The 72,089-nt window shown below is 34.1% G+C and overlaps 2 protein-coding genes, 2 long non-coding RNA genes and 1 pseudogene across 5 annotated transcripts; 4 read left to right on the plus strand and 1 right to left on the minus strand.

Moving 5' to 3' along the window:
- Nucleotides 1–12,284: 12,284 nt before the first annotated feature.
- LOC145568726 (uncharacterized) lies at nt 12,285–16,254 on the plus strand. Its single transcript, XM_081628144.1, has 6 exons — nt 12,285–12,665; nt 15,244–15,310; nt 15,408–15,530; nt 15,652–15,735; nt 15,821–15,907; nt 16,013–16,254. The coding sequence occupies exons 1-6, from the start codon at nt 12,598–12,600 to the stop codon at nt 16,097–16,099; spliced, it is 516 nt and encodes a 171-aa protein (XP_081484270.1). The 5' UTR covers nt 12,285–12,597; the 3' UTR covers nt 16,100–16,254.
- A 907-nt stretch (nt 16,255–17,161) lies between these two features.
- On the plus strand, nt 17,162–22,102 carry LOC145566444 (protein DETOXIFICATION 16-like; annotated as a pseudogene). The gene is made up of 9 exons (XR_014095423.1): nt 17,162–17,171; nt 17,770–18,077; nt 19,036–19,581; nt 19,712–19,798; nt 20,221–20,277; nt 20,475–20,713; nt 20,952–21,070; nt 21,163–21,249; nt 21,347–22,102. The product of XR_014095423.1 is annotated as a protein DETOXIFICATION 16-like (transcript).
- A 53-nt stretch (nt 22,103–22,155) lies between these two features.
- LOC145567487 (bifunctional aspartate aminotransferase and glutamate/aspartate-prephenate aminotransferase-like) lies at nt 22,156–29,044 on the minus strand. The gene is made up of 10 exons (XM_081626781.1): nt 28,626–29,044; nt 26,667–26,901; nt 26,421–26,514; nt 26,223–26,326; nt 23,892–24,140; nt 23,701–23,814; nt 23,450–23,533; nt 22,901–23,071; nt 22,662–22,775; nt 22,156–22,527 (listed from the first exon to the last, which is right to left on the minus strand). The coding sequence occupies exons 1-10, from the start codon at nt 28,745–28,747 to the stop codon at nt 22,384–22,386; spliced, it is 1,431 nt and encodes a 476-aa protein (XP_081482907.1). The 5' UTR covers nt 28,748–29,044; the 3' UTR covers nt 22,156–22,383.
- Nucleotides 29,045–33,819: 4,775 nt separating this feature from the next.
- LOC145568727 (uncharacterized) lies at nt 33,820–34,973 on the plus strand. Its single transcript, XR_014095909.1, has 2 exons — nt 33,820–34,106; nt 34,769–34,973. It is a non-coding gene; the product is annotated as an uncharacterized LOC145568727 (long non-coding RNA).
- A 19,164-nt stretch (nt 34,974–54,137) lies between these two features.
- Nucleotides 54,138–56,772, plus strand: LOC145567488 (uncharacterized). The gene is made up of 2 exons (XR_014095635.1): nt 54,138–54,397; nt 56,507–56,772. It is a non-coding gene; the product is annotated as an uncharacterized LOC145567488 (long non-coding RNA).
- Nucleotides 56,773–72,089: the final 15,317 nt, after the last annotated feature.

Below are 72,089 nucleotides of genomic sequence, written 5' to 3' on the forward strand. Positions count from 1 at the left end.
CCAGCGATATATTATAAGCCCAATTCCGATGAATAATGAGGAAGTTATGGATTATACTAAATTGAGCTTGAAATGATTTTATATGCGGCCCAATGATCTAGGGGAGGGCCTATTAATTATTATTCCTAAAGTTGTTAGGATTGATTTTAATCTTCTAGAATATTAAGAAGGTTATTTTCAATTCTAATGGAATTAGGATTGAAAATTATATTTTAAAGAGTTTTATTTTGAATAAAAAAGGTGTTTTTATGATAAACCTGATTTTAACTTGATAAACACGGAGTTTGCTGCTTAATCATATTAAGAAGAGGATTCCGTATAAAAGCGCGTTTTATCTTTTAATTAGCGCCAAACGACAATGTATGTCGCCTGGCGCTAACATCTGTCGCCTGACGCTAATCTTGTCGCCTGGCGCTGATGTTTGTCGCTTGGCAACAGGCGTCAATTTTATTCCGAATAGGACTTGATTTGTTTCCAGACTATTTTTCTATAAATAGGGTCCTAGACCTCCGTTTTCCATCATCAATAATCAACAATTCACAATCATTTATTCTCTCTCTAAAAGCTAGAAGCTTTCTCTCTCTCTTCTTTTTCCAAACCTTCCCTCTCACAAAATTCCACATACATTAGTTCTAGATACACCTAGCCAAGTTCGAAGTTGCCTTCGCCCTAGACGTGAAAGGTTGACAATTTTTGAGGGTTTGGTCCCTAATCTCTATTTCAATTATTTGGATTTAATTGTTGGATTTATTAATTTCCTTGAAGTTACAAACGCGTGTATTTTGTTATTAGAAAGAGATACAAGGCATCAAAGTAAGTAATTTAATTATTCTTTTAATATAGAAATCATGCTTATATTATTTTAATTCCTAGTATCATGTTAGGATGTCTTTATGATTCCTAATATCATGTTTAGGGTAATGAATAAGATTTCTAATATCATGCATGTTTCTATGATGCTTCCTATTTCTTCTATCATGTTAGTATCATGCTAGGAATAAAGCTTTGATCTTTAATGCTTAGTGACATGCTAGGGTTTGTTATTAATCTTGTTAGTATCATGCCTATGATCTTGCTAATGTTATTAAGCTTTATTGGGATTGAGAATATTATTGATGATTGTTATTGTTATTGTTGCTTGATATACATTATTGTTATTGCTTGATCACGTCTCTCTTGCAAATTTAAAGAGAATTTGTACTTGTAATCACGCTTAATAAGATAATTAATAGTCTTATTTAGACTAATATGATTATAATTCAAGTGATCGCCAATAATAGATTTGCTTGTGCATTGATTTCAACCAACATAGATTAAACAGGTTTAGGGTTAATTTATTGGTTGTATGTTAGTCAGAAAGCGCACATGAATACGAGAAGAATAAAGTAGAGGCCTATTTTTAGGGCAGGTTCAATCTCTTTTATGTTGGATTTGTATCTTCATCCCCAAATTTCCAGTCATGGTTCCAAACCTATTGGAGTTAACAATCTCCTGGATCGTTAAGGGGTGTAACCTTCATCCTATGAACGGTTTACAAGTTCCTAAAACTTGTTGGCGACTCTTTTGCTCTAGCTTCTTTCCCTTTGGACGCCACCATACTTAAGTGTATGATCACAGTGGGACTCGAGTGTGGGATGCTTGAAATTATTCCCTACACTTGTCAAGGGTTATACGGATACAACACTACCACAAAATCGGCCAAAGAGACCCAACATAAAAGACATGTTATCTACATAACGGGTCTTTTTGATTCAAGAGACTGTTTCTTATTAATAACAGGTCTCAAACTTCAAAAATTTAATAGTAAAAATATTCGAAAGACCTGTTATCTAAGATAACCGGTCTCTTGCATTTTTTTAAAATTATTTGTTTTTTAAAAAGAATAGTTAGAGACCTGTGGTTTAAGAAAATAGGTCACTCTTTTTTTAAAAGAAAAAAAAATTTAAAAAAAATATTTGGAGAGACCTGTTATACCACTTAATAGGTCTCCCTTATTTACAAAATAAAAAAATGAAACCCTAATTGCTTCACCTCTCTTCAATTTATTTCCGTGCCTCCATTTGTTCTCCTCCCTTCTTCCTTTTCTCCCTCTCTCTCTTCCCTTCTTCATCCTCGCCCTCTCTTACTTCCATTCTTTCTTCTCTAAGGCTATAATTCTTGTAAACTCATAACACATCCACAAGATTTTTATGGGTTTTTTTGTGGTTGATCTTTTCTCTAATCTCATTTGATTATTCCCAATTTCCACAATAATTTGGTTTGTATTTGTTTGATTCAGTTTGATTTTTGTTCGAAAACTCAATCTCTTCGATTCGGCTTTCTTTTGTTCGAAAATAATCAATTCGCTTTAGTGTGATTTTTATTGAAAACTCGATTTCCTTGATTTGGTTTGATTTTGTAATCTCTTCTGTTAAACTGATTAGATTGAGCATGCAAGGCCACTTAAAATGTTGGTTCCTCCTCTTCTGTTTCGTTTTATTTTTTTTTAAAAAAAAAATTGTTCTTATTAGTGTTCTTGAATTTTCATGCTAATTTCAAGATCTATTAAAATTAACTAACATCTTCTCTTTTTTTTTCTCAATTTTTCATCTTTTAATTCAAATTTTATTGTGGTATTTGTTACATTTTGCTGCTAGATTTTACTTCATTAGTTGATAATGGGATTTCTTTTATTTTTTAGTCTTATCTTTAATTTTTCTTTAAATATTTCTTTTTTACAATATTTTTTTTTTGGCCTTACGGTTCTTTGAATTAGGGCTATGACTTGTGAGTATCAAGTGGGGACTCTCTGCTTTGATTTTGTGTTTAATTAGTCATCATTTTAAACGAATTTTATTTTAGATCTCTTATTTCATTAGTTATAAGTTTTACAACTTCTATTTCGGTGTTTTCCTTGTTTAATTTTATTTTTTGTTTGATTTAATTTTTTAAAAATTTTATTTCTTTTCCTTTTTAATTCTATTATAATTGTTTTGATTTATTGTTCAAAAGGTTAATTTCTGTTTTTTTTTTTTAAATATTTTTTTACGTGTTTGAATTTGTGGTTGTAGGTAAAGATCTACAAGTTTGAAGTGAAGAAATTTGTAATTGAAGATCTTTGAAGCTTGAAGAGTTGAAGTTAACATTTACAGTTTTTTTTTTTTTGTGTGTTGAATTTCATTGATATTTGTATTATGTTTGTAATTTTGAGGTATATATGAAATTTAAGAATTATTTGTACTCCGTATTTGATAATGTAAAATTAAATAAATAAAATACAATAAATTATAGGGAAATTCTCACCGGTAACACTCAACTTCTGTTTTTTCTCAATGGTAGAATGCTAAATTTTGGATTATCATTGGTAATCACTAATTAGTAGTACTAATTTACTGGTAACACTAATGAAACTTTTACCTAAGTCGTTAACCATGGTTACCAATTTAAGTGGGAAATTAGCTGCAAAATGACTTAATTGCCCCTATTTATTTCCCTTAACCACTTTCGTCTAATAATGTTACCTCAAGGCTTCATTTTCCTCTTCATTCCTTATTCGAACTTCACCAGAAATATTTGATCAAATTTCACGGCAAAAACTCTACACAAATTTCTAGGGTTTGCAATCAAGTTCTGGGATTACATAGGGAGCGATTGTCATCGGTTTTTTTGGGTATTCGCTGGGTTATTGAAGCAAAATTCACATCGGCGAGTTCAAATTCGTGGAAAATTGGTTCGACAATTGTGGCACTATCTTTCGAGTATACTGAATTTGGTGTAATTCTCGACCTTGAATATCTGAAAGTTACGATCTTTCTGGTGATTCGAAGCCATGTAAGTCTTTATTTGTGTTGATTTTTATTATGCTCTTTTATTTCGAAAATTTGGGCAAAAGTAGAATATTGCTGAATATTTGCTATAAAAGCTGAGTGATAATTATGTTCTGGTGTTATGCTCATAAAGACATGTAAAAGCTGAGTGAATCCTTTCCCAGAGCAACCACATTCAACCATAATAACACACAAGTAATAACATGATCATGATAAGCTCATATAGACATGTACTCCGTACTATTTAATTTTTTGGTCAAAATAAGGCAAGTTAAATAAGATAAATTCATATGAATATATGATTACAGTAATTGTGCTTTGTTCAATTGTCATGCAATTTTTGTTGTTGTTGGTTTCAATGATAATTGATTTACCTTTGTTTTATCATTAAAGTGTTCCTATCTGATAAACTTTTCTTCTTATTCCTGATGGATGTAATGGTATATTAGCCTTTTACCCTCTCTATTTTCCTTTTCTTTCGCTTTTCAAGTCATAGTATTATGATTTCCTTCTTTATACACTTACAATATGGAAACGGTAGAAATGATGTATTGATATCACAAAATATGTACACTTGCCTGCATATATTTCAAAGCCTGTATTATCGGTTTTACAACCTCCTATTACAGATGTAATTTATTGAGATCTTTGCGAAAGATTTTCGTTCCCCCTTGTTTTCTCTAATGATGAAGTATATTATTCTCGAAGTCGAATATATTTGGATGCTTAAACCTTAGGTTGCTTTAGATCACTTATAAAGTCATTATCTTTTAATGAAGTTCAGTTACTATGTTGATGATAAGTGAGTTAATAACTTATTGAGTTCATGGGATTTGAGAAGATCTTTACAATAAACAAAATAATCCGAAGTATCTTGTATACTTATGTACAGAGTATCTTGAATTTAAGTCCTATAATGCTTGTTCAGCATAGCAACATTTGCAAAATGACAAATGAAACACTAAAACAAATGCATATTGTATACTTATGTACGGAGTATCTTGATTTTTGAGAATGTGGAGTATCTCAAATAATCTATAAGCAAAACATTTAAACAAGGACATGAATAATTGGTTATTACATCTGAGGTACAAAAGGATACTCTAAAGATTTCCAGTAATGAACCTTCTGCAATCAAGTATAAATGTGTGTATATCTCAAGTACTGATGGTCGATTACGGTGCAATAAATAGATTTATGAGGAAAAAAATCATGACTAAGTGCAAGTGATTGGTTTAATTTTCATGCAATTTTTGTTGTTATTGGTTTCACTGTGATGTTATTTGTTAAGCTCATAGGTGTTGGTTGGTTTTGTTTGTGTGATATGTGCAGAATGGATGATAATAGAGTATTACAATTTCAGTACATGGGTAAGGATGTTACTGTTTTAGTTGATGATATTGATAGGGCTAATCTGATTGATTTGGTCATAGAGTATTGGGAAAAAGCTAAAGAAAACAATGTCCCAACACCTACGCATCCCACTTTTAAATACAGGTTTAAAATGAAGCATGTTGATCTCAAGACTGATAGTGACTTGGTGAGCATGTGGGCTAAATTACCAGATAAAAAGGAGATTTACATATATGTTGGTGAAATTGATGAGCCTACTGAGGTTGTGCAGGCTGCTAGGTCACTCATTTTAGGTAAAAAACCCATTGAACCTGAGATTGATGAGCCTACTGAGAGTCATGTTCATACTATTGGAGCTCATAAACCACCTGTTGCACCTGAGATTGATTATTATCATGAAGATTATGGGCCATGCCTTGCTATAGAGGAAACTTGGGCTGATGTTGTCAATTCACCAATCAAAACAAGTTGGGCTACTAAGAGAGGGAGAGGAAGAGAAAGGGGGAGAGGGAGAGGAAGAGAAAGGGCGAGAGGGAGAGGTAGAGGTAGGGGTGGAGGTGATGGGAGAGAGAATGGGAGAGGGAATGGGAGAGGAAGAGGGAGAAATGCCCTGGAGACTTGGTTGAACATTTCCCCAACCCCTTGGGTTGAGCAAGCAGTTGAAGTGACCATTCCTAACCAGGCAGATGAACTGACTGAAGATCCAACACACCCCCAACCCTCTACATTGTCTATAGTGGCTCCATTGCAGAACCTAGGACAATTTGGTCCTAGTAACCATCAACAAAAAGGTTCATTTGAAACAAACACTTCAAGGTCTTCTAAGGCATCATTTGTGAAGAAAAGAGTGCCTAGAACTACAACTAAGAGAAAAGGGATTGTGGTTAGTGTGAGTGCAAGTGCAGAAGAGAGTGACCCTAATACTGACTCTGGTGTTGGGAGTACAAGAAGGATCTTGTCAAGGAGTTTGTCCCTTAGTGTAGAAGAGCCAACTGACCAGGAAACTTTGCATGATGGTGAAGATGATCAGGTTTACAGCCCAAGTGAGAGTGACTCAGACACAAATGAAAGTGTTGATACAGAAGATGGTTTGTCTGAGGATGAATATGGAATCATGATTGAAGATCACTTTGATGCTTATGATGACTATCAGTTTGACAATGAGAAGGATGAAGATAATTACTTTGCTAGGCTATACATCAATGGAGAGGTTTATGAAGAGAAGGAATTTGGCAAAATTGTATTGAAACCATGGCATTTATTCTTAGACAAACAACACTTAAGGGATGTTGTTAGGGACTACTGCATTCAGTGTGGTTTTTCGGTGATTGTTGATTATGCTAACAATCAAAGGTATACAGTGAGATGCTCAGATGCAGATTGCAACTGGAGATTACATGCATCAGTATTTCCAGATGGTACTACATGGGCCATTAAACTGATTGAGAACCCTGAACACACATGCCAAGGCTTAGAGATGAAGAATGACATGGTTAATGTGAAATGGGCAGTGAGGGTGTTAATGGATGACATTAGAGCAAATAATGACATCCCTGCAAAGGCTTTAAATGAGTTGTTGTGGCAGAGATATGGGGTGGAGATGTACCAGAGCACCTTGTACAGAGCTAGAACAAAGGCTCTACAAGAGATCCATGGTGGCCATGATGAATCATACAGAGATCTGCCAGTCTACTGTGATGTTATAAAAGCCTTGAACCCTAATTCGCTAGCATTTTGTGCATGGAATCCTGAGAACCACCCAGAAAAGCCACTTGCATTCTCAAGCATATTCATTTCTTTTAGGGCTGCATTGGATGGATTGATTGCTGGATGTAGGAGCTTGATAGGTGTAGATGGAGCACATTTAAAGGGAAACTATGGTGGGGTTTTGCTATCTGCAGTGGCTTTGGATGCAAATAATGAAATATTTCCTATAGCTTGGGCAATAGTCTCTGGAGAGGATGCTGAAACTTGGAAGTTCTTCATATGGCACTTGAAAAATGCTTTGAACATGTCAGGGAGGGTTAACTGGAAAAGAAAGGGCAGCAGCAGCAAGTACAACAACAGTCATCAACCTGAGAAAACAAGCAAAAAAGGGGGTGTCTTTATCCCAACCTGACCCCACTACAACTGCATCAACATCAAAGAGGGCTAAGAAGGGTGTTTCATCATCTCAACCAGCTTAGTGTTAAGTAATTAGTTATATTTGCTGTTATTTGACTAAGTTAAAACTTTTGAATCTTTTGAGTACTTTCTTAAATGGATTATGAGTTTTGGAGTACATTGTAATGGTTTGAAATTTTTGACAATGACTATATTATTAGTTTGAAGGTTCGAAATGAATTGACTTAGATGTTCAATCTGATTATGAGTAATTTTGGGCGGATTGTGTATTATTTTGCTACTGTTTTTTTTAAGCAAACTGACAGTGCAATTATTATTTATCATGTTGGTTTCCTGATGTTTGCTTGGTATAGCTACACAAAATCAGGTCTCTGAGGAACTAATAATAGATACAGAAATGGACCTAAATGATCACGATAAATCAGGTGCTGGTGATTAATTTTCTGCTCCTTATTTTGCAATTGTTTTTTGTGAAGCAAACAGATAGTACAATTCTATAAAAAAAAAATAAAAAAAAAAAAGGATGCAAAATCAGTTCATAAAACAAACACTTTTTTTATTCATACTGAAACCAATGCCATACATTCACTGATTTTCATAGTGCATCAGTTTAGATTACATTGTTCATAGCTTTTTGAAACCACAAATAACAGAATAAAGTACAGAATTATTCAAATTTGCTTTGGGGCTTTACACTAACAAGGTCAGGAAGATCAAATTTGCTTCGTATAGAAGAGGGATTCAAAGTTGGAATTTAATCAAAGAGAGTTACATGATTTCTCTAAACCAATTGAATTGCTCAAATGTTCAAATTCTCAAAGAAACTGAAATTAATCATACATACTCCAGGAATACTCAACTTCAGGAATAATGAAATTAATCATACATACTCCAGGAATACTGAAATTAATCATACATACTCCAGGATCATCGAGGCCACCAGGGAGAGGCCGACCAACAGTGTCAAGAGTATCCGGGTTCGTAATTTTAAGAACGCTAAGCTTCTTTGCTTCTTCATTCGTCATTAACCTGAATTCCACTTCCTTCACACACGAACAAATTAATATTTCAAAACAAAACAAAGCTGAATTAATTAAAATCTGAATCCACTTCCCAATCAAGGAAGAAAAAATCGCATATAATCTGAACGCTAATCGATGTTTGATCACTGACTTGTACAAGACTATACTTGAGCTGGAGACATTAGTTTCAGCTTTAATTATTGTCAAGACTTATTCCACTTCCTTCACACATTCTATTGAAAAATCTGAATCCCAGTATCATAGCAGCATAGCAGTGGAAGGATGCGCAATAATCGTTGCTGAGCCTCGAAAAGGCAATCGAATTTGTTCAAATTATCAAATTCACACAGAAACTGAAACTAATCATAAACCCAGTAGTTCATCCCCAAATTAGATCGAAACCCACCAAATTAAACTCAAAATCAAATCGAAAATTGGAAGAACGAGTGCACCTGAATTAATCAGATTGAAAATTGGAAGAACAAGTGCACCTGATCAATTTGTTGGATTGGATACTTTCGCTGTCATTCACATTTCGCATGATTGAACCTTGAATTACCCATGATTGATAAAATACAGATAATTTTGCATTTTGTTTGGCCATTGAAGTATTCAGAGAAATTGAGAAGAAGAAGAGCAAGGAATACGAATTGAATTGGGGGTTTAGGGTTTAAATAAATGGGTAATTGATTAAGGAGGGAAGTGATTTTTTAGAAGGATAGGTTTGTAATTTTGGTATTAGTAAACCATGGTTAGTTGATAATTAGGTAAAAGTTTCATTAGTGTTACCGGTAAATTAGTATTACTAATTAGTGATTACCAATGATAATCCAAAATTTAGCATTCTACCATTGAGAAAAAACAGAAGTTGAGTGTTACCGGTGAGAATTTCCCTAAATTATATTGATGAATTAAATAAATTTTTTTATTATTATAAATGAGGCCAATGAGACCTATTTAGTTAAATAAGCGGTCTCATTTTTTCTGAGAAAACTGAATTTTTCCATTCTAGAGACCGCTTCTAATAAAGCAATCTCTTTGCCAAAGAGACAGCTTAGCTATAAGGCAGTCTCTTTGGTCAATTTGGACTGGTTTCTTTGGCCAATTTTGTAGTAGTGCAAGCTTCCAAACAGACAGAGATGATTATTGATCTCAATCAAGGTTTATCTTTTGTCTGAATGGAGGAGCAGTGAAGTGGAAGAGTTCGAAGCAAAGCACTATTGTAAACTCTATGACATAATAAGCAACAAAGGAAGTCGTTTGAATCAAGAAGTTCCTAACATAACTAGACATTATACCTAGTGCTCTAGAAGGAATTGAGTTGTTTTGTGACAACGTTGGATGGTGCCATTGCCCAATAATCAAAGGAACCAAGATCACACAAAAAAAAAAACAAACTTCAGTTTATTTTAGGCATATTTAAAGGTTAGTACATTTCAGGAGAATTGAGCAAAAGTCTGTGTATTCTTGTTAAATTTTCCTAAAAAAATAAATAAAGTATACAATTGATAGATTTTTTTTTTCATTTGACACCATTAATTTAGCATTTTCAACTTTGAAATAGACTCGACATCACTGAACATAACCCAAGTACCCAAATTGACATCAGCATGCTGGGGAGAGTACATAGTCCTTAGGGGTGAAAGATGGGTATTTGGTTTAGATTTGTACCCACGCCGAATTAATTCGGTTTTGAATTTTCCAAACCAAAACCAATCTGAATTAGATCTGAAGTCGAACCATTCCAAATCGAAATTTAAAAATCTAATTTGGTTCTGAACAAAAAACTGAAATTTTTGAGATTTTTTTCCCCAGATTGTTGAAAAAGTTAATTAAAAAACTAAATTTATAAATAGTAAATCTACAAAAATGTACTTCGTAGTAAAAAAAAGAAGTAACACTACTATGATAATTAATACATTATAAGCATTACAACACTAAAATCTACAAGAATACTATAATTTCGGGGAGAGATCATGATAAGCTTGTTCTTCCCAATCGACCTTAGTCCATATATATTCCCAATTTTCTCTTCGTTCTTCAGCTGCTACTTTAATTCCTTACAATAAATCACCAAAGATTTTATCCTTCAAATTTGGGTATGAATTCCAAAATATTGCAATAGCAAAAAAATAAATAAATAAAAAATAAACAATGTGTGGGTACCAATAACCCCAGAAAGTCATTCACAACTGCAACAACTTCGTATGAATTTGGTCGAAATATGAGAGAGAAAAGATGATATGAGAGAAGAAAGATGTTGGATTGAATGAGAACTCGGAAAATATGAGAGGACGTAAAGACTAGAGGAGAGATGAAAGAAAGAGAGAGTAGGGAGGCATGAAGGAGGGACAAGAGGAGAGAGACTGAGAAAGAAGGAAGGACGAGAGGAGAGAGAGAAGGGGTGATGAGAAGGGTGGCAATTAAAGGGTTTGTAGGATTTAGGGTTTTTATTTTCTAACCTTATAAAAAGTGGAAAAATACTCTTATGAATAGTGTTATGACATATATATACCCCTCAAAATGTTTATTTACCTTCATACCCCCATTAATGATTGTCTGTTAATGTCATGTAATTAGTACTGTTTTTCCTCTTTCTTACTCATAAACTCATAAGCGGCCCTTTCTCTCCTTCCTTCTCTACCTCTGTATACTCTTCTCGGCTGAAGCAAACTGTTAGTTCTCCATTGAAGTGCATACCGAGCTCTCTACCAAGCACTAATTTCAACTTCTCCTCTATTTCCCACCTTTGTTCACTATGTCCATTGAATTAGAAAATTCCACATCTCTGTTCACTATATTTCCACAATCCCAACTATAAATCAGTGACAAGGAAGGTCCTTTTCGCAATCGACGGGCTGGAAATGGCAACGCTGAGGGATGGGCGGGGGAGGCGGTGGAAGAGGGCGGCTGAAGTTTTGGGTGAAAATGTGAAGTTACCGATACTTGTATATCTACAGCTATATTTCAAATAACCTCACTATGTGGTAACTATCACTGATCAATGAATTGACACTATGTCATACGCTAAACACATGATTCGGTGCATGATTTGCTATTGTTCACTTATGAAATGATATATAGGTAGATACTAATGCTCATCCAGGAGACCAACACACATTTTGATGGAGGAATCTCTTTTATGTTAACTTTTCTTGGCTTTTATATCTATTTATTTCAGAGAGTTCAGTGAAGAGGTTTTCCGATAATGGACCAAATGGGGAGCCAAAGTACCCGTTCTTAAAATTTAAAATGGTTGTTACTCTACAATGCTTACTGTTTAGTTGACTTAATCTTGAAATTGTCATGTTCTCTTTTGTTGTAGCATGATCAAGATGTATGGGGTATAGAATGGACCTCAAACATGAACAAAATCATGACTTTCTCCCATGATCAAAATTAATTAGATGGATGAATTTGAAAGATTTACTCAATTAATAAGAAATTAAATAGAAAATGGAATAATAAAGTTTAACATGTTTGTTATTTAATGGAGATTATGGTTTAATTGCATGAAAACTTTATCAACTAGACAACCAAAAGGTTGTTTGTTTGGATGGTATAACATTGATACATTGCACTTAATAACAACGTTCTTCACAACAATCCATCACAGTCCATTTATTTAACAAATTATTTTGCCCACAAAAACCAATGTCATGAAAACTTTAAACACAAACCAATATAAACATCAAGTAAAGACAAGCCACTCCGCGCGCATAGCGCACATTGGCCGTCCTAGTTTATATGAAAGACTAAGGTTGATAGGCTATAAATTGAGCCTAACTTGTAATTAAATCAACCTACACATATATCTCAAGTATAATTGGTTTGGATTCGATTTTTTGTTTTAAAAAGTCCAAAATCGACTTCAGACCGCAAAACTGAAATTTCAAAATTCTCAATCCAAACTGCACCAAAAAAATTTAAAAAATCTAAACCGAATTAATAATTTTTTTTTTCTTTTTTAAGGCAAATTAATAATTCGATTTGGTTCAATACGGTTTTCGGTTTTTATGCATATTACCTTCACAGTTTCAAGCCTTTCAACCTTAATAGTCTCCACGAAGTGACTCAACACCTGAATTCCCGTTTCCCTTTTTCATTCTCCCTTCCATTGAATCCTTACCTGAGTTCTCCATTGAATCGCCTTCTAACTTTCTCTCCTCCATTGAGCAGCTTCTCAAGTAAGAATTTTCTTTTTAATCACAAAATATCAATTTCACAATCTAGGGTATAGTTTCGCACTATCGGCTGCCCGCTTGCCCTTCCTGCCCTGTTCAGCGTCGAAGATGAAGGTGTTCGATGTTGAGGCTCACACACTTTCGCTCTTCCTCTTCACTGACGTCACCAATTCAAAGTAATTCTACTCCCTCAATTTATATTTGCTTAATTTGTTTGTGTAATAAAACCTAAACCATTAATTCGAAATGTAATACAGTATCACTTGAATTGATTGTTTAATTAAAATTAGAGCTTGAAATTTTACTATAGTAGTAATGATTTAAATTACGGATGTTGATGCTTGATTTTTTTTTTTTTTTTTTTTTTTTTTTTTTTTTTTTTTTGTGGGATGAAAATGATGAAAGAGGAAGCTCTTGTTTAATTTATTACATATTATTTCATTTATTTTTAATTTATTACATATTAGTAATCTCAAAAAAAAACTACCCAAAAGTTGCAACTAACATGTAACATGGTATTTGCCCAAATAATAGTATGTTACTCAGACTTGTTATTTGCCCAAAAATGTCGTGTGGTTGTGTGAAAGTGATAATACCCTTGTCAAAATGTGTAAAGGACCTTGATGTGAAATGAAGAGTTCAAGTATACAAATTATAATCAAGGTAAAAACAAAGGGGGTTGATGGTGTGGGAGAGTTGGATATGGTTGTGTTGGAAGTATGTCATGTAAATAATGAGCATAACACTAAATAATAGTTGATAATGTGTTTAGCTAGACCCCGATATTGGTTAGTTAGTATAATGTGATTAGGCTCACGACTTAAATTAAACTAACTGTAGAGTCACACACACATTGGAAATTAATTTGTAAGCTTTTGATTAGACTACTAATCAATAGCGATTCCTAGCTAAATATATTTTACTTAACTAAATTAATTAATAAAATTCCGTATTCTATTCAATAACTTTCAAGAGTTATTCACAATTTCACATTGTTTGAAGGACATACTTCCAACAATTTCCCACTTGTCCTTTAGACGAGTGTACATATCCTTTCCTTTATCACTTATTGTCTCCAGTTTAAAATAAAGTAATATTATCCGTCAGCCTTATCTAGCTCAAAATTATTTCTTGAGCTCATGAGTATTGTCGAGACAAACATAATCCATTTGAGTATGGTCATGCATTTCACAGTTTACAATTTTACACTCTTTGAGAGGCCCACAAGACAATGATCCTAATATAAGGTGGACAATCTGAAATCTTGTACATCTCAATGAATCTTATGTGATTTTTCTACTTGAATGGATGGATTTTATTATGGTGGTTGATCCTCTAAGGACTATGTGCTTCACTGCTTTGGAGAATTTTAGCTTACTGAGTAAAGATTGCAAGATAAAATGTTTACTACCTTTGCCTTTTCTGTTATATGGGTCGTGATTTCAATTGGGCAAAACTTTAGATATTTTGGGGGGTTAAAATATAAATGGTTTATTAAACAATGGAGGTTAGTGCCTTTGCCTATATGGTGCTACAATTGAATGGAGTGAGCCTATTGGTTATTTGAGGGTGTAACCTGTTCAAAAGAAGATTTCTAGTTGTGATTTGATACTTTTATGTTGCCAAAGTCAAGTACTCTACTAGGTTGTTGCCTGTTATTTCTTGATTTGGAAATGTGATCGTGGGTAATTTTTTAGCTTGATGGCTGTTTTACTCTCTTGTTGTCCTCTATGCATTGTGCTTTTGAAATGGTGAGCAGTTTTATTCTCTACATTTCATGCTTGATATGTAGATTACTCCTTTGCAGTTGTACCACCAATAATATCCCGAGGCCCTATCAACGCACGTATTAGAATCAATTCCTGTTGAGACCACATCCTCTACCATTTCAAGATATTTCCCTAGGTCTTGATTTTCAGTGATTTTTATTATTATTTTGATTAACCAAGAGTATTGCTAGAGAAAGAATGAGATAAATATCAGTGTTACTGTTGTGCACGTGCACCACTTCGTCAATGTTCGTTGCTTTTGTTGTTGCCTCTTAATTTGCTTATATTATCCTAAAGAATGCTAAAAAAAAAAAAAAAAAAAAAAAAACAAAACAAAACAAAACAAAAAAAAAACGATGTGCATTCTATAATCTCCTATCTGTGGGACAAGATTAGTTGTGTTTCATTATTCTTGGTTGACTTCAATGTTCTAACCTTAGGAGGTGCATATAAGGTTCTTAGATTACACTATAGTGAAGGGATTTCTATTACTTACTTTGTTCTCAGTTCTTGTTTATTAAAATTGATCAGCTAACAAATGGATCAATATTTTCCTTTCACTCCCAACTTTAATTGGTTGTTCCCTGTTTTGCTATTTACTTAAAATTTAATATTGCATATTTATACAAATAGTCTTTACATTCAATAAAATGTTGATTTTATATGTATTTTATCAGTAAAAAAAATTCACATTAGAGACGGCAGCTTAATCCTTTGAAGATACCTTGAAAATCTTCTGAGATTTGTTACGTTTGTGATTTTTGGTTATATTAGTTGTACATAGGTCTAAAAATCCTCCTTCAAGTGATCCCAGTTGTGGCTAAATTTATGTATCTTTGCTGGGATGTTTCTGTCAAGGGCTTCTACTGTTTCCTTTGTTTATGTAAACTAGTACACATAAATCATGTGGGTTCTACATTTTTACACCTTAAAAACAAAGAAACCATATGAATGTAAGCCCACTTTTCTATGCTTGTGTTTGCAGAGAACTTTTGAACTTAATGCAAACGGGAAACTTGGTGCCAGAAGTTGCTTTTCTTAATGCATCTCTTGTGAGTTCTCTAAAACTTTGCTTCTATTTTCTGTTTTGAGCAAGGTTAGCCTTATCTTTTAATCTACTGTTTATTTTTTTTTATTTTTTTGATACAGATTCCTGATGCCTTCCCTGTTCTAGTAGCTGCCTATAAGGCTTTACTGTCTAAAGGACGGGAGACTCTCACGACAAGAACACTTCATTCTGAGCTAGTTTACAATTATTCTGGATCTAAACATGTAATTATCTTTTGTTGCTAATTAACACCTATGCCCCCTTTCCCTTCCCCCCTTTTTCCCTTTGCTGCCCTCGATACAATTTTTTGGATGGCTTTTGTTTATATTATGTTCATGTTTACAGATTACGGAATCTTTAAAAAGGTGTGGCATTTCTGATAGTTGTACCTATATCCTTGCCGCATGTTTTGATGCTTCAGCAAATGAGGTGAGCCATTACCTATCATTTTCCTGTTCATTGCTGGCTCTGAAACATTCGGCATGTATAACCATGGATTTTGGAATGTATTTAGATAAAAGCCATTCGAGACATTGTCAAGGGAAAGGAGATCGATTTGGAGGAGTTCGCAGGAAGAGCAAATCAAAGCCAAATTCTAAAGGTAGCATACTTGACACTTGATTTAGCATACTTGGCACTTGATTTAATCACTTGATACTGTACTTTATAAGCATGCCCTTGGTTAACACGTTTGATTTATATCCAGCATTACAAAATTTCCAGCTTGGAATTGGGATTAGGCTCACTCGGAGATGCCATTACATGTCGAATTGCTGCTTGTGATGCTTTATGATGAAAGGGACTTTTTAAACAGTTTTCATTTTGTGTTAAAATACGTCTAATGTACATTTCTTTATGCGAGTATGTTGTACATCACTTAAGTTTTAATTTTGACATTTTGTTGATGAAGATTTTGTGTTTATGGTCAATGAATGTATTGGCCACCAATTTTGTGCGCTTAGTCTATATGAGCGAACTTTTTGTCTGTGTAGTCAGTTCTGGTTAGACTCTTTATTTATTTATTTATTTATTTTTTTTTTTTTTTTGGAATAGTAGTTCTGGTTAGACTTTGACAAAAGGAACATTGGTTTTAAAAATACTAAATTTTACCATTGGATGCTGAATAACTCTAGATATTATCAGTTTTCTAACTACTTTACGCTGAATGATATGCTGCTTTGCTTACCTTGTTAGTAGTTAAGAACTTAAGAGCACTATGCATATGTCCATTAATACTTTTATATTGTGTATACTCTGTCTTGATAGAGTAAATTAAGCTCAGTTGTAAACTTGTAATATCTTTATTACATGAGAGTGAGATATAGCTCAACTGATTAAGTGGTTAGAGCTCCAACCAATTTCAAGAGGTCTTGTTACGTTTTTCATCATTTGTCCTTGTGGCTCTCTAAACACCAAAAAAAAATATACTCTCTTCGTCCCCTTTTAATAGTCACTTATGCCATTTTTGGTGACCCAAAATGTTAGTCACATTTCTTTTTTCAAGTACCATTAATATTATTTTTTTACCAAAATTTTCTCCCATTTGCATAAATATTTGTGGAAATTTAACTTTTTCATGTAAATTTTATTTTTCCATGTACTTTAATTACTTTCTCTCTTTACTTTTTTGCATATCCAATGTAAATTTACTTTTTCAATGTACTTTTGCTACTTTTTATTTATGTTTATTAATTTCCGTGATTTTCTACCAAAAGTGACTATCAAAAGGGGACGAAGAGAGTAATATATAAGTCAAGACAAATCGGCGTGGTGCCCCTTCTAATTACTAAGATACTGTCTTCCTTTGAATATAGAAGAGTCATAATTAAAATAACATGTAAATGTAATACGGCAAATGGCAATAGGTTAATGTGACTAGCACTTTAATAGTTAAGAACTTAGACCATATATTAATATTTTATATGCATAAAATAATATAATTATTGATGATGAGAGAATCGTAATTTTATATTTTACATCAAGGATTGTGTCAATTTAATAGCAATGAGATATGTTTTGTAAAAATAAAATAAAATAAAATTGTCAAAAAAAAGACTTTATTTACAAGTTTGCCATGAGATATGTTTCTTAAACAAATGTCAATATTATTAACGATGGAGTAGGAATTTCCCTTCAATAATTGATGGCTAATAAATTAACAAAGATATTTAAACCATAAATTCATTATTTTATACATAGTACAGTATATTATTAATGGCTACTAAATGAGCCGTGATAAAATTACCTTGCCTACACGTAGCCACCTCACTGCTATAACAAGGCGCGGAATTACTAAAATACCCTGGGTGCACCTTGTTCCCTATATAAGTGATGTAACAATAGTTGGCCGACTTAACCTACAAAATCACCGGTTGCTAGTTTGCTACAAGTGTTGCTCCGAAACTAATAAAAATTAAGAAAAACAAGAGAACTCCTCTACAACTTCCCCTCTTCTTAGAACAGTACTCAATGAAGAAACCAAAGAAGAAGGTATCCACATTGAAAGAAACATATATGAATCTCATGAACATGATCAACTTATTAACTATGATGTTTCAAACAAAAAGAAATATCACCATTTGGGAAAAAAGGATTTTATAGAAGAAGCAAAGAGACAAGTAGGGTTGACAGGTCCATTGATATTAGTTGGTCTCTTAACATTTTTATTGCATATAATCTCTCTTATGATGGTCGGCCACCTCGGCGAGTTACCTCTCTCTGCAGCTTGTATGGCTACCTCTTTTGCTTATGTTACTGGCTTCAGCGTGCTGGTTAGTTGGTTTTCTCCATTATCCAAATTTATTTATTTATTTATTTTTTCTTCTAATATATACTTTTATGTCATATAAATCAAACATAGACTTTTCTACCTAGTTTGTGTGATATGAATATCGTGTACGTATTACTTCCTTCCGTTTCTTTTTAGGTGACACGTTTCTTTAGTCACGTTTGCCAATGCACAAATTCAATCGTTAAAATATTTAATTACCAATTATAAAAAATTATAAAAAGTTGATATTTTAAAAATATATATCGTGACGAATCTAACAAGATCCACATGACTATATTTTTCATTACGTATAAATCACAAAGTACGGTCAAAGAGGATTGTGTGAATAGTGTTAAAGTCAAAACGTGTCAACTAATAAAAAACGGAGGTAGTATGATTTTATTTGATATTACAACAATATCAAGGTAACCTTCAATAACTATCGAAACCTTAATCGGAAATATGGGCTCGACTACATGAACCAAGATTTTATATTAGACATGATCATATATATATTTTATTCTCTAGCTGTAATATATTAGTACCTTTCAGCAATGAGATAATAAGGCCCTGTTCACTTCACCTTGAAAAAAAAAATAATAATTTTCAGTTCAGCAAAAATAAGTTCATTTTAGTAAAATTAATTGCAGTTCAGTAAAAATAATTTCAGTTTAGTAAAAATAAATTCAGTTCAGTAAAATTCAGTTTTCTTAAAGAAAAATTATAATAGAAAATCAGTATAAATAATTTCAGTTCATCAAAAATAATTTCAATTAAGTAAAATTAATTTAAACTCAATAAAAATAATTTAAGTTCAGCAAATATAATTTTGTTTCATTAAAAATAATTTCAGTTCAACAAAAATAAGGTGAAGTGAACAGGGCCTTAATTGGACAATTTCATATAACAATACAAGACATACTTATGTTTTAAAATGTATTTTTCATCTATGTGAGCAGCTTGGAATGGCGAGTGCACTAGAGACTGTATGTGGCCAATCATATGGTGCAGAGCAATACAATATGGTGGGCATACACACACAGAGAGCCATGGTTTTGCTGATGTTGATAAGCATCCCCATTAGTGTAATATGGTCATATACCGAAACTATTCTGGTGACTTTAGGACAGGACCGTGAGATTGCAGCTGGAGCTGCTCTGTATGCCCGCTTTATGATTCCTAGTCTTTTTGCCTATAGTCTTCTTCAATGCCTTATCAGATTCTTTCAAACACAAAATAGTCATTCCTATGATGCTGACCTCTGGAGTCACTACTTTATGTCACATACTAATCTGCTGGTTGTTGATGTTCAAATTTGACCTAGATATCAAAGGAGCTGCCCTTGCAAATACTATATCGTACTGGATTAATTGTCTTCTGTTAGCACTTTATGTAAAATTTTCTTCTTTGTGTTCAAGAACTTGGACCAGCAGCTTCTCCAAAGCATCATTTCAAGGTATTCCTGCTCTTCTGAGGCTCGCTATACCATCAACTGTCATGGTCTGGTAAGGTTCTATTACATTCCTGTGGGAAGGACTTACATTTTCAGTGATTTTGGATGCTATAGAAAGCATTTGATATGTGCTATGATTTAATTAGTATTTTAAAGAACTTCCTTTTCTGTGATTGGAACAGCTTGGAAATGTGGTGTTTTGAGATGATTGTTCTCTTGTCTAGTCTTCTGCCGAATCCAGCATTAGAAACTTCGGTGCTTTCTATCAGGTTGGTCTTTGAACATTGCACTTTGTTGTTCAACTTCAGGATCATCTCTATGAAAAAATAAAGCTCTTCTGTTCTATTTAGACTATGACTTCATAACAATGAAACTATTATCTAAAAACATTTATTAGTCATAAAGATGAAAATGTAGTGAACTGTTTTTTATTTACAACATGTTAATATGATAACGCCGATATTAAGGGCCTCAAGGCACAGTTTGATACACTGCTGAAAAAAGGATTGTTTTTAATTATACCTGAGCTCTGGTACTGAGCAGTCCGGATTACTGTCTATACATGTAGTAGACTTGGCATGTTAATACTTCACGATCATTTTCCTTTAAGTGGGAGGGGAATTTTTTGAAAAATTTGATTTATATGATAATGAAAGGAGTTGTATTTATCTTGGAACTCAACTTCTTGCAGCCTCAATACTACCTCACTTGTTTGGGTTGTTCCTGAAGGTTTCAGTGGTGCTGTAAGGTAAGCTTTGGTTTATTTCCCTTGCTTTCGGAAATATAGTAATTACTTATCTTCTTTTATGTTGCTTACTTGTTTGTCTTTCATAAGCACTGCCAAAACTCTTATGAACTGTCTTAGAGAATTGTTCTGATTAGGGAAGGGCATATACAATAAATATAGTAGTAGATTCTAAATTCTCTTTGGGGTTCTGTCCCCAGTACTAGGGTCTCCAATGAATTGGGAGCTGGGAATCCAGAAGCAGCAAGATTAGCAGTATATGTTGTTCTATGTATGACAGTCTCCGAGAGCATTGTTGTGGGGTTGATCCTTCTATTGATACGAAATGCGTGGGGTTATGCTTACAGTAGCGAGATGGAAGTGATCAGATATCTTGCTTCCATGATGCCCCTGCTAGCATTAACCAATTTTGTAGATGGACTCACTTGCGTCTTATCTGGTAAGTGGTAACACCCTCACATAATTGTCAATGTCAACTTGAAACAGTTATGTTTTGGAACCTGCCAATTTGGTTACTAGTATATGTTTCTACTAAAACTGTGTGCTTAACTGAGGCATGCATGATTGCATGGTATATATATAGTTGTAGCAAATCAACAATGACAGTCTTTTCTAATTTTTTGTGGCATGCGTCTTATGTAGTGCACAGTATTTTCTAATTTTCTGTAAACATTCAGGCACTGCTAGAGGATGTGGTTGGCAAAAGATCGGGGCATATATTAATCTAGGGTCATTTTATCTTGTGGGTCTTCCTGTTGCTATCCTGTTAGCATTTTTCATGCACATTGGAGGAAAGGTAATCATTCACCCCTTCACAGTATTAAAACGCCTTAATGATTATTTATAAAAATTTTAACCATTCTTTCTGCCTTGAATCTCTTATTAAAGGGTCTATGGTTAGGGATTTTATGCGCAATCACCCTTCAAGCTATCTCCTTCCTTGCTATTACTATGAAAACAAACTGGGAGGAAGAGGTAAAACCTTAACCAAATTTTTACGTTCTTTGCAATTATCTTCATCTCCCACTCCCTTTGTTATCAATTTGACCATGATCTTGTGATTCTTCTTTAGGCCAAGAAAGCTACGGAGAGAGTCTTCGAATCCAAAGTTCCCAAAGAGATGGTTTTCTGAAGCTACAATGTTGTCAATGACAGAAAACAGCAATCTGTGATAGGAAATCAGCTTTTCAAACTAATCTATAATGCCTGGATCTTTTGACCAGAAGCAAAACTCTCTACTCCTTGGTACAAAATGAACATATGAGATTAATTTAACCTTTCTTGTTGCTATAATGATCTTCCAGATTCCGGATCCTTTCAATGTTCAGGGCTAATGCATTTCAAGCTGGTGAATATTTCCTCCGTGAAATATTGGTGCAAGCCTTTCATCCTTCTCAGAAGAAGCTCAACAGCAGAACAATACAAACAGAAACAGAATATTCCAGTTGTTTGCAAATTGACACTTCAACTTTTGTTGATTTCCATTGAGCTATAATCTATATATAGCTGGAACTGCAGGGGCAAGCAAGTTCCATTTCTCAAGCTCTTATGTAAATCACCTTTTGCCCAAACAACATTTATACCGGTTCATGTAGCACCTTGGTGGCATTACAAGAGACATATTTCCTAGTTCATGTTCGAGTACTTCATTTGATTTCAGTCAAACTCAAATTTGACCATTGTACTTTATTCAAGTTTTGCTTGTCTAAGGATCAATCTGCTCGTTCATCTATGGAGCAAAGCTAATAGAAAAACTTGTCTATATAGCCTTATTGGGTTAATTAGATCATAATTTAACCTCATTCTTTTAGAACTCGTTTAAGATTTTTTTTTTTTTTTTTTTTTAAAGCTAGTAGACTGGTAGTAGTTACTTCAAAATAATAATGGAAATAATAACTTATTATTGAAAAATATGAAAATTAAAGATACATACAAAGATACAATTCTATGTTTTCTTTGTTCAAGTGTTCACACCAATGCTGAAAGTCACAAGAATCAGAGACCGCAATTCTATATTGTAATGAATAGATAATTGGCAATTGAGTTGTATTGTATGAACTATGAAGTAAATGGTACAGGAGTAAATAGTCTTCTTCCAAAATGAACAAGTTAGTTGATTGACACAGGCAACTTGAGCAAGGCAATGGCTTTCTTTATGTTGTCTAGGGCCTTCTCAAGAGTGGAAAGAGATTCTGCATATGAAATGCGAATGCAGTTGTCATCCCCAAAAGCATCTCCTGGAACAAGTGCCACCTAAGAAAGCCAATGTTAATTTTAAATATCCCTTTCCCTATTATTACCATCGAACATCATTTGTTACAAGCACCAAGGAAAGAGAGTGACATTGATCAATTGCAGTCTACAACAAAAAATCAGTACAAGCATACCTGAGCCTTGTCAAGTAAAAAGCGGCAGAGGGATTCCGAGCCATTAATGGCACCAAACCCTTCTGCTTCCGAACCATAATAAGAGCTGAAATCAAGGAACAGATAGAAAGCTCCCTGCAAAAAGTCCGGTCAATATAATTGGCTCCCAATATAGAAAGAGATTTTTTTTTTTTTGGGGGGGGGGGGGGGGGGGGGGGAGGGGGTTTGACATGGAGCAAGAGATGGTCAACAGAAAGTACCTGAGGATCGGATATCTTTACACCTTCCAGCTCACTGAAACCTTTAATTAAGAAATCACGTCTTTCTCTAAATGCTTTTACCATTGTTGCCACTGCCTCCCCGCCAGCCTTACCCATTCCAAGAGCAGCAACCCCTGCCTTTTGGGATATACTGCAGGCACCTGAAGTCGACTAGAACAGCAAAACAAATAAACCAACTACAATTCAGGGTTCGAATTTACATCTATGTTTTGAATTTTAAATCAGACTTTGAAAATCAGTGTATACTTCAACTTTCATCAGGTTCTTAATATTATATAATCCCCATATTTTATCGCATGAATGCTATAATTATTAACTCAAAAAAAAAAAAAAAAAAAAAAAAAAAAAAAACGTGATATTGTGATAACCAAAACAAGTCATCAGCCAGATAGTTCGTGCTACCATTATGTGTTAATATTTGATATTCAAAACAATTTGATAAGTTTTAATATCATCACTTGTTTAAGCTTATTAAAAATTTCAAATTAAGAACATTCTAAGTGGTAGCATTAAGTTCAGTAGTTATACCTGGCTCTGAATCTTTCCGCAAGCAGCAACAAAATGTTTTGGACCAGCAAGATATCCAAGTCTCCAACCAGTCATAGCAAAGGCCTATGATTGTCAAATAAAGTTGAAGAGTGAGAGTGGAAAATCAAACAGCATACTAATTCAAATTAATTTAATAGATTGTCATCCACAGAGTCGACACTAAAGAAGCAAAACGATCTAAAGGAGAGTAATTTGCAGCAGCAAACTCAGTAGCCTTGTCTGCAAATTACCTTGGAAAAGCCATTGACAGTCAAAGTCCTCTCCCACATTCCTGGTAGTGAAGCAAAGCTAGTATGCTTAGCTGGTGAATAGATGATATGCTCATAAATCTCATCAGACAAGACCTAAAGAGAAAATCATACTTCAACAATTAGAACCACAATGATATGGGTATACATGTAAGAAGGCAGTCTGCTACTACCAGAAGTCGTGGGTATCGTGCTACAATTGCAGCAATTTCTTCAAGGAGTTCCTTGGGATAAACAGAACCTGTTGGGTTGGATGGTGAGCATAGAATCAACAACCTTGACTTCTCATTCAGTTTTGACTCCAGATGCTTCGGGTCCATTAAAAAGTTACGAGATATTCCAGTCTCAACAATCACAGGAGTTGCATCAGCCAACCTTGCCATTTCAGGGTAACTCACCCAATAAGGTGCAGGAATTACGACCTGAATTTGATTTATAGGCAAATCCATTAATACCAAGAGTGTAATAAAATTAGCTAGATAGAACAAGAAACATCACTAATAAATAAATTTGCAAAACAATCAAGATCTTCCATGTATATGTTAAAACACAATATTATTTATCAATTCGATTGCAAAGGCTTCCCAAGTGCAGAACTGCAGAGTGCAGACCCTAGTCACTCACAGGTCAGAGAGATACTCATCAGGTTGATGGAATGATGGGCAAGGTAGCAAAATAATAACTGCCAAATACTACAACGAAAGAAAAGAAACCTTGCAGTTGCCATAATTTAGTTTAGTCATAATCCCATTATAGAACATTGAAAGGTGATTAGTCTGACAAAGAGTTAAATGATTATACATGATGAAAGCCGTCAAATGCAAAAGTGATGCAACACAACAAATGTTTTATACAATTTTATCATGTGCCAATAACACAAATTTGATTATTTGAAATTCAAGAACTTCTATAGTCCAACAAGAGCTCAATCTAAGCCTGCTAGCAGCTGATAGAATTTACGTAAGCTCTAGTGACGGTGGGAAGACCCACATCACATGGAATTTGGAGAGTGAGAGTTAGTCAGGGTTTACATAACATTGATTAAGTATAAAATTCCATTTCAAGTGAGAGAAAGATTTTAGTAGACATTAGGGGGGGGAAAAAAAAATTATGGATGGTAGGAACACTTAAGCTATGCTTCCTTCACCTTCAATCTAACAACACATTATTTTATTCTTCTTATAATCAAAATAGATCATACCACACCAGCCTAGATTTTTTCTTTTTTTCTTTTTTTTTTTTTATTTATTGCTCATTGCTAAAATTCTTATATCGCGTATTAATAAAAATTATGAAATAAATATATATGTAAATTACAGATAAAGAATAGTCCAACAAGACTTCACAAGAAGATGTTTTTTCTTACTCCCTCCATTACAGATTAATTGCACCCCTATGACCAGAGCAAGATTTTACGAAAAGCAATTAAATTCTTGGACTATGGGAGAACATATTAGCACATTCAAAACTCGGTCAAATCATGATAGATATAATAGATACTCCCTCTCTTCTGTCTTTAAGAAAATGTTGATGAATGTGAGTAGATGTAAAAAAAAAGTAGGATAATGTAAAAGAGAGAATGTAAATGGGTGGGTTTATGTAAGAAAAAGGTGAATAAATTAAGAGAAAGAATATGGAAAGGTGTAATTAATGTGAGGTTAAAGAGGTAATATGGTAAAATGGGTAAGCCAAAAATAGAATAAAGCAAAGTGTAACATAAAAGAACAGACTAAAATGTGGGCATAACAAAAAAGAATGGATGGAGTATTAGATACGACCAAAATAATTTAGAATTACAGACAATACCAGTGTTTGAAAAAGCGCGCCTAAGGCGCTGAGGCACAAGGCGATCAGGGGTGAGCGCTTAATTAGGTCTGGGCGAGGCGTTTTGGGTTAGGTGCACAAAAAGCGCCCGAGGCACACTTGAGGCGCACATGAGGCAAACTTCAGAAATTTTTTTTAACTGCCCATATACTGCGCCTCACTTCAAAGAGGCGCACTAAGGCGGCGCAGCAGAACCCCTCTCGCCTCAGTGCGCCTTGAGCTTTTTAATACATTGGACGATACTATACAAGATCTTAGAAATTTATATCATTACACCTTATTTTGACACGACCGTAAAGCAAGTGGCTCACAGGTAAGTAAGGTGTCATTGTTTGTTAGCATGTGACAATACATAGTCTTCAATGAGCATAATAAGAGCAATCTTGTCCACATGTTCATTGGACAAAATTACAATAGTTTAAAATTTCAGAAATTTTATATCATTACACCTTATTTTGGCACGACCATAAAGCAAGTGGCTCACAGGTAAGGTGTCAATGTTTGTTAGCACGTGGCAATACATAGTCTTCAATGAGCATAATAAGAGTGAAATCTTGTCCACATGTTCATTGGACAAAATTACAATAGTTTGAGGAAACAGTTTATTTTAAATGAAACTTTGATATGATGATTTGGAAAAAATGAGGGTAATAGTTAGTTTGAAAGAACAACAAACTCACCTCATCTCCGGGTGAACAAACACCAAGCACTACTTGTAGAATAGACTGTTTAGCTCCATTACTCACTAAAATTTGGTCTGGGGAGTAAGCAATTCCATTTTCCTCTGTTTTAGAAAGCTAGACTTTAGCTTCTTGTTCTTTCTTTTAATCAATCAAGATCCACAACAATCACACAAATAAAAGCAACAAGACACTAACCTTTTAATTTGTGGCAAATAGCAGTGCGAAGTTCCATAGTACCTGCATTTGGAGTATATCTAGTATGACCTTCACGAATTGCATTAATGCCAGCCTATAAAGGTAAAAGTACAAATTTAGAAAGGAAATTTTTTTAATATTTCCTGATGAATGAGAGCATATAACATTGTAATATGAAGCAAGTTCAGTATCAAAAAGCAATCAAATGAACATGATTTGTAATCAGCAATAGGGATGATATAAGACCTCGGCTATCACCGATGGGGTATCAAAGTCGGGCTCACCAGCCGCCAACCTAATTACTGGAACACCACCTTGTACAAGAGCAGTTGCTTGATCTGTTATCGCAACAGTTTTAGAGGGCTTAACAGAGTTAACCCTTGGACTCAATGAGACATCTAGTTCAATAGGATCAGAAGTACTTTGAGATCTCATCACCGCTCTTAGTCTAGGAAAAAACTCTTCCCTAATGTTTGATGTTCTGGTAATACACAACAAATGGATAAATTATTACATTCGTCAAGAAAAAAAATAAGTATATACCTAGAAAAAAGTCTCATGAAAGAAAACAAGTTTATCAACTGAACAATGACAATAAACAAGACATAGGCTAAAAACCTAAGCATTTGTAAAATATAGGATAAACAAGATATGTGTAAGCATCACAGTTATTGAAATTAATAAAACTTAAAGTAATAGTGAAGCATGGATATGTACCACAAATATGAATTTAATGTTCACTTTCACTTTACATTTTGATGGAAAACGACAAACAAATTTTGGTTGAAATATACAGAAAGTGCAATTAACAAAAACTATAATTGTTCACAACTATAAACATAAAAGGCAATATACCAATAATACTAAATAAAATTGAACTTCACCAATTCAATTACATAAGGAAATGTTCAGATTGAAATCAACATCTGGTCAAAACCTATGGGCAGTAATCGCACAACATTAATAGAACCACATTTATCCACAATAATTGCCAAATATTTACCAATTATTGGAAATATTAACTTATATTGGCTAATGTTTCAGATTTTGCACAAGGCAAAGGCACTATACTCCCTCTTTTTTTTTTTTTTTTTTTTTTTTTTTTTTTTTTTTTTTGTGCTCCGGTTTGACATTTGCACAATTCACATGTACCATTTTAACCAATGTTTTTTCTCTATACATATGATGATCAAACATAGTCATATGGCCATACAGGTACTTGTAAATATTGTCCCAATGTATAGTTTTTGAATTTTAATTTTTTTATAATTTATACTTAATGATGATTAAAGATATTATTTGTCAAAGTTCTAGCACATCTGATTAACTGGGGCAATAAAAAATAACAGAGGGAGTAGGAAATAGGAACTTGAGTAATCGGTTAGCCTCTGTTTGTTTTGACAAAATACATGTTCCAAGATTGTTTTCCCATTTTTCTTTGTTAGGGTTGTAAAAATGATGGGAAACAATTTAAATAGAAGAAATGCCATTTTTTCCGGTCTACCCTCAACATTGATATCTTTTTTCTTCCACTTCCCTTTTCCTTTTTCCGCTATAATTTCTTTAAGGAAAACAAACAAAAGAAACTTATTTTCACGGCTGCGTTTTCCCTTGAAAAGTGTTTGCCATAGAAAAAATCATTTTCTCGAAACATGTTTTCCACCAAAACAAACGGAGACTTAAATAAGTTAATGTGAGAGCACAAACAAAAGTTATAATATAGGACATTGCTACCAAATACACAAGGAAGAGGTTCATTTTCTTAACAATAGATGTTGGTCCAACAAGCCTATAGATAGAGCAATTGTAGTGTTTAACTTCTAATATTATGATCAAACAAATTCAGTTTATATTTGTAGAGATTAACAATGAATTTTTCCCGATTTCAATATTTTAAGTTAATCATTATGAAATGGGTTTTTGATCAGTGAACTCAAAATAAGAAATAGTATAAATCATTGCAATCCCAATTCTTCAAACGATTTTTAATCATCAAAGTGCACACTAAAATTTCCACCGGCCAACAAATGAATTAATAATAAATAAAAAAAAAAAAAAAAAAACCCAAATCAAAAGCAATGAATGTGAAAAAATTCACAAAGTAACTAAAAATTGATGATACCAATACAAAATAAAGAATTAGATACATAATTGAAACTACATTTTAAATTCGAATTGGATAATTGAGAAATGAGGAGAAGATACTTGAAAGAAATGCCGACGGGATGAGAAGAAAGCGAGAGAGGTCGACCGGAAGGATCTCCGACGAGTTGGCGACAGTGAGGTTGGTGGGAAAGAGTTGGTGAACAGGCGGCTTGGAGTTGCATAGTATTAGTTGGTGTGTGAGTCCACGAGCTGGTGGGTAGGTGGGAAAAAGACTAATCAAAGTGGAGTGGGGATGTTAAAATTGAGGTTGGGTGGGGATTGGAATTTATCACGGTCAGTTTGATGGAATAAATAACAATACTTCCGTAAAGGATTCTAACTCTAGGTCACACACACCTCTCTCACTGAGATTCACAATCCAAATAAATCTAAATAATTTTAAAATAGTATGAGTTTTAGAATGCATATCTCTCAAGTTTGATACCAATCCATTCTAATCTAATGAACCAAATACCTGCTAATTTAAGCCTATGCGATGGTGAGAAGGCGGCTTGGAGTTGCACTGTATTAGTTGGTGGGAGAGAGTTGGTGAGCAGACACCTTGGAGTAACATATTATTATTTTTTAAATAATTTAAATTTTAATATCTAAAGATAATTTTATAAAAATAAATAAATAAATAAAACTAGAACAGCTAATGAGCGCGATGCGCCTGTCATAGCTAGCTATATCTTAAACTCTTTCAGTTTGGCCTTACATAACAAATTTAGTTGTGGCAGCATTAATGAGAGAAAATATATTTAGGGGTATAAATGTATGCGCATCATTCTTAAGAGTTAAATTATCATTCATTCGGGTAAATAAGTTTTAATATTTAAATGGGTATAATCGTCTAACCACTATTTATTTATTTTTCTAAAAAAAATTAAAAAAAAAAAAAAAAAAAAAAAAAAAAAAAAAAAACCTTGTACGAATACATATTAATGAGGATATGTATGTATAGCCTTAAAAAAAAAGATATGTATGTATATACACATTTTGAAGGGTATAATTGACAATGCACTATTCATAAGAGTGTCCATAACTTTTTTATAAGGTATGGAAAATAATAAATTTTAATTTGTAAAAAATTTAAATCTCACTATTCATTGTTTCTACCTACGAGGCAAAATTCTTAAATAAATTTTACTTTTTAAAATAATTTAAATCTCACTATTCATTGTTTCTATCTACAAGGCAAAATTCTTAAATCCCATTCATCACTTTTGCTTAAGTGGCAAGTAAATTTTTTAATTCTAAAGTAAAATATAAGTTTAATTTTTAATTAATTAAAATAATAAAATTGCTTATGTGGCACACCGAATGCTCTTAAAAAATGCTTACTTTATTTATATTCTAGATTTAAACCCGTACAAAGCGTGATTTTTGAATTTTTATAATCCAATTTGTATATTTCTTGTAATCTCGTAATATGTCACATTTCTTTTAGCTTTTCTAATTTCTTTTTTACATATATTTAAGGTAAGTTTGTTTCTTAAGTTTTCAAATTATTAGAATAATTTTAAATCTCATTTTAAATTGAAATAAATTATGAATATATTATCTCATTCACTGATATTTAGATAAAATGATTAATATCTAAAGATATTTTTTTTAATATGTTTTTTAAATTTTCATTTTTTTTTCTTAAGTTTTGAAAGTATTTTATTATTTTTAAATGTCATTTTACTCACTAAATTGAAATTAATTATATCTCATTCATTGGATATTTAGATAAAACCATTATAATATTTCGTAACACATTATTATCAATATCATAAGATTCATAACACTCTATGTATATTTTATATGGAGTATTCAGAATTAATTGTTTTATCTTTTAACCCTTTTTTCAAAGAATTTTATCTTATAACTAAATGTTAATATATCACTCAAAATTTATCTTATAATTACTTAATGTTAATATATCACTCCAAATTTACGGTTTTATTTAATAAAAGATTGTTAATATATCATTAAAAATAATTATTTATTTGATAACTCAATGTTAATAATATATCATTCAAAATATATTGTCTTCTTTTTTTTTATTTTTTATAAAGAGAAGATATCTTCTATTGGCTGGATGATATCCTTTATTGGCTGGATGATATCCTCTATCGGCTGGATGATATCCTCTATTGGTTATATGATATCCTTTATTGGCCGGAGGATATTTCTACTGGTTGGATGATATCCTCTATTGGTTGGATGATATCCGCTACTAACTGGATGATATCCTTTATTGACTAGATGATATTTCTACTAGCTGGATGATATCCTCTATTGGCTATATGATATCCATGATATTATATAGCCAATAGAGGATCGGATATCATCCAGCCATGATATCATATAGCCAATAGAGGATATCATCCAGCCAATAAAAAGATATCATATAGCCAATAGAGGATATCATCCAGCCAATAGAGGATATGTATAACTTGTTTGAGGATATGTATAATTTGTTTAACAATGGTGGAACCTCTATTGAAGTGCTTGTACTAAAGGTCATGGTTATAACATAACTTGCTCATTTCTCAACCAAAATACATGCATATGTTATCAAAATGCTCACAATTCAACATACAATCATATGGGATAATCAATTTCAACAATTATACATCACATAAGAATGCCCCAATTCGATTTTTTGCGCATTTTTCGAAAAATCCGAGAATCTTAAGCAATTAAACTTTCTCTCTCTTCTTCCATGGATGACCTCGCTCCTCTCCTTCTCTGTAACCACCACTAACTTGTCATCGGGTGAAAACTTGTTTTTCATCACAAGAAGATGACGCAACCTTCTCGAGTCTCGACTGACGAAACATTGGGTGTGGCAAGCCGCACCCAATACTTTGTGTTTTATAAAACCTTATTAATATATTGTTTTACAAGAGTTGTTCATATAATTTTTAAATCTTTAAATATCCATAATTTTAAAATTAACAATAAATTTATCTATACTAGGATAACAAAATTCTATTTTTCTTATCAAATAAACTTTTATTAAAAAAAAATTGAATAAATACTTTTATGATAATTTATTTATTTTTGAAAAAATAAAATTTAACAGTTAATTTGCATTTATTTTTAGATAATGCTAACTATAAATCTCTATGGTATTCCTAAAAAAAAAACTATTGTAATGGTTAAACATGTGAAAATGATCTCATTGTAATTAAATTAAATTTGTATATTATAAAGAAAAATTGATGAATTCATTTTATGTTGATTAAAATAAATGAAACATGGTGAGGGTAGGAAAAGAAAAGTTTTCAAAATTGTAATACCCTGTATTTTTCTAGTTAATTATTAATTAACTTCTAAAAAGGATATTTTGGTAATTTACTTAATTATTTGAATTTTGGAGCAAAAATGAAAATTTTATTTAGGCATCAAAACTATTTTCAAAATCAATTATTAATTTGGATTTTGGGTATGATTAATTATTCATTTAATTATTTTAATAAACCAAATTATATATAATTTTTAATATTGTAATTATAAAAAATACATTCCTATTTTATTTTTACTGCCCAAAATTTCCTAAGATTAATTAACTATTAATTTTTAGATTTTCTCAATGTAGAAAATCTGATCTTATTCCTTAATAAGGTTGATTTAAAGTTAAAATTTTTTATATATTTATTTTTTTACAAAAACTGAGTTATTAACTGACGAGCTGAGGGGGAAACTAAGTCGTTGACTAATCCTCCCTAAGTCAAACAAAATTTATAAACACTTAACAAACCTAAATACAAGTATAGAGGTAAGTCAAGGGTCGAACCCAAAGAAACGGTTATGTTCAAGTGCTTTCAATGTGCGCCTAAGCTAGGTCGAAGTCGAAGGTGAAGAGGTAACACTACCAACTAACAGAACAAACAACCAAACAAATAAAACACCAGGGAATGGGGATCAACAAGTAGTCATGACAATTGCAACAACTTGGAAAGAACATGCCAATCAAAGTTTGTGAAGACTAATGATAAGAGCTATCAATTGGAATCAAAGAGCTATCTCCAAATCATTAAGCTAGTGGTCTCTACGAATAACAAACTAGGAGAATCACAATTCAAACCAATCGATAATTGCAATTCCTAAATCAATTGGTCGTGTCATTAGCAATTACAATGCAATCTAGCATAATTCTCAAGGCCTAATCGAATTACACACATGCAAACTTACATTAATCGCTATAATCTCAACAATCAATCAACACAATTCCCAAATTAATCACAATCAATCAATCATACAAGTTTTACCCAATCCCTAGCCAAACAACTACTCAAGAATCATCATCTAACAACAAACAACTAAGAAATCAAGAATAAAAAAAAAAATATCAAGAACAATTACACTAATCAAGATCAAACATCAAAATCAAATCAAACAAACATGAAATTAAATCAAGCAATAAAATGAGATAGAGTTAGAAATGCTCATTGATAATAGAGAAGATTTTCAACACAATTGTCACCCTTGTATCATCAATCTCTCAAATCACCATTGAAATCTCTCACTTTCTCTCTCTAAATCTACTCCTAAACTAACCCTAAAACTAGAGAGAGAAACTCTCAACTAATAAGATAAAATTATGATCAAAATTATATCTAAAACTTCTCACAAAAATCGGGTTTAAAATAACTATTAATAAGAGGCGCGAATTTGAAACCAAGCGAAACCGGGAACTAACCCATGCTTGCGCGCCCTCGCACGGGGCTTGTGCGCCCACTCAAGGGTGGTGCGCGCCCGCGCCTTTTGGGTTCTTTTGACTTCTTCGATGCTCAATGCGTTTGCAAAAGGGTATTCGAGTGCACACAGTATGATGATGATAGACACTAAGCATGGCAGATTCAAATAGACTCCGCGGTGGGTTCAACACCACTTCTTCATGGGAGCACGACTTGAGAGCGCTAGAATTTGGAGCATCCACTTCCTTGCATTTTGAGCTTTCCCACACTACCACAAAATAGGGAATAAGTAACACACAATACACAACTGTCAAGTTACATAGACGATCTCTAAAATTATATAGATCACCCATGTAAGATAGGCGTTTTGTATGGCAAAACTTGTAGAGCGCATATCTAAGTTAACAGCTCTATTTGATAAATTCAAATTTACACTAAATAATATAGAGCGCCTATTTTACTTAACCGTTCTATAAGAATTATAATTAAAAAAAAAAAATTGAAAGTATCATATACCCACAACCCACCTAACCCTGAAATATACTTCACAGTTCATACTAGTATCAAAATTAGAACCGCCCTCTCCTTATCTTCTTCTCTTTCTCACTCCTTTTCTCTTTCTAGATCTAAAATTTTCACCCCCTTCTCTCCTGTTCCCCCTCTTCCTCTCTTTATGTCTCCTCAAATCCCCACATACCGTAGTCTAACTTCTCACGCCCATAAATCCACACACCGTAGGCAAGCTTTTCACGCCCACCGTTGATACACGAGACCGCAAGCCACCATTGAGCCATGAGTGTCCACCACCGAGCCGTGAGATGGCGATCCGAGCATTCAATTGGTCAAGGTAATTCAATTTATCTTATCTTTGTTTTTAATGCATTTTCTGATTATAATTAATTTGTTGTTTTGGTTATTACTTAGATCTAATTTTACTTTTTGTTATTTTTGAGATAATCGTTTGTGTTAATTTTTGTTTAATTTTGTTAATTTTTTGGTGGTGTAGTGGGTGCTGCAGGTGGTAGTGTGAGTCGTGGGGGTTGTGTCGCAATGGGTGCAAGTGGGGTAGTGTTTGGTGTAGGTGGTGGTGTGGGGGATGGTGGGTCATAGTGGGGGATGGTGTGGGTCGTGGTGGGGGCAGTGGGTGGTGTAGGTGGTGGTGGTATTTTGCTGTGTTGGTGTTAGATCTTGCACTTGAATTACCACCGTAACAATATTTAGTCAGTCATGTTTTTTCTTTTTTACTTGTTATACTACTATATTCTTAATTGAATTACTATGAGATAAATTTATGGAGTATAATATTATTATTGCATGTATGAATTTATATTGCACTTGAATTTGATATTTCCATGTAATTCCACCTTCTAGTAGAATCTTAGTGTCTGTAAAAATGATACGAAGAATTAAAAAACAGATCTTGAAAGCCAAATGAATGTGTGTTCTTGATTGATCTGATAATTCTAAATGCCTTGCCACTATGTCTTAAATCTCTTGATCCATATGCAGATTTAAATGGAAGATGAACCATGAATTATTTTAGAGGTCATGACACTGGAGGATGCTACTGCAGAAGATTCGAGAATTGATCTAACTTGTATAATTTGTGTCATTATACGAAGTATATATTTAGGTTTTGTATGAGTTTTACAATGTACTTGTATTTTTTTTTATTAACCGAAATTATAACAAGAAATTATGGGTTCGTTTGGCATCGCCGTGGTTTTCTGTTTTTGGTTTTTTGGATTTCAAACTCATATGATATATGTCATATAATAAAACAAAAATTAGACAAACTTATTAAAATCATGATAAATTTGAAAACTGACAATAGAAAAGTGAAAACACTTTTTTCTTGTTTTCTGTTTTTGGTTTTCCGTTTAAAAAAAAATAGAAAACACCTTTTTCTTGTTTTCTGTTTTTGGTTTTCCGTTTTAAAAAAAAACAGAAAACTGAAAGCAAAAAACAATGCCAAACAAGCCCTATATTCACTTTAGTCGTAATTGTGATAATTATTTTTGAATTATTATTATTATTTAATAATTATTATTATATTAATAATTATTATTAAATAACAATAATAATATGTTATGAAATATTTATGGATATCCATTATTCTCCTTTGTATCATTCCGGAACAATCTAGATCTAGGGTTTATATTCTTATCCACTCAAACCCTAATATATTGTATGTATATATACACCTTCTCATATGGAATAATATATACAGATTTGTTCTCTTTCAATCTCTCATCTTTTCCCTTATTTCACAACACGTTATTTGTTTAGTTAATTTATTAAGTTAAGTTAATTTATTTAAAGTGAGGGTTTCATATTTGTAAATATTTGTTTAGTAAGGGATAATTGTTTAGGAGACATAATAATACATGAAACTGGATTATGGGAATTATGTATGTGTAAAATTGAAAGAATTCTCGAACATATGAACCTGAAGTTCGTTAAATTTATAATGGGTTAGAAACCTTATAGAATAATCTAGAAATATCTAATAGTTTTGAAAGTATGTTGACTAGATTATTCTTCGTTCACAAAACTAATGTGTTCCTATATATGTCATGCGAGACTTATTAGCTCATCATTCTCAAAAATAAATGAGAAATCTCATGATTATTGAAGAATTAACAAGTATATTTGCATGTTGTTTTCTTGATTATATATAATTTATGGAAAAGTTCATAAGAGTATCTATTTGAACAAAGAATAGTGTTATGTGTTCAAGAATTAAACATACTATTTTGAGCAAATTACTTGAAAAATGTATTTATTATGCCCATAGTTTATTGAATTTCTAATATAAGAGATTAATATAATTGGGCAAGAGGAACTGATAAGAGTTTTATTTAGAATAATTTTACTTTGCTTATACATGACATTGTCAAAGGCATGTGCAAGAGATTATAAAGGTTGTTGGTTTAATTTCATATCCCCACATGCAAAGATTAGGGGGAGATATTATTCATTTCGTTATCAGGGCCGGTTAGTGGGCTGTGCAAACAGACCCACAACACAGGGCCCAATTATTCTAAGGGCCCCCAATCAGTTAAAAGTGTTATATATAATAGTAGTGCTTAGGATTACAATAAGAATACATAGTAAAGATGGTAAGTCTATTGTTATAACTTCCACTTGGTTAGGGGTTCGAATCCTAGTAAAGCGTTTTCCCCCTCATATTTTGCATTTTTGCATCTTCTCATTTCGTAGGTGTCGACCCTTTTTTCCCTTTTTTGTTGTCTTAGTTCGTAGCATTTGTTTCATTTCCTTAAAGGTTTCACTACTCACTTATTTTTCACCCACCTTTTAATGGATTTTCGTTAGTAATTTATTCTTCAACCTTATTTTAAAGTGTATGTTAAAAGGTGTATTTAACATTATGGACAAAGTATGTTTTATTATACTATAATTAGCACAGGGCCCCCAAAATGTTTAGGACGGCCCTGTTCGTTATTATATGTAATCCTTGCACATGAATTGTATGATATATTGATGGTCAGTAGTGCATACATTAGGATTAATATCAATGTCAATAATTTATTTAATAAAAGCGACCGCATAATATTACATATTTACAAATGACACCATCCTGAAGATGGATGTAAATAAATGAATGTCATTGATCATTACTAGTCGTAAATGCTCCAATTAAAATTATTGTCCCAGAAGGACAACATCGGTTACTAATGAAACCTAAAGCACGGCTGAAGCGTTGTAGTCCAATAGATTAAAAAAACAGAACCTTTGGAAAAAGGAATGGAGCAACTATTAACAATGACAAATCTGAGAAAATGATCAATCCCATTACATTTCTAGCATAAAATCATTTTTAGTAAAATCAATATGTCTCATGATTATATAAAAGACTCTAAAAGAGTATGAAATATCCAACAAGATTATCATGTATTAAGATTATAGTCAAAACTCCAGCAGAGTATATATAAGTAATTATTGGATAAATATTAGTTGATTGTCTTGCCAATTGTATAAAGAAACACATGTTGGTGTTCTAATATCACATCACATTAATGGCCATGCATGAAGTAAGTTTAATAAAATGATCATTAGTGTTGGAAAACTGACCAAAGTTCAAATTTAGAGAAGTGATTGGATGTGATAATTAAATTAGGCCATCCGGGTTTAATAATTACCCGTTATGGAAACCTGAAGTTTCATTTGATAATGTGCCGACGCTCTCTTAATGTTAAATATATGAAATGAATTGAATGACAAGACATAACATTGAGATTGAGCCATATTTGGATTATGATTCATAATAATTTGTATATATGAAAATTTTCAAGGGTTAATAAGTTTTGATTTCTTATATAAAAGAGTAATGGGTGACCAGAAGTTCACCAAAATAACTTATATATTATTGTCAACTATCAAGTGACTAGAAGCTCACCAAATACACTATTTAAGTCTTTAAAGATCTAGAAGATCACCAACTAGTAAAATTACAAGCAAGTGATTTATGCTTGTATAACAATTCTTTTGATTGGGGCTATAATATGTCAGCACATAAGAAAAAGGAAAAGAAGGAAATTCAACAGCACAACATATGTCTCCCCATTGATGTTGAATTATTGATCTCCTGAAGAGAACAAATTGTGAAAGATTTAATAATAAATATATATGTGTTATGCAATGTATAGTTAATGAAGAAATAATTTAAAATTGCTCTCTAGACAATATAAAAGCTTGTTTTAATATAATTATTCTGAGAGATAAATTTTGTTGATTATGATCCTCCTATGAAATGAATTTTATTGCAAATTTGTATACTAAGTTGATGAAGAACTGTGATGCCCCTATATATGAGATATTTTACCAACTTAGGGGGAGAATTGGAGTAAGTTGGCAAAAATTAATTAAACTGATGATCCCTATATAAGTAATGGTAATTTGAAATGTTTTCTAGCCAACTTTTGTCCATATGCTATCAAGATATGTTGCACATTGAGATAAACCTTGCCAATTGTATATACTTGAATCACTACACATGAAGTGTAGATTGTATAATCGGTTCCAAAATAAAGATGTGATTTATGGAAAGATAGTGCAGTTGACACTTTTAATAGTGTAATAGTATATTAATACCAGGTGTATGAAATACCTTTGAAGTTGTGTAGATATCTGAATTATTACAATAGATGGCCTATGATGTAAGAAAAATTATGTTGGTACCAATGAAAAATGTATTCAGATATCATTGTCAAAATAGCATGCAAATTAAAATTGTATCTTGAGGAATTATATCATAATACCGGTATATGATGGAACCGATAAATAATGCATATGCATGATATAATGGACTAGTAAATAAGGGTTTTGGAATATATGTCTATTTTGATGTTGACATAATGATAATCATCATAAGTTTATCAAGGACCAGAAGTCCAATAGTATATGGATTTTTAAATCCACACTGTAAAGTGTCTTGCATTATTTAGAGTCTTATGTATGTTCATATATATGTGTGAGTCATAGGTTAATGGATTATTCATTGCATATATTGAAAGTTGTTAGATGCATTACTCATTATATATTTTGTTTTCTACATCTGATATTGATGCATTAGTTCTATACAATAATTGTGGTATATGTGAATGTCTGTTCAAAAAATATATAGTATGGCGTATTTGTAATTTTGAAGGAAAATTACAAAGAAATATTTATATTCCAGTGGGCTTATAGTTGTGATGAAATTATTGAAAATGTCGATTTAATAACATGTTATGAATCATGTAAGTAGAGTTCCTGAAGAACTTATATACGACGTATTTAAATACCAGCCCTACAAATTTTTGAATATTACAATTATCAAACTCTTGAAAATTTTATGTGACTACATCATTGACATCTCAACCTGAAGTTTGAGTATATAAGAATTAGTGAGATTTACTATTTGTATTCGTAGAAAAATTATCGTGTAGTTAATTATGAAACTTCTAAATAAACGGGATACTTATGCGTGAGACTGTTTCTTATGGTCCAGAAGAACCATGATTAATGTATACATATTTTATATTATAATTGATATGAGATTGAACAACGACATTAATAATGTCAAGTTTTGTCATCAAATAATTATTATTTGATCAAACATTCATTAATAATCATTTGATTTTTAAATCAACTATTAAATAGAGATTTGAAATAATGATGTTAGAGATAAATACATGTATGGTGAAATGAAGACACTTCACATGTTCACGTGAAGACTTGGAGAATTGAAGATGCAACTTCAGCTTAGGAGAGTCGAAAATCAACGAATGATACTTTACTTACTACATATGAGAAGATATCCAAACATATTGGATTCATCCTTGCGACACTAGAAGATCTCAAGTTATGTATTCATCAGGGGGAGAAAATACGCGCTGCACTCTTTTTCCCTTGACCATGGTTTTGTCCCAAATTGGGTTTTCTTGGTAAGGTTTTTAATGAGGCAACATTTCGAGCGTATTACGAAGAATGATGTACTCTTTTTCCTTCACTATGTTTTTATCCCACAGGGTTTTTCGTAGTAAGGTTTTAATGAGGCACAGTCTTCGATAATAGAAATCCAAGGGGGAGTGTTATGAAATATTTGTGGATATCCATTATCCTCCTTTGTATCATTCCGGAACAATCTAGATCTAGGGTTTATATTCTTATCCAATCAAAGCCTAATATATTGTATGTATATATACACCTTATCATATGGAATAATATACACAGATTTGTTCTCTTTCAATCTCTCATCTTTCCCCTTATTTCACAACATAACAATAATAATAATAATAATATTTTTTTTTTAAAAAAAAGAGGAAAAGAGAGCTGTTATCTAAGATAGGCGATCTCTATTTATTTGGATATAGAACGCCTATCTAAAGAGGACAACTCTCTTTTCCTTGTTTTTTTTATTTATTTTCTACGTGGAATAGAGAGCTGTTATCTTATATAAGCGATCTATATTACACTTTTTATAGAGTTCCTTAAAGAGGCAATCTGTAAACTTTATAGGGCACCCCCTCAGAAGAGCGCCTCTGAGGCGATCTCTATTCCCTATTTTAGGCGATCTATATTCCCTATTATGTGGTAGTGCCAATGCTATGAACTTACTCCAAAAGCATCTTCCAACTTAGAAAACCACCAATATCGAGACTCGAACCTCGTACAATACCTACAACCACGAAATGAGGAGAAATAAAGGAGAAAACACAAGAAAGACCGTAGAAACACAAAATAAGAAAGAAAAGGGAAATAAAGAGGAAATGCATAAAACTAAGCATTTATTAAGAAAAAAACTATGAAAAGAAGGTAAAAACAACCTAAATACTCATCAAATGAGTGTCATAAATGACACTCATCATTAGCACAAATTTTTTGGGGATTTCTTAAACTAACTAATTTGACCCTAATTGGCTTAATAATAAGCCTGAACATGTTGAGCATAATAATGCTCAAAATTTTTGGCTAATGTTAATTAGCTTAGCTTGATTATTGTAAGATTATTAATTATCTTACTTAAATCTTCATATTTTCCTAGATTTTCTTACTCAAATCTAGAAAATATATGATCACAAATATTTTGATTTTATTTGCCTCTAAATTATTCCCCAAGCAACTATTTTTGCCTTCTTTAATTTCATGATCAGCCATGAAATTAATACTTGCCATATTTCTTTAATTACTTGGCCATCAGGTTCACATTTTCCTTAAAATCAAGCTTAACTTTCCAATAAATTACATAACCAAAAATTATTACCTCATTTCTTCCTACACTTAATTGCCTCAATTCTTACATTCATAAAACTAATACCCCTTCATTCCAATGCGAAAATTCACACGAAAACCTCACAAAGTTCTCTCCTCTTTCCCCTATCTAATTTCTTACGGGTTTCTCCCCTCTCCTCCTCTCGAATCTTGCTCCGACCACCACCAAAGCCACCTTCCACCACCGCCCAACACCAGCACCGACCAATAGCCACGCTAGCCGGAGCTGCTGCCACTGCCGACCTCATCTTCTTCTTTCTTCTTCTCGATTTTCTCCCGTTCTTAAATGGTTTTAATTTTTAATATTAATATTATGATTTTATAAATAATTATTCTTAATGTTTTAATTAAGTAGAAATAGGAAATTAATTTGAGAATTTTTAAAAGTGTTTAATTGATTCATGTACATAAAGTTGGGAATTTATTTTAATTGTTGGTGATTATTTGATGACCTCATATTAATTAAGGTTATATTTATTTGTAGGGTGTCCTTGGTGAGAGTTCTTGAGCTCTTTTTGGTCGTTTGCTAAGCAAGGAGGAAAGGTATATTTAGGTGGCTATATACTTTATAAAAGTGCTTTGAATTATTCAACATGTTTTATGTGAATTGAATGATTGTTTGAATCAAATTGAATATCATGCTTTATGAAATAATAAAGTATGTTTTAGGAGTTGATTTAATATCATTTTTTAATAAAGGGAAATTCTCTCTAGTAACCCCAAGCTTTTATTTTTTCTCAATGGTAAAGTCTGAAACTTTTAATTATCAATGGTAATTATAAATTAATATTACTAAGCCAATGGTAACTTAGGTTAAATAATTTGTTAATTCTTTTACCACGTTTTAGCAATTAAAGGGCAAAAAGACATAACTACCCCCATTAAATTACCGATAAGGGTATAAACACGTCGTCAAATACCTATTCCTAGATCAAATAAAATTTACACAACCTAAACAAACCTAATACGAATATAAGGCAAGTAAGGGGTCGAACCACAGGGAGGAGCTAAACACTGTGATCACTACTAATCAATTAAGCTATCTCGGGACGGAGAATGAAATTATCTAAGAGATTAAAGCTAAGAGTGAAATGAACTAGAGACAATATAAAGAGAACACCAAGGGAAATGGGTAGATGTAGGCTTTACTTGAACATAAAATAACATGGAAACAAATCAATCATGAACTAAACATGCTTGAATATTGATATAAGGGATCCAATCTAGCCACCTGTCGGGGTCAATTGGCTTCTCCTAACATAGCCTATATGTTGTCACATTAGAACCATATATTGGGAGGTGCAATCAAGTAACAATCGATACAAATGAACTTAGCTAAGTCAACTATCGCTTCATTTAGCATAAATTCACCTTCAATCAACTAACAACGTGCACTTTGCAAGAAGATCAAAGAACATCAAGCAAGTAAAGACTTTAATCACAATCAACTTGAATTTCAAACCAAAAACATGAACAGATTCCAACTACATCATGCCCACACCCTTGGCTAAAGAACTACTCACTATCCATAGCAATTAACAAGTCAATCATGAAATTAACAATCAAAGGCATGATTAATGAGTAATTAACAACGCAAAGGCAATCTAAAAAAAATCAAATAGCAAAATAAAGAGAAAAGAGTAAGGAAATGCTCATTCATTGAAGTTGGAGTTCTAAAAAGAGGTTGATAAAGCTTCTTCTTCAAAATCCAAGCTCAACGATGGAGGAATCCACACTTTCTCTCTCTAAAATGCCAAAACTAAAGATGTTTATCTCTCTTGATTAAGCTAAAAATCAGAAAATTAAGCTAAGATAATCTAACTCTAAAAAACGTTCTAAAGAAGGACTTAAGTAGTCCGTACAAAGTCGGATGTAATCGGTAAATGGTCCGACCGAACACTAGGTAGGTTCGGTCGGACTCTGGGTAGGTTCAGTCGGACCCTAGGTAGGTTCGACTGAACCTCCCTGCTCCTGGTGTGGTCGAACATTTGGGGTTCGACCCCTCCTGCAAAAATGCTGAAAACTAGTTTGAAACTGCCTCATTTGCACCTTGGAGGTTTGGTCAAACTTTTGAAAAGTTTGACCACACCTTGCTGGTTCGACCGAACCTCTGAGAGGTTCGACCACACCTCCTCTTGAACTTGCTTCCTCTCCTTCCCTTTGCTTCTCTTGATCTTGCTTCCCTTAGCTCCCTTTAGCTAAAACCTTCTCTTTTTCGAGACCATGGTTCCTATAAAACACAAACGAGGAAACCAAGGTACAAAATAGACAAAGGAAGTAAAACTAGGAAAGAAGACGAACAAAAGAAAGAAGAACTAAAGATAAGAAAAAGGGTACAAACAAGCTACAAGTATGGGAAAATAACCGTTAAAATGAGCCCTTAATCGTGGCATAAATGCCACTCATCAACTTCCCCCAAGCTAAGCTTTTGCTCTTCCTCGAGCAAAACAAGAACAAAACACAAGGAAAGATAATGAAATTATTCAAACAAAGGAAGCAAAAAGAGGAAGAATGTACACTAACTCACTGTTGTAGGAATCACAGATGCATTTAGCGTATGCATCAAGCCCTTTAAACCCCCATGTCGCCAAAGAGGACGAGTAAGCTCTCGTGAGGGTTTCCTAAGAGGTTTAACCCACAACTCTTAGCAATACATAACATTCAAGGCAAAGGTGAAATCAAGAAAACTCAAGTTTTGATATTTCAAACCAAACACAAACATCGGGCCAAGTGCACAAGAATACAATCTTTTCTAGACAGTAAAGGTAGCCAAGCAAAAGAATAGCTAAGGTTGGTACACACATAAAGTATGCAAAGGGTAGAGAACTTAGAGGGACTTACATTCCTCCTTAACTCCAAACAAACTTCCGCGTCCTCACTAGTTTTGCATCCACTTTTAAGATGATATCTCGAGATTCCTCGAAGGAATCGGAAGAAATAAACAATGAAAAACATTTAGGCTACCCTACAACTTGGCATCAATAGCTCGCTCAATAGGCTTGGCTTGATTACCCTCCACTGGTAGTAACTAAACCTTACTAAGGTCAAAAGGTCTTAAAAAGGGTTGAAACGTTTAGGCTAGGTTAAAGGGTATGGAAATAAATTTGAAAATTGGTGGTGAACTTAGAAGTGAAGCAAGGTTGATCATTTCTCAATTCAAACTCAATAAACTACCAACTTTCAAATAAAAAATTCTAGCAATAGATCACAAAGCAACTCCTCTCCCAAGCTTATTCTTTTTCAACCAAACAACAAATATTTTTGTATTTTCTCAATATTTTCTCTTTTTTTTTCATTTCTTTTTATTCTTTGCTCTCGCTTATTTTAACTTTAAGCGACTTTTTCTTTCTTTTCCTTTCTTTCTTCTCATTTGCTTTAACTATTCAACATAACAAAGATAATCACAAGTACCCAAATTTTAGTTTTTCACTTCTTTTTCATTCTTTTTCTCACTTTCATTAACCAAACATACAAATCAAGTCCCAAGAATGCTTCACAAAACTAATAAAGGTGAAAATAAAGCAAAGGTCCATTGGTTTGTAATGTGGTTATGTAAAAGAAAGGAAAAGGGCTCAAATTGGAATACTAATTGAGTAAATTCAAAAGAAAAAAGAATAGAAAATAATAAAACAAAACAAAAATCCTAATTGCCTTCGTCTTCCCCTAGGTTGGTTCTGTCTCAATCTTGGGTAGAATTAAGCCATATTCTCGATATGAGCTAGCAATGCCAAGGATCCAAACACCACACATGCAAGAAATTTAGAAGGCTAGAACAATATAAATACATCCTCACAAGAATGACGGTAGTGGAATAGCAAAAATCACCTTTAAAGCTTCAACTAGCTAGAGAGCGACAACCATCTTACCACAAACCAATTGAGCTAATGTCTCATAGCCCTTAAGTTCTACTACCTTGGCAATGTTATATGTGTGAACCAACCCCGATATCCAAGTGCATGAAAACCTCTAACAATTAGGAAAGAGAGTATTCTAGGTGCTAAAGCCCAAATATGTCCAAGATTGAAACAAAACATTTTGAAATCTTGCCTTGAATGCCATGGAAAGACATTATGCACACAAATATTCACAAAAACGATAATACTCATGAATGTATATACAATTGTGCAAGAAGAAAGCATGATTAATCAAAACCACATATACCAAAAGTCAACTCAATAAGGCGCTCATGGCCATCCAAACATAGAAAACCAATCTCAATAATAAACTTTGGCAAGTATGGGAGAAATAAATTAAGCAATCAAGCCCTTTTTTTTCAAAAATTAAGGAGTATAAAAGTAATAAAAGGCAAGTAAGCACATAATTCCTAATCGACAAACAAAAATCGTTCGACATCATACCAACGATCAACAGATTCCGTAGAATCAAATGCAAACAACCTCGAACAATCAACTCCATCCTAGTCTAACTAACTATGCACACAAAAGGAAATAAAAGAAGTTAAGGAAAGGTCTCACCGAATGCTGCTTGAATTATAACACAAGCTATAAATTGTGATCTCACTAAGGTTTCCGGAGCTTGAGTTACTCCTAGCCTTTCTCTTGTGTCTCCATTATTTAAGCTACAAGGAGATTGAACTAAAAAGAAAGAAAACTACAGCTAAACAAGAAAAAGGTTAGTAAACAAGGAAAAAAAAGAAACTATAACTATAAATAAAAGAAAATGACTAATAAAAAGCTATCTACAAAATTTGGATTAAGGGGGAATTGGATTATGGGGATTGAAATTTTTTTTCATTAGGCCAAGAGAGAAGAGGGGATAACAACTAATTCCAAATCATTCACACCATATCATCATCAACTTAGAAATCATCATCATCATCAAAAGCTAACCAACAAAAATCATCACCAACTACATCAAAATAACTATCCTTAATGGTTCTCCATATGCACAAGCTAGTCTTTTGCACGTCTCGAGAAAAAGTTAAAGGCAAGGAATTCCCGGGGGATAAGAATGGGGAGAACCCTCATCGCGGGTTCCTATCTTCCTGTTCCGGATGAGGGTTAGCAAAATCAAACTCGGGGCGATCCATGAACGGATGGAAGGGTTGGTTTAAATGCTCATAGGGCCACCCTTGGTCACCCCAACCACCATCAAAAGGATTTGGGGTTGATGGATATGCCGGATCATAGGCATAAACAAACCCACCCGACCGATATGGGTTGTATGGTGGGGTACCAACACGTTGGGATAGGTTGATAGGACCTTCCTAATAGGGGTAGTCGTTGGGGGTGGGGTTGTTAGGGTCATAGGGTCCCCAATGGGCAACCGGACCTTCTTGAGTCGGGTGGTATGGATAGTTAACATAGGGCGTTTGAACGCCCACTTGCATAAGATTATCATAATTCATCCTTCCGTAATACTCCCATTGTTCAATGGAAACTTGATTATCATGACGAATACTATCGAGCGTACTACGGAAGGCACTCATATCAAATGGATAAGAGGAAGAAGATGCCTCACCTCCCCCAATGGGGGGGGGGGGAGAGAGTTGCCCCGTTTGGTAGACCGGTGGAGGGTGTGGAATTGCGTCGCGGAGTTGGTTCTTCCCTAATTCATCGAGGATGTGTTTCCGTGCGATCTTCCATCTTAGCAGATTAGGATGATCTACCGAAGTGTGCGGGGGGTCCGGGAGTACACACCATACTTCCCCATTATCAACCAAGAAGATATACTTGCGATCATTAGTGGTGTAATTGATGAAGCATTGGTTGCGGAGCGCAATAATAGAGATAGCAAAAGGAGGAAACCCTTCGGCCGCTTCTTCTCTATTTTGGAGCACATGTGGAAGCAAATCGAGTTGGTCCTTATAAGCTCCACCTTTCAAGGAAAAGGCAATGAGAGTGATCATGCCCCCCATATGTATCTCATCACCAAGCCGGCCATCCCGAGTGTCCAACAATCTCGAAATAAAGGAGGTGGAGCATTGGAACTTTAGACGATGCGGATTGTCAGCCAAGTTTGCCTTCACCATAGAGCCGAGGTTTTCCTTGAAGAATACGGCGTATTGAAGGAGCCGGGAAAAGTATCTCAAAGCTATATGAACGATGTTGTTGTCTTTTGCGGTGTTGGTGCGAAAGAAAGCCTTGGTGGATATGCTACTCCACCATTCTTGTTCATTATAAGGGATGCGGCACATGGAGGTCATATCCGAAGGTCGAGATAACCCGGTCACTTCCCAATGGAAGATATCATTGACCTCACTCTCTGTTAGGAAATGGTCTTCGTTGAACATGCAAAAGTGAAGAACAATTTGAGATTCATTTCCTTCATCATCTTCCTCTATGACCTCCTTACGGAGAGAAGCAAGGAACTCTAATGTGACCCGCTCATAGGTGTGAGCGTAGAGATTGATGCACTCGCCCCAACCAAAGTTTTGTGCAAGCCGGACTACTTCATCTTTGATGTCAAGCCTCCTTAAAGTTGTGCTGCAAAAGAACCTTGTAGATCGTATAGGACGATCTATGAGAGACTTATAGACATCCCAAAAGTGCTCGTTCGGAGCGATGATGCTATGATCATTGATGCTGAGTGAGGTGGAAAATTAGGTGTTGAAGATTCACCCGCCCTCTTCCTTTTGGACTTGCCTTTGCCAAAAAGATTCATTGTGAATCTACAAAATTACCATGAACTATCATTAGGAACATTCAAGCCAAGAGGTGACACAAGAAGCTTTCCAAGATACAAAGTGTATGCAATGAGAGTAATAGCCATGAGTTGTGAAATAGATGTAGTGGATGAGAACAATACAATTCAAGGCATTAATGGGCATTTATAAATCAAGGCATAAGCAAAATGTCATATGGCAATCAAATGCAAATCCTTAGAAAGTCTAGGTGATTATGGGCATGATGTCCACCAAAATTCATGAAAATTGCTCAAAACTCATCAAAATCAAACCAAGAACAATGAGTAACAATCACAAAATTACATCCAACTCATGAATTTCTCAATCAAAAAGTAGCATGAACAACCTAGTGAAAAATCAACATATCTAAGCAAATACATTGAAATAATGGAAAACCAAGGCATACATGCATGTTCATCATAAAACAAATTCTAATATTAACAACCAACCAATTACAACAAGGAAACCCCAAGAATCACATAAACCAAACAAGCTATTACTAACAATTTTAATAATACCACAATTCATATTAAACATGTAAAACATGGTAAAATTAAGAGAAATTGAAGAAATGAACTTGCAAAAGTTAGAATAACCATACCACAATTGATTGGAAGCAAGTAGAAATCTAAAAATACCAAGTCACTCAAACCCTAGAAATTGGGGAAAAATGGAAAGATGGCTTTTTGTGATAAATTTTGGGTGGAAATTGTAGAAATTGAGTAGTAGATGAAAAATAAGTGAGAAATAGAGGAGATTGGAGTGATTTTAATGGAGATTTGAGGTTGGAGGAGGTGTGACAATGGAGTTTTAGAGTGAGAAGGAGAAGAAAGAGAGAGAAGGTGCCGAAAATAATGAAGAAGAGCTGCGGCCTTTTCTTTTTAAAACAAGGGCTGCTCGACAAAGGTTCGGCCGAACTCTTGTAAGGTTTGATCGAACCAAACCATGGTTTGGTCGAACTAACCCAAGGTTCGACCGAACCTACTCAAAATCCCCTAATTCCGCAAATCTGGCAGAATGTAACCTGATTTTATTTCTAGAATAGGAGCGGCCGAACTCCAGATGGGTTCGGTTAAACCTTACAAAAGTTCAACCGAACCTACTTGGAGTTCGGTCGAACCACCTAAATTTTCTAAAGTTGTCATTTTGCAACACTATTTCATTTCCAAAGGAAGAGCAGCCGAACTTTTATGGAGTTCGGTCGAATTTCCCCGAAAATGCTTAATCTTTCAAAATTTGCACAAAAACTTCTCTTCAAACACATTAAAACACCACACAATCATGCTAAATAAGTATGGAAAAATGCACTTTCCTTAAAGGAAAGACATACAAAAATGCCAACACAAACCAAAACACACAAATCCATCAATCCAAAGTTCTAGATAGAAAAATTAAAGTATCAAGAAAAGAGAAGATAAAAAGAGAGTTAGAAACTCGGGTTGCCTCCCGGAAGCGCTTTTGGTTTACGTCGTTAGCTCGATGCTCCTTAAGCTAAATCAAGGAGGCTTAAATGGATGATGCACATCAAGAAGTGCTATAGAAGTCGGATTATCAATGAGATGTCCTTCAAAGTAAAGCTTGAGACGGTGACCATTAACCTTGAACGGGGGGTGCTCGTCCTTAGAGATCTCGTAAGCGCCATAGGGGAACACCTTTGTAATGACGAATGACCCACTCTATCTTGATCTAAGCTTGCCTGGGAAAAGCCTCAAGCGGGAGTTGAATAAGAGAACCTCTTAGCCTATGGCGAATTCTTTCTTGAAAATTTGGGCATCATGCCAAGCCTTGGTTCTTTCCATGTACATTCTTGCACTGTCATAGGCGTTCATTCTCAACTCTTCCAACTCATGAAGCTCTAGGAGTCTTTTCTCACCCGTACTATGGAGATCGAAGTTGATTTGCTTGATAGCCAAATGAGTTCGGTGCTCCATATTTACGGGTAAATGACAATTTTTTCCATTAAACAAGCTTATAGGGAGTAGTCCCTATTGGAGTCTTGAAAGCGGTTCTATATGCCCATAAAGAGTCAATGATCTTAGAAGACCAATCTTTCCTTTTTCTAGCCACCGTCTTCTCCAAGATGACCTTGAGCTCCCTATTGGTTATCTCCGCTTGACCACTCGTTTGATGGTGGTAAGCAAGCCCTCACTTGTGAGATACACCATACTTATCAAGAAGTCTAGTAAAGATGTGATGCTTGAAATACGACCCCCCATCACTGATAATGGCCCTAGGGACACCAAATCTTGGAAAGATCACCTTCTTGAATAGATTTACCACCACCTTTGAATCATTCGTAGGAGAAGCCACGACTTCCGCCCATTTAGAGACATAATCAACGGCTACCAAGATGTACTTGTTTTCTTGAGAAGAAATGAAAGGACCCATGAAATCTATAGCCCATACATCAAAGACCTCGAGCTCAAGGATAAGGTTTTGAGGCATTTCGTCCTTCCTAGAGATATTCCCCGTCCTTTGACACCTACCACAAGTCTTGACAAATTGCCAAGCATCTTTAAATAGAGAGGGACAAAAGAGCATAGATTGCAAGATCTTGGAGACGATCTTTTGAGCACTCATATGCCTACCGCAAGGAGAAGAGTGACACATATGGAGGACACTTTGAATCTCATCGTTGGGGACACATCTTCTTAGCAAAACATCAACCCCTCTTTTCAACAAAATGGGGTCATCCCATATATATCTCTTGGCTTCATGCTTGAGTCTTCGATGTTGTTGGGAGGTGAAGTCCAGAGGTATGCACTACAAGCCAAATAATTCACTATATCTGCATACCATGGCTCCGTCTTCTCCTCAAGAGCATAAAGAACATCATCCTTAAAAGCATCTTCTATTGGCAAACCGTCTTCATGAATCCTTGCACCACCCAACCTAGAAAGGTGATCCGCCACCACATTCTCGGCCCCCTTTTTATCTCTCATTTCATAATCAAAATCTTGAAGGACCAAAACCTATCTCAACAATCTCGGTTTAGCTTCCTTCTTGCTTATCAAATATTTGAGAGCCGAGTGGTCGGTGTACACTATTATCCTAGAACCAATGAGGTAGGTTCTAAATTTCTCAAATGAATGGATAACGGCCAAGAAATCCTTCTCGGTAGTTGTATAATTCCGTTGCGCATCGTTGAGAGTCTTGGACAAGTAATGTATAACATGAAGTTTCCCTTCCTTTCGTTGTCCAAGGACCGAGCTTATGGCCTCATCACTTGCATCACACATGAGTTCGAATGGTAGAGACCAATCTGGACCTTGGACTATGGGGGCGGTGCAAAGTGCTTCATTCAACCTACAAAATGATTCTTGACAAGCATTATCAAACACAAATTCTTTATTTTGTTGCAAGAGGGATGTGAGAGGTTTGACAATCAATGAAAAATCTTTTATAAAATGCCAATAAAACCCGGCATGGCCAAGAAAAGATCTCACTTCCCTCACATTGGTGGGTGGAGGAAGCTTCTCAATGACCTCTACCTTTGCCTTATCCACCACGATGCCTTTATGGGAGATTTTGTGCCCAAGTACACTCACTCTCTACCATAAAAAGGCACTTCTCCCAATTTAGCACGAGGTTGACCTTCTCACACCTTTCTAAACAACGAGATAGAATGGATAGACAATCTTCATAGGATGTTCTTCTAACAGAGAAATCATCCATGAAGACTTCTATTTCATCTTCAATCATATCATTGAAAATCGACATCATGCACCTTTGAAAGGTGGTAGGGGAATTACAAAGCCCAAAAGGCATCCTACGGTATGCAAAGGTACCATAGGGACGTGTGAAGATCGTCTTCTCTTGATCCTTGGGGTCAATAGGGATTTAGAAAAATCCCGAATAACCGTCAAGAAAACAATAGAAGGAGTGCTTTGTAAGCCTTTCCAACATTTGGTCAATGAACGGTAATGGAAAATGATCTTTGCATGTACTTGTATTGAATTGGCGGTAGTCAATGCATATGCGCCAACCGGTAACAAGCCTAGTATGAACTAGTTGATCATGATCATTTTTCACCACTATCATGCCACCCTTCTTTGGCACAACTTGTACGGGGGATACTCAATCGCCGTGAGCAATTGGGTAGATAATTCCCGCATCAAGAAGCTTAGAAACTTCCTTCCGCACAACCTCTTGCATGGAAGGATTGAGCTTCCTTTGCCTTTGTCTAACGGGTTTAGCATCTCCCTCTATATCAATTTTGTGCATGCATAAGGATGGACTTATACCTTTGATGTCATCAATGATATAACCCAAAGCCTTCTTGTGTTTTCTCAAAACATTGATCAAGAGGGAGGTTTACTCCTCCGTTAGATTGGAATTGATGATTACGGGAAAAGACTCATTAGCATCAAGATATGCAAACCTCAAGCCCAAAGGTCGAGGTTTCAAGTCTACCTTTGGTGCTCCCTTATCATTGAAGCTCTCTTCTTTTTCCTCAATTTGAAAGAGGTCATGAGTGAAAGGAGCCTCTTCCTCCATGCTTACATATTTACACTCCCTTTTGCTTTCCTCAAGAAAATCCTCATAGAATTGCATGTCTTCCTTGTGAACACCTATCTTGAATTCATTCAATAACACACTTTCACGAGGATCATTAGTAACATGCAAAAGGGACTAAGAAAATTCATTGAACACATTATCAAGAACATCAACTCTAAAATATTCACCACTTGAGAAAGTTTGTTGCATGACACTTTTCAAATCAAATTCAATTGAGTCTTTGTCAATTTTTAGGGTCATCTTACCATCCTTCACATTGATGATTGCTTTAGAAGTAGCTAGGAATGGTCTACCCAAAATTATAAGAATCTATCTCTAGCACATAAAAGTCCACGGGAAATGTGAACTTTCCAACCTTAAGGGGAATGTCCTCAACTTTACCCATGGGAAACTTAGTAAAACGGTCCGCTAGTTGGAGAGTAACATTTGTGGGGTAGCGGATTCCTACACAAAGCTTTTGGTAGACAGAATAGGGCATAAGACTTACACTTGCTCCTAAATCACACAATGCTTTGTCAAACTCAACACCATTAATGGAACAAGGAATGGAGAAACTACCCGGATCTTTTAACTTGGTAGGAAGTTTGTTGGAAAGGACAAGGCACTACAATTGGCGGTTAGGTTCATGGTTTCACACTCCCTTCTCCTACTCAAAAGGTCTTTCAAGAATTTAGAGTAGTGGGGCATTTGTTTCATAGCATCAACAAAGGAAGGGAAACATGCAAATTCTTAATGACATCCCAAAACTTCCCAAATTGAGCATCAAGCTTAGTTCTCACAAATCGTCGTAGAAAGGGTAGCTTTTCCTCTCTAGGTTGGCGATTTAGGGGCAAAGGGGTAAGTTCTTTCTCCTTTGGTTCCTCAACATCCCTTTCTTTCTCACCACCCAATGACTCATTGGCTTTCTCAATCTCATCTTCTAACTCCACCTCTTCATGAGACTTCTCCTCAATCAAAGGGTCACTCCTCACTACTTTTCCACTCGTAGTTTTCACGGCATAGATGGGTTTAGGGTTGACTCCTTGACTTGGAAGGGTAGAATAAGAATAAGGGGATGAATTAGATGCAAGTTGAGTAATTTGAGTTTCAAGCATTTTCATGTGAGCATTGATTCGCTTTTGGTCTTCTTCATGTCTCTTTTGATCCTCTTCGCGCAATGTCAATAAGGCATCTAGTTTAGCCATCACGGGATCATTTGAAGGAGCCTCATGTTGAAGAGGTTGTTGAGGTGGGGGAAGTTGGGGTTGATGGAAACTCGGAGGCCTATTAGTTTGGGCATAATTAGAGATATATTGACCCCTATTGCCTCCGGTGTCTTGGTTAGGAAAATTTATTTGTTGATTATTTCCCATGTTACTTTGATCACCAAAATTTTGATTTTGATGGTCATAGTATCAGGAGTTAGGTTGTTTGATTTTGATTACCATACCCTCTTTGGTTAGAGTAGCCTCTTCCATTGAAGTTGGAAGGGCCTCCCCCACCATGGTATTGGTTATCATAACCACCACCACTTTGGTTCCGATCATGGTGTCCACTTTGATTCCAATACCCCATTTGATTGGAGTTTGGCCTCATGTTCCCCATATTCCCCATTCTAGGAGCAAAGTTTATAGCATTAACATCTTCCACATTTTCATCATGTTCTCGGGGAGGGGGTTGAATTTCACAATCATATACACATTGAGAGTTGTCATGATCATAGCACTAGTAGAAAAACACAAATGCGCACCGAGGAATTGGCACTGGTTCTTTAAAACCGGTGGGATAAAAATAAGGCGGAATTTAGTTGAATAGAAATAGCACCGGTTTAAACCAAACCGGTGCCAAATTTTCTAAAGGCCACCGGTTCAAACCGGTGGCATTGAAAAAAAAACCGACCTTTTTTTTTTTTTTTCATTCTCTTAATTTCTTTCCATTTCTTTTTTCATTTTCATTCTCTCTCCTCATATGTCGCTCCTCCTCTCTCTTTTCTCTCTCCCCTCAACCAAACCCATTGAAGCTCGTCTGCAAGCTTAGATCCATGTGCTCCATTGAAGCTTTGTCCCTTCTTCTCCCTCGAACTCCCTTCTCTCTCCATTGAAGCGTAGATCTGCATGCACAATGATGGTGGTCGGTGGTCAGTAGAACCAAGCACAATGACGGTGGTCGGTTATGGTGAAGGTGCAGTCTGATTTCTAGGGTTTTGATAGGTGTTCTTGGTATGGGCTTCTTTAAACTTCCCATTTAAATTCCAAATTCAGGGTTCTTTTACATAATTTCTAGTTCAAATCTTAGATTTTGTTTGATTTATAGTGTTTTGATTTAATTTCTAGTTCAAATCTTAGATTTTGTTTGATTTATAATGTTTGATTTTGTTCAATTGCATGTGTTTTTTGGTTTAATCGAAAATTTAGGGTTATAATGAACAAAGTTATATTGGAGGTTTTGATTATGATCTTGCTCATCTATTTCGAAATTAGGCAATCTGATGATGAGAGGTGAGGTAGTCTATGTGTTTTGTTGTAGTGGATTTTGTGAACTTGTATTAAGAAACTCTGAGAATTACCTCGCCAAAAGTAGTTTTCAATGTCCTGATGTTCGATTGTAGATACTTTTTTTTCCAAAAGTTTTAATTATAATTGCTAAATTGTCAGATTTATATTGCTTATGTAATTTTCGAAGCACAAATTTGTGTTGTTTAAATTGAAAAGCTTGGATTATATTGCAATTGTTCCTGTTTCTGATGAATTCAACATGTTTAGCTAAATGTTACTTTTTTTTTTTTTTAACCTTATTGCTGCAATCAATAGTTACCTCTTTTTAGATGACTAATTCTTGAATTTTTAAGTTTTGTTGAAAAATTTTGAGTTCTGTGCATGTGTTTAGAGTGAAGTTCACTATTTGGATCGGTACTCAAAAATTGAGCTTATTGTTGTTTTCTCTATGGCCAGTATGACAGATGCTTGATGTTTTCATGTTGTTTAGGCTGTTTGAAACAAGCATATATATCATATATTCGATTGATCTAGGATTTTGTTAATTTGAGCTTTTGGAATTGTGAATATACGGAATGAATTATGGGTATACGGAGTATTTGAAATTTTGAATTGTGAGTATTTTTGAGTATTTGATACTTGAATCTTCAAATTTCAGTAGTTTGATTTGTGGATGTATTGTGAATATTGTATTGGTTCTCATTTAGTTTGATTTTTTGGGTATATATTTGTTTGGATATATTATTATGGACTTTATGGTATGGGTATATTTTGATCCCATTGAACTTACAATTTTAACTAAGATTCTGGTTTGGTAAATATTCTGGCAAGTGTGTTTGAGGGTTCATGTATCTAGCTAGTGAATTTTCTTTAATCTATCTTTTTCGCCTAAGCATTATAAAATTTTCCATAAAGTGGTGTGTTGGTGGCCAGTGCGCTCTTCATTTTTCCCTTTTCATGATGAAATCTTTTAAGATCATCTTTTATTTAGTCACAAAGAAATTAACAAGGTGGATTAGTGGGGTCTTTTGATGAACTTTAAGTTTTTATGGATTCATATGCCATGAAAAAGGATTGATTTGAGCAATTTTTGGTTTCGTGGAATGACTGAATGCGCTCTCTTTGATTCCTTTTGATTATTTGGATAGAGATCCACCATCATTAAACGTTATTTTACTGGCTCTTGATGTGATGATTCTTCTCAACAAATCACACATTAAACAAGGAAATAAAAAATTTATACAACATAACTTAAGTTGAAGTCTGCCACAAATTACGGCATGACTTTTGGTGTTATATATCAGCCAAACACTTTTAACGATATAGATTGTGATGCTGAGAGAAGTACTAAGTGTTTTATTTTAGTTTTTTAGCTTTATGTGTTCTCCTATTGTATAGTACAGTGCGCTACTCTAGCTTGTGTGTACTATGCCCCCATTCTATAAAGATTGAATAAAGTTTATAATAGATGTATCACTTTCAATGCATTTTTTACTTCCAACAAACAATGCTGAGGTTACAATTATTGTTACATGTAATAATTTGATCGGTAAATATTATATATGGCTCTTAAGTAGCTCTTATATTGGATTAGGGGGTGTTTTAGTTATTTATTGAAGAATGAATTTTAATTGGTTTTTTAAAGTTGACAGTAAATAAGTCTTAATGTTTGTTTGATTGGTTGGCTATAAGGTTCCAATTAATTAAACTATGTGAACTGTGAGATGTGCATCATCTTGTTACATTACTGTTGTTAAGATAATGAAGTTTTGTTGGTCTTAGTTGTATTATGATGGTTTTCCCTTTTTGTAATTGTGTATATCTGTGCTTCAGGGCCATGTCCAAGGATTCATGACCAAAAGCTGAAAGAGAGGTAATGGATTTAGTATGTGCATCTATCTTGTTATAAAGAGTTTTTTTGAGGGATTTTGGGAAAGGTACTATGTGAGTATGTGGACTTATGATGCTTGCTTGTATTAGGTGTTTGATTGTATGTGAGGATGCCGTTTGAGTAATTGAATTTTGGCTCTGCTCTTGTAGACTGTGTAATTATTATTGATAACTTTTTTTATCTGTTTAAAAGTAAGTTACTTCCTTTATATATTTGGTGTAGGATGGGATTTTAATTAGTAGTTTCTCAGGTGCTTTGCTAATATGACATATGGAGGTCTGGATGTTACTTGGTTTATGTTTTGAGGTAACTGATTTTAATACTTTTCAGGTAGATCCTTTGGAGAGAAGGAAATTTGTATCTAGTGTTAGATATCTTAAAACCGAGTTTCTAAGGTGGATGAGTAGTTAGATACCTCTATATGTCATTATATGCTTATTAGTAGTTGTCTAGTTCTGTTATGAATGTAGAGGCAGGCTTATAGCAAAGCAATTGTTTCTGCAAGTGCTTACATGAAAACTTGCATTTTAAGTAGGAAAAATTGCCAAGAATAACACGACCTTTGAGCGGTCTTCCAAAAATAGCACCACCTTTCAATTATTTCAAAATAAAACAACCTTTCACATACTTACGCTATAAATGGTACATGATCGGTTGGAAACCTGTTCAATGACACGTGTCATTTTATCTTTGGCCAATTTTTATTTTTTTTTATTTTTTTTAAATTTTTTTTAACAATTTTGATTTAAAAAATAAAAAAAACCTTAAAATTAATAAATAAAATAAACCCCGTGCCTCGCCCCGCATTTCATTGGAACCACCACCCCCACTGACCCACCCCACCTGAAACCACCCCATCTTAGCCCCTATCCCCGCTTCCGACCCCCTTTCCCTTTAATTTTTCGTCATCATTTCTGGCCCCCTTCCCCTTCCCGTCCTTGTTTCTGATCCCTTTCCTTTTCGTAAAAAATGATGGTTGTGTAAAGAAGGAGGGTTTGAAATTGGGGACGATGAAGGGAGGAAGGGGTTGAATCTGCTATGGGGAGGAGAAGGGGGGCTGAAATCGTGAACGAAGAAAAGAAGGGGCCTAGAATTGGGAATAGGAAGGGGAGGGGTGGCCGGAAATCGGGAATAAGAAAAGGGGGAGTGCCAGAAATAAGGAAGAAAAATGGAGGGGGCCGAAAACGGGGACGGGAAAGGGAGTGGGGTTCTGAAACCGGGAAGGAGGCCGGAGAAGGGTGGTTTCCGGTGGGATGGTCTGGTAGGGATGCTGGTTTCCGGTGAAAAGGCGGCTGGGCTGGTGTAGACACCTAATTGTGTCTTCCCAAAAACCAAACCCAGTGATGAATATCTTTCACGTTATTGATTATCGAACAAGGTGAAATGTGAAAGAGACTTGTGAATGCTTTTGTTTTAACAAAAATATTTCTTTCTGTTTTTGAAAATATTCCTTTTTGTACCCTATTTATGAAAAACGTCCATTCCAGTTTAGTTTGGTCCATGATAAGGGTACGATAATAGTGCAGTTGGATGGGGCTTGAAAAGATCTTTCCAACGATATATTATAAGCCCAATTCCGGTGAATAATGAGGAAGTTATGGCCAAAATACTAAACTGGGCTCAAACCGGATTTTACCTACGACCCAATGATCATGTGGAGGGTCCAAAGGTTTAATCCCATTCCTAAACTAATTAAGATTAATTAGAAGCTTCTATAAGTTTCTAAAAGATCTTAATTATCCTTTTTGAAAAGATAAGATTAAAGAATTTGAAATTGAATAAAACTTTCCTTTTTTAAGTCCTAATTTTATTCGAATTTAAAGACTTTCAAAAACAGTCAGATATTATTTTTATGCCTCATAAATTTTATCCAAATCTTATATGGTTAGATAGATTTTGAAATTATCTTTCCAATGATATATTATAATATTAATTCTGAGCTATAACGAAAAAGATATGAAAGAAATACGAAACTCTATCCAAAATTGACACCTTTCCACTATTTTGGCCATATCTTTTTATATTCAAAATTTTTTAATCAGATTTTAATTGGGTTAGAAAGTAGACTTTAAGAGTTTTCCAACGATATATTATATGACTTATTTTGACTTCTGGATCAAAAGATATGATAAAAACAAAATCCGTAAAAACCGTCTCAGCGCGCGGCGACGGCTCATGTCGCTCTGCGACAAAACCAATTTTATTCCAATTCGAATTCTAACTCTTTTCTATCGTTTCTTGACTATTTTCTCTATAATAGGGTCGATATTCTTCGTTTTTAAATCATCAAAAATCATCTAATTCTCTTTCTCTTCTCTCTCAAGCTAGTAGCTTATTATTTCTCCCTCTTTCTAAGCCTTTTCTTTTCATAAAAATACTGCATTCACGAGTTTTAGACACACCTAGCCAAGCTCGAAGTTGCCTTCGCCCTATACGTGAAAGGTTGATAATTTCTGAGGGTTTGGTCCCAAATCCCTATTTCAATTATTTAAATTAATTGTTTGATTTAATATTTTCATTAAAGTTACTAACGTGTGTATTGTTTTGAAAGAAAGAGATACGAGACATCAAAGTAAGTAATTAAATTACTTCTTAATTATTCTTTTGATATAGAAATCATGGTCCTTTGATTATATTGATTCCTAGTATCATATTAGGATGTCTTTTATTGCTTTCTAGTATCATGTTTAGGTTGCTTTCTATTTCTTCTATCGTATTAGTATCATGTTAGGGATAAAGCTTTGATCTTTATTGTTTAGTGACATGTTAGGGTTTGTTATTAATCTTCTTAGTATCATGCCTATGATCTTGCTAATATTATTATGCTTTGATGATATTAACATTATGATGATAATTTGTTATATTATTATTATTGTTGCTTGATATTATTATGTTATTGTTTGATCACGCCCTCTCTTGCAAGTTTAAAGAGAATTTGTATTTTGTAATCACGCTTAATAAGATAATTAATAATATTATTTAGGTTAATATGATTTTATTTCAAGTGATTTCCAATAATAGATTTGTTTGTGCATTAATATTCAACCAACATAGATTAAACAAGTTTAGGATTAATATATTGATTGTATATTAGTCAGAAAGCGCACATGAATATGAGAAGAATAAAGTAGAGGTCTATTTTTAGGGCAGGTTCAATCTATTTTAGGTTGGATTTGTACCTTCATCCCCGAATATCCAGTCATGATTCCAGACCACTATAAAGTTAGCGATCTCATGGATTGTGAAGGCGTATAACCTTTACCCTGTGAACGGTTTATAAGTTCCTAAAACTTGTTGGCGACTCTTTTACTTTAGCTTCCTTCCCTTTGAACGCCACCATATTTAAGTATATGATCACAGTGGGACTTAAATGTGGGATGTTTAAAATATTCCCTACAGTTGGTAAGAGAAGGGTTTAGCAAAGGAGGGGTTTCATTATTTTTTTTGATTTTTTTATAGGTTTTTTTTTTTAAAATCAAAATTGTAAAAAAAATAATTGAACTAAAGAAATTGTGACATGTGTCTTGTGATAACTTATAAAACAGGTTACGGGTTTTTTGTACCATTTATAGCGGAAGTATGTGAAAGGTCGTTTTATTTTGAAATAATCGAAAGGTGGTGCTATTTTTGGAAGACTGCACAAAGGTCGTGTTATTCTTGGAAATTTTCATTTTAAGTGTTACGTATACCAGTAGCATTATACTGTATTATAGTAAACACTACATCTGACTTCTAACATCTTATTTACTTTTTGTATACAAAGTAAATATACATTTCTGGCAGCAGTCAATTGTGTCCATATCTAACGGGACCTGATTTTCCGTACATACTTGGTAACTCTTTTTTTTAAAAGCAATTTGTTTGATCTATGGAAATTTTCATTGGTAAATTTAGCACTGTTATAGGATATTGAAATCTTAATTGTTACGCAGTACTTTATCTAGTAATCTGATGATCCCAAAACTTGAAGCTGCCCTTGTCCCAAAATTCTAAGTATGTGTCTTGCTTCTTATGAATTATGCATTATGTTTCAGGACCCTAGAAAGGCAACTTCGACTGCTTGAGGAACTCGAAACTTCATGCATTTGGGTGGAAGTAAGAAAGCAGTGAGTCTCAGTGAGCTTTGATTAACTAGGCATGGTATCCTGATGGTCTATACCTCACTTCAGGTTTAGGCAGACCCAATGATCCATGTATTTGTTATCAAATATAACTTTCACAAGCCTTCTTAATCTGTAATCTGTTAAGTCAGTTAAGTTGTAAATTCGTCATACACAATTCTTTTTTGTTGAATTAAAATTGTAATATTATAGCTTTGTATTAATGAAAATTATAAGTTTATATATATATATCTTAGTGTTTATATATCAATTTAAATGAAAAAAATGAAAAAAAAATAATTTTTTTTGTCCATTAAGGGCGCTGGTTTCGAACGGGAACCGGTGCCAATAACCCCTTAAAAAAACGCAGTAAGGTTTTTTGGACCCGGTTAATAAATATTGGCACCGGTTAACCGGTGCCAATTTTAGAAATTGCCATCGGTTTTGAATCGGTGGATTTTTTGGGATGAAATGACATCCCTCAAATATTCAACGGTTCAAAACCGGTGCCTTAGGGGGGTTTTGAACCGGTGCCAAAATGCGTTTTTCTACTAGTGTAGGTACCACAATTAACACAAAATAAATATTCTTGAGGCATTGTATTGTAAGAAGAAGGGGAGGAAGTGTTCATACCATTGCCTCCCTTGGTTGAAGGGGATGTGTTACCTTGAGGATTGGATTTCTCCTTCATTAGCTCATCCATTTGCTTTGTCATTTTGGAGATTTGGGTAGAGAGGTTGTTGATTGCGTTGACTTGCTCTAATTCATAGACCGTGCTCTTGCTAGATGTAGCATCTCTATTACCTTCGTACCAATCTTCGTAATGCTTTGCAACCTCCTCTATGATATGTTCCCATTCATCTTCTCCTTTGTTCATGATTGGACCACCTTATCCAGCATCTAAGCTTGTTCTTCCTTGAGGTGTGATACCACCATACTTGGGTATTCCATGATGTGGACATTGCCGTTGGAGTTCTTTATATTCCCAAGCCGCACTTAAGGACTCACTACCTTTTTGACGAAAGCCTTGAATCAAAGATCGAGCTTCGGTGTTCTTTCTATGATTATAGAACCTCCTCAAGAATGCCGAAGTGACTTGGTCCCAAGTTATGAAAGAGTTAGGAGGTACCTCCTTCTCTAACCATTCTAAATCTTTCCCAATTAGAGAAAATGGAAACATCTTGAGTCGAATGTATTCTTGAGTTACTCCATTGGCTTTTATTGTATCACAATGTTTCTCGAACTCTATTAGATGTTCATGAGGACTCTCATACTTTCCACCCGAGAATGGTTTCCGCTCTATTAAGGTGATCAAATTGGGCTTGATTTCGAAATTATTGGCTTGAGTAGTAGGATTTAGGATTCCACTTTGCGCCCTAAACACTTTGGGAGCCCCAAGACGACCCAAAGGTGTATTTTCTCCCATTTTTAGGGGTTGCACACTCTCAAAGTCAAAGGTTGAAAAAGGGTTGATTTCCGAACTTGATGAAGAATTAGGACTACCTACTTCTTCACTTGAAGGTGAGGAAGGTGGAGTATCTTCTTCTTCTCTCACTCCTTCTCTTGTAGGAGTATGGGAGTTTCTACTCCTTGCTTTTGCTTCTCTTCTTAGCAAGGACAAAGACCTCTCGAGCTCGGGATCGATGGGGACCAAAGACCTTGAGCGGGTTCTTCCTCTGTTCATACAACAAAACTAAGAAGAAAGTGAGCACTGAGAAGTAACAAGAGTAACAAAAACTAGCAAATAAAAGATGAGAGAGTCTCAATAAAGTAATGAAATAGCAATGGAAGCCGTCTCCCCGACAACGACACCAATTTGACAAGGGAATAAACACGTCGTCAATTGCCTATCACTAGATCAAAAAAAATTTACACGACCTAAACAAACCTAATACGAATTATAAGGCAAGCAAGGGGTCGAACCACAGGGAGGAGCTAAACACCGCGATCACTACTAATCAATTAAGCTATCTCGGGACGAAGAATGAAATTATCTAAGAGATTAAAGCTAAGAGTGAAATGAACTAGAGATAATATAAAGAGAACAACAAGGAAAATGGGTAGATGTAGGCTTTACTTGAACATACAATAACATGGAAACAAATCAATCATGAACTAAACATGCTTGAATATCGATATAAGGGATCCAATCTAGCCACCTGTCGGGGTCAATTGGCTTCTCCTAACATAGCCTCTATGTTGTCACTTATAACCATATATTAGGAGGTGCAATCAAGTAACAATCGATGCAAATGAACTTAGCTAAGTCAACTATCGCTTCATTTAGCATAAATTCACCTTCAATCAACTAACAACGTGCACTTTGCAAGAAGATCAAAGAACATCAAGCAAGTAAAGACTTTAATCACAATCAACTTGAATTTCAAACCAAAAACATGAACAGATTCCAACTACATCATGCCCACACCCTTGGCTAAAGAACTACTCACTATCCATAGCAATTAACAAGTCAATCATGAAATTAACAATCAAAGGCATGATTAATGAGTAATTAACAACGCAAAGGCAATCTAAAAAAAATCAAATAGCAAAATAAAGAGAAAAGAGTAAGGAAATGCTCATTCATTGAAGTTGGAGTTCTAAAAAGAGGTTGATAAAGCTTCTTCTTCAAAATCCAAGCTCAACAATGGAGGAATCCACACTTTCTCTCTCTAAAATGCCAAAACTAAAGATGTTTATCTCTCTTGATTAAGCTAAAAATCAGAAAATTAAGCTAAGATAATCTAACTCTAAAAAACGTTCTAAAGAAGGACTTAAGTAGTCCGTACAAAGTCGGATGTAATCGGTAAATGGTCCAACCGAACACTAGGTAGGTTCGGTCGGACTCTGGGTAGGTTCAGTCGGACCCTAGGTAGGTTCGACTGAACCTCCCTGCTCCTGGTGTGGTCGAACATTTGGGGTTCGACCCCTCCTGCAAAAATGCTGAAAACTAGTTTGAAACTGCCTCATTTGCACCTTGGAGGTTTGGTCAAACTTTTCAAAAGTTTGACCACACCTTGCTGGTTCGACCGAACCTCTGAGAGGTTCGACCACACCTCCTCTTGAACTTGCTTCCTCTCCTTCCCTTTGCTTCTCTTGATCTTGCTTCCCTTAGCTCCCTTTAGCTAAAACCTTCTCTTTTTCGAGACCATGGTTCCTATAAAACACAAACGAGGAAACCAAGGTACAAAATAGACAAAGGAAGTAAAACTAGGAAAGAAGACGAACAAAAGAAAGAAGAACTAAAGATAAGAAAAAGGGTACAAACAAGCTACAAGTATGGGAAAATAACCGTTAAAATGAGCCCTTAATCGTGGCATAAATGCCACTCATCAATTACCCCAAACTAGTGCTATCAAATTTCAAACCGAAACCGTTTAACTGCCGAAACCAACCGACCCAAATGAGAACCTAAACGATTAACATCGATATTTTGAAACCAAAAACCGACCCCAACCGTATTTTAGTAAACCCAAAACTAAACCAATCTGAAAAATGTCAAATTGTATAAGAACCAAACCCGTCAAAAAACCAAACCAGTTCTAAACCGAAGTAAAATCAAACCGAATCGAAAAAGAACCGAACCATTTCTAACCCGGATCCGTTTCCAACCCGAAATCATTTGAATTGGGGTAAAACTGTTTACACCGAACCGTTAACAACTGCAACCCATTTGTAGCGAACCGTGTACAAACCAAACTGTTTATAAGCCGAACCACTTACAAATCGAACTGTCTATAAATCAAACGTTTATGAATCGAACCGGTTATAAATCAAACTGTTTACAAACCGCTTACTGTAGGGAAGATTAAAATCACATAAATGACATCAAGAAACTGACATAATATTAAAAAAAAGAAACTAAGATTGTAGAAGGCTAGAAGCATTATCGTTGCCATTGACACTTGACTTTGCTAGAAATATTACATTAAACTTATTGTCATTATTATCATGTATAAATGCCTACTAAAAAGGCCAAAAGTTAATAGACTCAGAGACACGAGCATAAAACTAACATAATTAACTCTTAATGGGATGTATTTGAGATAAGAAGATGTTCAAGATGAGAAATACTAAGTTGACATAATTTACATGAAAATTCCAAACAAAAATTAGTGATTCCCAAAGTTGTATTTATAGGACTAACAACCAAATAATAAAATTTAAATTAAAAAAGCGTGTCCATCTTCTTCTGAAGACCCTAGCTAAGGAATAACTTGATGTATAGTGAATAGTGATTATTTCCTCTATATACCTTAAAGAGTCACATAGAATACAGTAACTAAATTAAACACAATAAATGATGATCAATTTCACCTACTTTGTTGCAAAGTAGGAACCTAGTTGTTGCTCTTTCAATCAACTATATAGTGCTCTTCTGCAATATAATTAAAAAGAAAAAGACAAGATAAAATCCTTGATCACGGTATTACAAACCTACACCTACTACATACATATACCACCCCCAACCTCACCATGAGTTGTTCTCTTGCAAGCAGCTTTAGGTAGGTAGTAAAAGGATTGCTACCTTGCCAGACAAGAACTATATAGACAAACCATCAATGTTCAACGATTTACTAACTCGTCACTTAATTCCACACATAGTGAACACTCAATATGCTATATACATTAAAAAGATCACCATAATAAATTAAACCCCAAAAGGGCCAAAACCTTACAAAAAACCGGGAAAAAAAAACACAGCAAATATCCAAAGCAATGCTACTAGTCCTGCTGCTGTAAACACCTATTACATACTAAGATCCAAAATACATTTCCTTACAACTACAAGAAATATACATGAACTAGTTGATGTTAGCAACTGAAACACCTTCCAAATAAGCCAGCCAAGATCGATGCACATCAGCGGACATGCTTTCATGCATAATTGAACACCATGTAATTAAATACATTGTCCATGACTAATTTCCTGACTTTTTCCAAAAACTGATGTCTATTGCACTACAACATCATATCCATATCACTACTACAAATTCCGTGGTTTTGGGACGCTTTTTAGGCTTATTTTTGACACAAAAGCGTCGAAAATTATTTTCTCGACGCTTCTAAAAAGCGTCGCAAATAAGAGAGTCGAGAAATTTGTTGGACGCCAAAAAGCGTCGCAATTCTCGATGCTTTTTCCTATCCAAATATTTATACGAAGCGTCGAAAGTTGTATCAGTTCGCGCACTTTCTCAAATTTTGCAACGCTTTTTCTTGTCTATAATCACAAAATTCCGACGCTTTTTTGTGTCCCTAGTTTCATATATATTAGATGTCTTATATTTTATCGATGCCTTTTCTAGTCTATGTTCTATATAAATATAACCAATGTAGAGAAGATTTTTCCACCATTAATAAAATTTAATTTAATCAATGAAAATTATAACTAGCAAAAATATGTACTCCATGCATGTTAGAGTTAATAGAAATTAAAGAAAACTTTTACTCAAATTTTTTTTTTTCATAATCAAAAGGAGAGTACAACTTAGTATATGTGCAATGCAAAGCAAACAAATATATATATATATATATATATATATATATATATATATATTATATATTGACGTTATTGATCTAAGCTAGAATGATAAAAGAAAAGTAAAAATACATTTTGTACATAACACATATTCTATTAAAGAGCTAACATTAAATAAAGAATTTTAATTGCGATTCTCCATCTACATTGAAAAATTTGCAGCTTCATTCTCACAGTTGAATTCGGAGCTACTAGATGTCTTCATAGAACCACTTGATTAATAACTTTGAACAATATCCTACCCCAATAACAAGCATGTCATATATAGATTGAAATTATTTTAGTTAAAAACAACGTACTAATAAAGCAAGCATAATATATTTTGTCCTATCATGATTTTCTATCATTTTACGGACTAATTAGCATAAATAATATTTCTTCTACTTATTTAAGTCAAGTGACACACAATGGGACCAAAACGGGTCATTTTGGACAATATTTGACCTATATGGGATAAATGATATGTGCTTAGAACCACGTAATCAGTATATGAGAATACGAAGGTTGACAACTAAGCATATGAAACAGAGAAAATAAATTGTAAGTGAAAGTGGCTAAAGAGATAAATAGTACTAAGAAAAAGTAGGTAGGGAGAAAATGCCATAGATGGAAAATAAAGTGCAATGTGTAGACATTTAGTTAGAAACCTTTCAAGTTTTTGTGGGGCAGAGGAAGTCTAGATCTTTATACACTTAATCAAACCCTGCAGCAGCTTACCTGTAAGCTTTGGAAAGTGGTTGTTAGCAATCGTCAATGAACAAAGGAGCCTCACTATTAAGCGCTATGTACAATAGTATCCTTTTCCACTGATATTATCTTATTTTCTACATTGCATATATTCCATGATGCATCAACATGTTTAGACAGTTTCATATGCCAAAAGGACAAAATAACCAATAGATAAACAAAAATCGAGAAAAAAAAAAAAATGAAGAAACAATCATCCAAACCATACTTTGTACTCAAATATAATGAAACTATGTGATTAGCGGGTAGATTCCATAATGCCTACAAAAACCAAGAGTATAACGTCATGGTGCTGAAGTGTAATGTGAAACAAGGAAAACCATAAAGCATACACTTAAAGCTGACAGAAAACAAATAATATTAAACCAAAGTTTTACAATTGCAAATGTTAACCCTGACTCAAGTGAAGACAACTGAGCTCCTCCAAGGTCAGAATTGGGGTATCAATAATAATAACAATAATAAAAAAATAAACACTCCCCCATTAGCAATAGCATATTTTCAGCAGTAAAAAGTCAAACCACGTAAATAGCATAATTTAGTAATGCTCAAATAGGCAAGCCATATCTCGAAGTACAACACCTGAAACAAGCAACATGACACGCATCCAATCAACCAACAAGGATCTTGGGTTTATGATAAGAACTTAAAACAGAAACGAAAAAGGGTTCAATAATGATCTACAAGACACGCAATCCCTATATACATATAAAAAAAAAAACCAGTAAACTAAAGAAAGCCACTACTCCCACATAAACACTAGTTTGATGACTTTGATCTGACACAACACCTTTGTAGACAACCCATGATTGAGAATGTATTTAAATCATAACCGCTTGGTTCGGGAAGAGAACTCCATTACCTCAATGAATTAACATTACGCACAGTTTTTCAATGTAATGTGCGAAAGTGCATCACATGTTCAATCGGTGACCAAAGAGGCATATGGCCCATACAACCAGCTATATTTAACAAAATATACTTCAAATCAAGAGAATATTGCCTGCCAAAAGATTGATCATAAGATAATATTTTAAATAAAAACAAAGAAATCTACAAGATACAAGTGAATTGGCTGCTGGTAAAACTCACTAGAACAGAGCATGCACTATACTGCAAAATACAGTGTACAAGTACTCTGACAAATAATGCTAGAAGCAAAAATAAATGAAATTTTACACTGATAGGTGATCAACAGACCCTTAATGAAAAATTTACCCAATGCACCCAATTCCCTGAAGAACCAGAACTAATTATAGTGAACAAAATCTTCATATCACAAAGTTCAAATGTAGTTTTTACACAACTTGATCATAAAATACAAGCCATAGTAGCAGCAAGCCCACTATAAAATCAGCAACGAGCTTTTTCATGCACTCATTACAGAATAAAACCAAATAAAAGCATGTCTTAATATGAGATTAGAAACACATGTGATAAATACAATTTATAATACTAGTAGAAAAAGGCAAAAAGGCACCGCTAAATTGCCACCGGTTTTTAAGAACCGGTGGCAAAAAAGGGGAAAAATGGGCGAGGGTAGTATTGCCACCGGTTCAAACCGAACCGGTGGGGAAAAATTATTCCCACCGGTTCAAAACCGGTGGCTTTCTAATATAAAAAAAACCGGCCCTCTCTCCACTAAAAGCCGCTCCACTTATAAACCCTAGCCTCCTTTTCTCTCCCCTCTCTCCTCCTTCATTTCGATCTGTCTCTCTCTCATCTCCCTTCTTTCTCCTCTTCCTTATGCATGTCTCCTTCTCTGAGTTCATTTCGATCTCCTCTCTCCTTCACTCTCGTCTCCTTCTCGTCCCCTCCTCCTCTTCTCTCGTCTCTCTCTTCGATCTCCCTTCTCTCGCCCACCACCGCCGCCGCCGCACTACCACCAAGATCGACATCAACAACAATTTTTTATTAATGAAGCGTCGTCGGTCGTCCTCCCTCGTCGTTGTTCGGTCGTCCTTCCTCGGTAATCAGAAATTTGAGGTTGGTGTTTTTGGGATCTTTATCTTTACGCTTTAGTTCAATTATTCAATTTAGATCTGTAATTTCGAAATGGTTGTGGTTTAATTTGGTTGTTGGTGGTTGTGGTTAAATTTGGTTGCTGGTGGTTTATGCGGTTTAATTTGGTTGCTGGTGGTTGTGGTGGGTTGTTCCAAATTAGATCTTTAACTTCGAAATTGTTGCTAGTCTTGTCTAATTTGGGTTTTTTTTTATTCTTTTTTTTTGTGTTTTGAGAATTAAATATCAAGATTAATTATTTATTTTTTTTAACAAATATCAATATTAATTATGTATTTCGGTTTATAATTTTTTATTGTTTTTGGATTTCGGACTTTTTTTTTGGAGGAATTTGTTGTTTTTTTTTCTTTTTTTTGAGTTTTGAGAATTAAAAAAGACTGTTAAGAAGAATGCTTTTTTTTTTTGGTTGTATATTACCAGATTTTTTTTTATTCTATAATATTTTTGGGTTTCAGAATGTTAATTTATTTTGGGATTTTATTAATTTTGGTGTTCAAATCTGATGCAGGTTTACTTTCACATGGCAAAAGGATTCAAGATGTTTATTTTGGTGTTTTAATTCGAAGTTGTAGTGTTTTTTTTTTTTTTTTTTTTTTTTTTTTTTTTTTTTTTTTTTTTTTTTTGTAAATTGTAAAATACTGTAATGATTATTTATTTGATGAATATATATGTGTATGTGATTATTATTTTTTTTGAAGGAATGTATGTGATTATTAATATCATTGTATTATGTTTTTAATATCGTTGTATGCTAAATTTTAAGTGATAAAGTTTCGTCAAAAAAAATTTATAAGTGATAAAAGAAAAAAAATAATTTTTTTTTTGTTTTTTGTTAATTGGTGCCAAAAGTAACGAATAATTTTTTTTTTTTTTAAAAATTGGGTGCCTTTTATTGCCACCGGTTATGTTTTTGCCACCGGTTATGTTTTTGCCACCGGTTTTAAACCGGTGGCTTTTCATGGGACTATTGCCACCCCCCATATTGGCACCGGTTCAAAACCGGTGGCATTGAGGGGTTTTGAACCGGTGCCAATTTTGTTTTTTCACCTAGTGTAAGTATGAAGTATTGAAAGCAATCAAAACTAGAAAATAATATTTACCCTATCTATGCCCCTCTTCTTCACCCATAAAAAAAAAAATTCCCTCTTCTTCATTGTCAACCCCTCCCTCCCCTAGATGGATTCATCATAATTTTTTTTTTAGTAATCACCTTTCTCTTTACTTTTATAATCCGATCCTCTTTTAATTAATTAATACCGTAGCATCTTTGTTTGTGATTAGTAATGAACAAGCAGGAGCGAACGTCAGTTAGTGATACTATAATTAAAGCAGTCAAATTTGTATCATGTTCCTTCAAGTAGGATTCGAGCAAACAAATATGTACTGTGTTCCTTCAAGTAGGATTAGAGTATATGGAAATATTAATTCGGGAGGTGCAAACCTTAGAGGATACTAACCAATTTGTAGAAAGTGCCGAAAGAATAGCAAACTTTACTAGTAAAATAAGGTATAGCAGCAAGCAAAATAAGGTATAACAGCAACAAGCATGGAACAAGGATAATTGTACCAAAACATGTTGATCGCAGGTGAGTAGTTCTTTGGGACTACTAACCTAAACCAAATTAGAAATTTATAGCCTAAACTTACACTAAGCTAGTTAGTGGCAAGTATAGAGTCGAACTACGAAAACTAAGAGTATCAATTTATGCTAATTAGACTAGTAGGATGGTCGAGATATAGAGAGAAGTACAAATAAAACACTACTTAGAGCAAACAACGAAAACTAGGGAAAGTGGAATCCAATTACATCAATGCATTCAACAACAAAATTTTAATTAGATGAAAATGATCTCAATTAGGAACGATCAAAACACTTAACTCACTCCTGCGCAATTAAGCATGCTAATTATCCTACTAAGCTAATTCACTCCCGTACAACTAACCTAGCATAGGTATGGAAGAATTTAGACTCTCAAACAACTCACTTCCGCATAATTGATTAAAAGAACAATTAAGAATATAGAATCAATTAGCTAGAAAGATTCTAATCCATATAAGCATCATCCATACACAATAATCAAGAACCAATTGCATACTAATCACAATCAATCATTCAATTCATTAACATAATCTTCATCCATTTCCCTAGAACAAAAATCTAAGCAATCATGATGAACAAAAGCATAGAAAACAAAGTAAAACAAGAAATAAAACAAGAATCAAACATCTAATCTAATTCACTACTCAAATCAAAAAACAATTAGGCAAAAACAAGAATTAATGAAAGCAATAACGGTGAGATGAAGATATAAAAGCTCATTGAAAAATTGAGAAGAGAATCCACTAATTTGCTTCTTCAAAATCTCAAATTTCCATTGAAATCCAAGTTTTCTCTCTTTAAAACCACTCCTAAACTAGAGAGAGAAAATCCTAATCTATCCCTAAAAGAGAGAAATTAAGAAAGAGACTAAAACTAATCTAAGGTAAATTAAAGTTGATTAAAAGTTAAAAGAGAAATAACCCCAAAAGGGGTATTTATATATAAGGTTAATAAAATAATAAAACTAAATAAATTAAACAAATAACAAAACATCAAGAAAGTAAGAAAGTAAAAGAGAAATAAAAAAGAGAAATAAAACCAAATAAAAAGGAAACAAAAACCCACTCAAATTAAGACCCCCAAAACCGACCCTTCTCTTTCATATTTCATGTGGCTGCTCTGATTTCATCATCCACACATCATCATCATCAACGACCATAATCAATTTTCATCTCCAATCGATAATAAATCATGGTCGTTGGAATCCTTGATTTAATTGCAATCGTTGAAGCTCATTAAACCGTATAACTAGACACGATAAAACGGAGCGGTCGCTCATACCCATTGGAGCGGACGCTCATTGCTTCTGCTCAAATTGGTAGAAATTGAATCAATTGCAGAGCGACCGCTTCGATATATCTGAGTGACAGGCTAAAGTCGTATCACCTTATCAAAAGTAATTACCTAAGTCCTCTAACTAAGTAGATAGGGAAGTAGGGTCAAACCACAGGGAAACAAGTCAATTTATTTCTAATAAATTAAAATAATCTAAATTATTAAGTAACCAAATTGTTGTT

Source organism: Chenopodium album, chromosome 11 (assembly GCF_948465745.1).
Source record: "Chenopodium album chromosome 11, dcCheAlbu1.1, whole genome shotgun sequence".
NCBI lineage: Eukaryota > Viridiplantae > Streptophyta > Magnoliopsida > Caryophyllales > Amaranthaceae > Chenopodium > Chenopodium album.

Bases quoted from the DNA above. Each gene is read 5' to 3' on its own strand.
- LOC145568726 (XM_081628144.1), top strand. From the start codon at position 12,598: ATGAAGGTGTTCGATGTTGAGGCTCACACACTTTCGCTCTTCCTCTTC. The intron at 12,666-15,243 runs GTAATTCTACTC...TTGTGTTTGCAG, and splicing joins ACTGACGTCACCAATTCAAA to AGAACTTTTGAACTTAATGC. The intron at 15,908-16,012 runs GTAGCATACTTG...ATTTATATCCAG, and splicing joins ATCAAAGCCAAATTCTAAAG to CATTACAAAATTTCCAGCTT.
- LOC145567487 (XM_081626781.1), bottom strand. From the start codon at position 28,747: ATGCAACTCCAAGCCGCCTGTTCACCAACTCTTTCCCACCAACCTCAC. The intron at 23,534-23,700 runs GTAATTTGCAGA...TGACAATCATAG, and splicing joins CTGTCAATGGCTTTTCCAAG to GCCTTTGCTATGACTGGTTG. The intron at 23,072-23,449 runs GTATAACTACTG...TTGCTGTTCTAG, and splicing joins GCGGAAAGATTCAGAGCCAG to TCGACTTCAGGTGCCTGCAG.